The sequence below is a fragment of the Hyaena hyaena genome, unplaced genomic scaffold (assembly GCF_003009895.1).
Source record: "Hyaena hyaena isolate Hyena2069 unplaced genomic scaffold, ASM300989v1 scaffold_83, whole genome shotgun sequence".
Lineage (NCBI taxonomy): Eukaryota > Metazoa > Chordata > Mammalia > Carnivora > Hyaenidae > Hyaena > Hyaena hyaena.
This window is the reverse complement of record NW_024080715.1, coordinates 3,417,206-3,489,294: the sequence shown is the minus strand read 5'-3', so window position 1 is coordinate 3,489,294 and position 72,089 is coordinate 3,417,206. Positions and strand designations below refer to the sequence as shown.

General features: G+C 38.3%; 1 protein-coding gene and 1 pseudogene across 2 annotated transcripts; one reads left to right on the top strand and one right to left on the bottom strand.

Annotated features, from left to right (window-relative positions):
• Nucleotides 1-4,076: 4,076 nt before the first annotated feature.
• On the bottom strand, nt 4,077-5,108 carry LOC120233073 (annotated as a pseudogene).
• A 10,400-nt stretch (nt 5,109-15,508) lies between these two features.
• Nucleotides 15,509-57,100, top strand: EMB (embigin). Of its 2 annotated transcripts, XM_039234170.1 has the most exons (11): nt 15,509-15,700; nt 26,030-26,146; nt 26,634-26,723; nt 27,214-27,303; nt 42,153-42,336; nt 42,578-42,666; nt 50,571-50,698; nt 52,863-53,142; nt 53,913-53,946; nt 56,273-56,327; nt 56,913-57,100. In XM_039234170.1, the coding sequence occupies exons 1-11, from the start codon at nt 15,595-15,597 to the stop codon at nt 56,928-56,930; spliced, it is 1,191 nt and encodes a 396-aa protein (XP_039090101.1). In that variant the 5' UTR covers nt 15,509-15,594; the 3' UTR covers nt 56,931-57,100. The 2 variants fall into 2 exon arrangements, with proteins under 2 accessions (XP_039090101.1, XP_039090102.1); XM_039234171.1 differs by lacking the exons at nt 42,153-42,336; nt 42,578-42,666.
• The last annotated feature ends 14,989 nt before the right edge of the window (nt 57,101-72,089 follow it).

Here is a 72,089-nt window from a genome sequence, read left to right as displayed (position 1 = left end):
TGAATTTCCTTTAGAGAATTCATATTATAGAAACCTAAGTAGGCAAATAAGTCAATGATCAGACTAGGCCTTCAGCTAAGGCATTTTAATAACAAACTACAGGAAAATGAAAGTGGGGACCACTATCGGTGTAATTTTTAAAAGAGCTGGAAAACCATCATGTTTTTCACTTGAGAAAGAAACTCGGGTGGCTCAGTTGGTTAAGCATCTGATTTCAGCTCAGGTCATGATCTTGCAGTTTCTGGGTTTGAGCCCCGTGTGGGGCTCTGTGCTGACAGCTCAGAGACTGGAGTCTGTTTCAGATTCTGTGTCTACCTCTCTTTGCCCCTCCCCTGCTTGCACTCTTTTTAAACATTAAAAAAAAATTTTTTTAAAGAAAAAGAAACTCAGAGCTATTTGAATATTTGTTTTTGTAAGGATTTTTTGACAACAATTTCTCTTTATTATTTCTTTCCTTTTCTATCTTGCACCCATGGTTTTTGTTTTTGTAATATGCTTGAAGGGAGGAAGAAGGAGAGAGGAGCAAGGAAGGATGGGAAAGAGGGAAATAGAAGGAGAAAGGAGGAGAGGAATGGATAGAAGGAAAAGATTTATAGGTTTTGCTTCCAAAGATTCTGATTCAGTAGACTGAATTGGATGCTACTATAAAACTGCATTTTGAGACATTTCCAAATTGATGGTGTTGTGCAACTAGGTTTGAAAGCCATTATCTGAGGGTCGTGGTCATGTGTTAATAAACAAATGAACAGACAACCACAAAAAAAAATCATCTGTGAGTCCAATGTAAGCTACTGATATACTATTAGAACATGAATGACACTTGCAGTTGGAATTACATCAGCAAATGTCTTTTCTGGTTCTGGATCTGGATCACATTTTACTGCTGTCTCCTTTGATCACCTGTAACTCAAACACCAGAAATTTTGAGTTGACCCTTGTTCAGCAAACTGACCATTTCCTTGAAAAGATGTTGTCATCTCTACTTCAGAGTTCCTCAGTAGTTTTATCAAAAATTAGAACAACTTTGAGGCATTAAGAGTTTTAAAATTATATTTCTATTAATTTCTCTTCTGTATTAGAGTATAAATTCAATGGTATTCATGAAAGAACTATTTAACATGTTGCCTACAAGAAAAAGCAAATTGTGGAGGCTGGATAAATATGAGTGATAATGGCAGAAAGAATGTCTCCAAAGGGGGGAAAAAACCCTGAAAATTAGAAGCTTATCTCCAGTGAGCTTATTTTCACAACAAGAATCACCTGGAATATGGTTCTAAATTATTCCATAACAAAATTTTGAAAATAGAAAAGGCTAAGAAAAAGAACTACACAAAATCTGAAGTCATAAAAAATTTTCGAGGTCAATGCTGACTTGAAAACAATACAGAAATGTTAAAGGAGAACATTGTGCATCCAGAGTCTTGATTTTTAAACCAAATTAGCCACAATTGATTACAGTGTTAAAATCCTACTTTCCTGCATTTGCCAAATTTTGAGACACCTTTATATTCAGTGGTTTAAAATGATTTTCCAAGAAAATGCTTTTAAGAATCAACCAATATTACTGCTTCATTACCATGCACTTTTCAAACTATAGTGCATTTTTGTTTTGCCTGTTTTTACTATACAGTTTGATTTGAGAATGAAAGAGATTGAAATACACTCAGGTTTGATCCTAGACTGGGAAAATGAGACTTAAATGGAGCAGCCACTGCTATTTGACAGGATTATTATGTTGCTACTTGAACAGCAGGAGTCAGTTCACATTCCAAAAAGTTCTGGTAATTTATAAGTTCTATATATAGTTTCATATTTTATATTCTAACGAGTAATACACATTACGTTTTGCTTTTTCATAAAGATCTTTCAGTCAGATATTTCTGACTTTTCCAATCACATTGTTACGGATACAGACTTTAACTGAAATTTGGTCATACATATGAGTTTGAAATAATATACCTGAATATATATATATACATATATACATAAATCTATATAGGTGTGTGTCACTAGATATCTAGATATATAGATATGTGTGCATATGTGTGAGAGATTAAAAATAAACTTATGTATTTTAAGGGCATCTCACATGCTTCCATTCCAAAGAGAGCACTACTGTTTTGTTAATTGAGAATTTCTGAATATTCTTTCCTGCAGGCATAATAAGAAAAATATTTTTAAAGTGTTTTATATAATTAATTATAATTCAGGCCAAAAAGAGGTATTAAATAGAGAACAAGAATAATACAAAAAGCTGTGTCCCAAAGGCATGAAATTATTATGATACAGTATAATGTTGATGAAATTCCCTATTGGATGGGAACACAGGAAAAGATACCATTTTATATTTCCAGTCCATTTATGTACGGTGCAGAATGTGGCAGTACAGCTAACTGATAAATAAAAATAAATATATATACATATTTAAAGTTAAATCATTTAAGTTTGGTAAAATTGTTTTCTGTTTACTCTCTTTGAAATTGGTAGTAGTATAAAGTACAGATACTAACTAATAGATGATGATCAGGATTGCATATCTTACACACACACACACACACACACACACACACACACACATACAACTGTACATAGTTAGAATCAAATTCTATTGGAACTTTGGGAAATTCACATTTTAGAGGAACATTTGTCTATTGCTGTCAAGTAATCAATAACACTGAGAGCAGAGATGCTAACCCAGTCAAGTTCTAATTCTAATGGAAATGTAAATAAAGTCACTGGAATAGCTGAACTCATGGAAGAAAAGCAAATTCCACTGAGGAAGCTCTGGAGTAAGAAACTGGCAAGAATTTATCTTCTTTTCTGCCTTTCTCTTCCTCTGTGTATAGAAGACGTTACCCTTTCTTCCTGTTTATCAACTTGAGTTGACCAGAGAGGTGAAACTAAACGATGAGGGTCTAGAATTTCAGTTCCCTGGGGAACAACAATATCTGATCTCACACTAGCCCACTTCAAAGATAAAGGCTTTGTTGAAATAGGAAACATAGGTAGTGTAGGGTCACTGGTGGGTATAATCAGTTATTTGAAAGTACTCCAGAAAGTGCCAAATACTATTGCTTTTAAAGTGTGATAGGGACTAGGGCACCTGGCAGTCTCAGTTGGTGAAGCATGTGACTGGTGAGTTCGATCCTCATGGGGGAGAAATTACTTAAAAAATAAAATCTTTAGAAAGAGGGAGAGGGGGAGGGAGAGGAGAGGAGGAGGAAGGAAAGGGGGAGAGGGGGAGGGGGAGGGAGAAAGAAAGAAAGAAAGAAAGAAAGAAAGAAAGAACGAACGAACGGAAAAGAGAGAAAGAGAGGGAAAAAATGAGATGGGGCTAATTAAAAAGATTTTTGCTATATAGTCATTGAGCTATTTCTGATAATATTCTAAAGTAAAATGCTTGCTTAACTTTAAATATAAGACATTGTCTTAATAGTTTCTAAAGTTGTATTATGTTATATAATCTTTATTGCAAACAAAATATTTTGTAAAGAGATGACAGTATTTTATAGGTAGTAATTATACTGTGTCATTTCAGTGAGTCTGCATCTGAGTGAAACATTCTTACATTTGCATCTCATATGATATTGAACAATATAAAGATGAATGGCATAATTCTTCTGAATAATTACAATTTTTTTCCTCTATTTAGAACAACATTAGAACATTAGATACCAAGTAAAAAGACAGGAGAAGTCAAGAGACCATAGAAGAAAGGTAACAGCATTATAGTTTAGTATTTGTAACAGTACTTCCTCTTTTCTGAACTGAGGCCTCGCATTGACATTCTGCGCTGGGTCCTGCAAACTGTGGAGGCATCTCTGCCCTGCTTATTGAGGCCCCGGAGAGGATACCACCGTGGCGTTGAGGTCACTCTTTCAGGTGTTGCAGCAGGTATTTGGACATCCTGCCTGACTCCACCATTGTGGAAACCTCTCCAGATTGTCTTTGCCAACGTGTTGCGACCAACTCAGGTCACATCGTTGCCCTACCCTGTCCTGCTTATTTGCCTGTCTGGCTCTCAGGAGACTACCACCCATAGGCAGAGCCTCTTGTCACCCGAAGGCCTACATGTGCTAGGGAGGATCACGGCCCTGGGGGGTGGGCACGCAGCTTTTCCCCTGAGTCACCAGGGCCTCAGTGCCCCCCTCCCCCGGCCAGCAGTGACATGGTAACCTCCACGTGGCCTGTGGCTGCCCGTGCCACCAACGCCTGCTCCGTGGGGAAGCCCGTGCGCTCTAGCTGCTGTGGCCGCAGAGAGGAGACAGAGGACTTAGGCAGCCAGAATGGGCTCTCCGGACACGGGGCTGGCTCCCCAGGGAGTGAGGGCTGGATCCCCTGCAGCATCTGCCCACAGTGGGGCCCAGGCCAGGCCCACCTCTGAGGAAGTCCCCACACCTGGCTGGGGCTGGGCTGAGCCTTCACCGTGGGACCAGAGGCTAGGGGAGGCCTTGTAAGGAGGTCCAGGGGCAGGAGGCCTCACTCCATTGGGGCCGATGACAGGCAGCACCACCAGGCTGCCCGAAGTAGGAAGGAGTCTAACTGGCCTGCGCCCTGTCTGGGCTTCTTGCAAGATGCCCTCTACAGTGCTTGCAGCCACAGCTCCAAGAGCTCCAGCCACTGGACAGCCCAGGCTGCATAGACCAGGCCAGCAAGGAAGCCACAGAATAGCTTCAGGAAGGGTGACTTGTTGCTGAGCAAGCAGTAACCATGGCAGCACACAGTGGCAGTACCCTCTGGGGCTGTCTAGAGTAGTAACCCTGCCCCACCAGCAGGGCCAGGCAGACAGGCATGTAGCTGTGGCCACCAGCTCAGGGTACCCTGAGGCCTGCCGGCAGCACCACTGGCCTAGCAGCCAGAGGGAGCAGTGTGGAGGGGGCAGGGCAGAGGCATGCAGGAGCCACAGAGTGCCCAGGGAGCACACCCTCACCAGCCCAGAGCAGGTCACATAGGGCTGTGTAGCCAAGGGCATGGGTCAGTAGTGGGTGCTCCAGCAGCAGCTGCGGGGTCAGGGTGAGGCTGGGGCAAGCCCCCACCGGGCACAGGCTGCTCAGCAACGCATGGACAGTAGAAGGGTGTGTGGGTGGGTGGGGTGCTCTGGAATGCATACCACGGCTCAAGGTGTCAAGGGTGGTTTTGGGCTGTGTGTTTACTGGGAAGTTGGGAGGACAGAATAAGAACACAAGGCCGGAGAAGATTCTTCCTAGTGATAGAGAGCCGCAGTGTAGGTTGGACTCAGCTTTGCAACTTAAAAGAAAAATACCCAATTCCTTGGGCCTCAGTTTCCCTCTTTGCAAAGTGCAAACCCTGCCTCCAGAATGATGAGTGGGGACCCTGGCAGAGGCTTGAGACCCCAGCTTCTTCATGAAACCCAAGAGCTCAGAGCCCATTCCGTTTTCACTCAGGACCAGCACCTGTATGCTACCCTCTCCTGGGCTACTGCCATTAGTCAACCATTTTTCTAGGTCCACATATCTTCCCCCAGTCCTCCCGCCAGCCTCTGGGTCCATCCCACTTTTTAAAATTTACAAAAATAAAAAAATACAAACATTTATTTTAAAATACCTTTAAGGGCACCTGGGGGGCTTAGTCAATTGGGCATCTGACTCTTGATCCAGCTCAGGTCTTGATCTCAGGATGATGAGTTCAATCCCTGTGGTTGGGCTCCATGCTGGGTGTGAAGCCTCCAAAAAAAAAAGGCCTTAACAAAGACAAAAACAAAACAATGCTATGAATTATATATTTATGAACACATTTAACTAAAATTGTGTAAAATTTACATGAAGGAAAAGTTAAAATTTCCTCAGACTCAATAAAATCTCCATTTTATTGAAAGGAATCAACATTACTAAGTTGTCGACCTTCCCTAAATCAATCAATAAATTCAGTATGATTTCTTTTTAAATACTACTTTTGGAGGGCCTGGGTGGCTCAACTGGTTAAGCATTAGACTCTTGGCTCAGGTCATGATCCCAGGGTCAAGGGATTGAGCCCCACTTCAGGTTTCATGCTGAACATGGAGCCTGCTGACGATTCTTTCTCTCTCTCTCTCTCTTTGTCTCTCTCTCTGCTCCTCCCCAGCTCATGCCTGTATGCCTTCTCTCTAAATAAATAAATAAACATAAATAAATAAATAAATTCTACTTTTAAAAGTAACTGATCATGAGAGGTGCATTCAAAAGTATCCATTAAGTACAAAAACCTTTAGTAAGTTAGGAATAAAAGAAAACTTCTTTTGTATAATTATGGGTATCTTTCAAAAATTGTATTTTCAGGTGTATACAACCGGTCCAAGATTTCTCAAAAACATTTAAGATAATCTTCAAGTGGGAGTGCCTGGCTGGCTCAGTCTACTGTGATTCTTGTTCTTCGGACTGTGAGTTTCAGCCCCATTTTGAATGCAGAGATTGCTTAAAAATAAAATCTTTTTTGAAAAAGAAAAATAATCTTCAAGTGAAGCTCAGTCAGAAAAGTCCCATATATGTGCTCAGAGTGATTAAAATAAACTTTTAATCCCCATAGTCTTAAACAAAAATAAACAACTAAACATCACCCAACATGCAAGAAGATTTAATATGGAAAGAGAAACTAATAAAAATTAGCAACAAAAATTCTATTTAACAGATTACTGTAGGATTTCTAGTCAAAGTAAGACAATAAATTATACTTTCATTGCTACTATTCGGTATGTTTTGACAAGTATATTTTTGCAATATTTTCTCCCTTCCTGGGGTGCCTCAGTGGCTCAGTCAGTTAAGCGTCCGACTGCAGCTCAGGTCATGATCTGGCTTGTGAGATTGAGCCCCGCATTGGGCTCTGCTGACAGTTCAGAGCCTGGAGCCTGCTTCAGATTCTGTGTGTCTCTCTCTGCTCCTCCCCTGCTCATGCTCTGTCTCTCTCTCTCCTTCAAAAATAAAGATCTCCCTTCTTGTCCCATAGTTTCCCCTTTAATTTGATTTACTCTCTTAATTTTGAGAACCTTCTTCAGTAGCTTGCTGAGAAAAAGTATGCATGGGGGATAACTTTATTGAGATAGTTCATACTTTAACATATATTTAATTTGTCCTCATTTAATTGACATATCAACAGGACCTACAACTCTGATCTCTTGTCTCCTTAAATGTTCTTTTTCATAATAGCTTGTACTTTTTTCATAGATACAATATCATCTTTTAATCTGAGGATGTTTATGATAATACTTGTGAGAATAAAAGTATAGCATAAAGAATATAGTCAATGATATAATAGCACTGTATGATGATAGATGGTGGCTACACTTGTGAGCATACCATAATAAACAGAGTTATAAAATCACTATATTGTACACTTGAAACTAATGTGACATGTGTCAACTTTAGTAAAATTTAAAAATTTAAATTTTTTAAATGTTCATTTTTGAGAGAGAGAGGGAGACAAAATGTGAGCAAGGGAGAGGCAGAGAGAGAGAGGGAGACACAGAATCTGAAGCAGGTTCCAGGCTCTAGGCTGTCAGCACAGAGCCTGACGGGCTCGAACAACCATGAGATCATGACCTGAGCTGAAGTTGGACTCTTGACCGATTGAGCTACCCAGGCGCCCCAAAATATTTTAGAAAAAGGGAAATAAAAGAGTTCTTAGCATCCAGCGTTCAGGGTGTGTAGAGACTGATCTTACTATTTTCAGGAAAGCAGCCATGCTGCTGACTATATAGAGGCAGAACCAACTTGTAAAGTTACACTGAGTCCTAAGAAGGGCTGTACATGTGGTTTAATTCTCTATGGTCGTCCTCTTAAAATTAGCAATTTTTGAACATCGAGCCTTCATTTTAGTTTTGCTCTGGAACCCCAAATTATGTGTCCAGTACTGAGTACTCACACCCCCAAATCTGCAGATCAAACTAAAAACCAGTTTTACACTTTTCCATTTTCTCTGAGGCTAAGACAGGAGCCTTGCCCAACAATATACAGTTCAGGTGGGGATCTGGAGATCTGCTTCTAAATTAAACGTCACATGATTCTCTATTCTATTGCTGCTTTTTATCCTTCTTTCCATCACAAAGTAGCTGTGTCTAAGTCTAGCTTTGTCTGGGCACCAAGGTCACAGCACGCTGGCAGCTGATTTTTCTCTACCATGCCTACATGTGTTGGCCACAAAATCCATCAAGAAGGCTGCACTCTACCAACAGTGAGGTGGAGTTCTTCCCCTGAACACCAAACATACATTGTGTGCCCAGTAGAGTACTCTGAGGCTAGCAGGCCTCCTCGGGTATTGTGCCATCTAAGAGGAGGTATTGGATGACTTGTGCCTTTCTTTCTGGTGATCACATCCATCATAAGTTTGGCCAATAAATTCTTTTTTAAAATATTTTATCTTTGAGAAAGAGAGAGAGAGAGAGCATGAGCAGGGGAGGGTCAGAGAGAGAGGAAGACACGGGATACAAAGCAATTTCCAGGCTCTGAGTTGTCAGCACATAGCCCCATGCAGGGCTTGAACTCACAAACCATGAGATCATGACCTGAGCCAAAGTTGGACACCATCCAGGCACACTGCCATTAAATTCTGTTCCTTAGTCCATTATAGTGACTTGGTAACATTCATTCTGAGCTCCAGTGCACAGAAAAACACAGCTCCAAATTGGATGCATTTTGCACAAAACTACCTCAAGAAAAAAATACTGCTATTGTGTAACCTATAACAATAATATTAATAACAACAAAAATCACGACAAACATCCAAATATTTTGTTTTATAATTTGCAATACTGCCAAAACTTTCATCTTGACAACATTTGACAGATGCATTCTATATACCTGTTTTAAAGGAAAGGAAACTGATATTTGGAGTGGTAATTATTTCTAAATTCACAAAAAGATTAAATGGTACTGCTGTGACTCAAAACTACTGCCTTCAAATATCCTTTTAACCAGTGTGAATATGCAAGGCTGTCTCATCCACACACAGAAGTTTCTTTTTTTATATGCTGTCTCCATTTCTGCTAACTTTCTGCACTGAAAAACCTAAACCTTCTTCAAAAGTTCTTTTCCAAAGAAAACCTGCATTTATTAGCCACTCTCCTTAGCAACCATTAATCTTCCAGAACGAATACAAAGCTGCTTTGCATCAGAATGCAAACTAGAGTTATTATTTATTGATTATGCTACATCTTCAAAAATACATTTATGAAGCACCTAACAGGTTGTTAAAACTAAAATAGAGTATGCTGTCTCTATAACAGTTTAACAAAAAAGAAACAAGGACATCACTACAAATGGCCAAACATCTAATTGTAGAGATGAATTCATTTTATCTAACTTTTAATTCTTATTTTAAAAAATTCGCAAAAACGGTTAAAATGTCATGGGAAGTAATAATATATTGGTTCTATTCTGAGATAAAACTTTACATAAAGTCAAACATTTGGATAACATTAAAATTTTAGGGACACCTGGGGCGGCACAGTCAATTAAGCATCTGACTCTTGATTCTGATCTCACGGTCATGAGATCAAGTCCTGTGTCAGGCTCTGTGCTGAGCATGGACCTTACTTGGGATTCTCTCTCTCCCTCTCTCTCTCACTGCCCCTCCCCTGAGTGCACGCATGCACACCCACATGCACACACACACTCTCTCAAAATAAAGTTTAAAAAATTAAAAATAATTGAAACTCTTAAATCATTAATACTGAAAAATATTCTCCCTCACCGTCTCCCTCCAGTGACGGTGGCATTGTAGAGACTGAGATAAAATTTTAGGGATCAAGGCTTTGAGATCTCCAATTTTGTCTTTTATAAACTGCTTCGTCTCTAAAATGTGAATATGAGCTAGATCTCTTGAGACTCAGTCTGGTTACTAAATCTTTACTACTCTCAGGTATATATTCAGTTATATATTCAGATATTCAGATTATTTAATTTTCCTTCTTATTCATGTATTTGGTGAGCCACTTCTTCTCATCCTCTTAACTAGACCTATCCACTTCCTTGAGGTAACTTGAAATATGAGAAACTGTCAGGAATATTAAACAAATAACAAATAAATAATTCATTTAAATGACTGGTGAGTTTATTGCCCAAAATGCTGAAATGTCATAAAATTCTAAAATAAAAGATAGCCTAAAATGACAGGAAGGTGAATCATAATTATTACCATAAATCTTCATAATGATTTTACATTTATAGAGAATAACATTTATGTTAACTTAAATTTCAAACAGAAAATACAGAAAGTAAAAAATACTAGAAGAAAACATAGGATATCTTTGTTTTTTCCTTAAAACAATGAAGGTCTTTCTGGTTTGACAAAAACAAAGCCATTTTTTAAAAAGACTGGTTAATTTGACTACATAACAAATAATTCTTGGTGGTAATGTCACAAGACACACTGGGAAAAGTTATTACCAAAAACTAAACAGACAGGGACAAATGATGGAAGCAAATTTGGATTCTACTGAGGCCTCTCTCCTGGTCCTGTAGATGACTACCCTCTGTGTCCTCACATGACCTTTCCTGTGTGTGTGTGTGTGTGTGTGTGTGTGTGTGTGTGTGTGTGCCCGCGTGCGCACGCGCGTGCACGCTACCTTTGGTATCTCTTCCTCTTCTTTTAAGGATTCAAAATTGGATTAGGTTCAAGATTAGTCATATTAGCTTCTGGGCCAACCCATATGACCTCATTTAACCTAATTACCTCTTTAAAGGATTATCACTGAATATAGTCACATTCAAGGTACTGAGGGTTAGAGCTTCACCATATGAATTTGATGTGTCTGGGGTGGAGATATAATTCAGACCATTACATTTTTTATTTGGCTATGGCATCCTTTTCCCTCCCTATCAACTTATTTCTGGTGCCAAGTGACAATATGGTATCAGGATCTGGTCTTTGATTCTTCACCTTTATGTCAGCATGCCCAGAGAGTCAGCTCAGTCAGTCACAAGGCTAGCTGAATCACACAGCAAAAAGTCTGTATACCTTAAAGCCATTTCTAAACCGGGTGGCTAGCAGTAACTTGTTTCTCTACCAAAGGGACCGCAGAACACAAAACTGTATTATAACAAATCTCTATGAAATGTATCCTTAACTCAAGTTGCTCGTAGCAGGATCTCAAAAATGTTCACAGCATCCCATCTGACATGTGGGAAAGTGAGATCCAAGAGCAGTTGGAGTAGAAATAAGTGGTCATATTAAATAATTCCAGTTACAATGTTTACTTTAGCAAATTTTACAAAAACATATGTCCAATGAACACGCTACGAGCTCCTATCCCAGGGCCTTAGAATGTGCATCTGTACAAGGCATTAGAAGGGATCCAACTTCCCCTTCTAATGAGACAGGGCCTCCTTTGGGGTTGGATGGGGTGTCCGCATGTGAAGTGGGTACAAAGCATATCAAGCCGGGGGAGCATCTGCTGTTGTTTCAAAGAATCAGGATGAAGAAAGGTTGCCTGTCACCATGGAGAGGTCTGGAGCGGTTATTTGACATATTCAGGACTCCTGCTTATATTTGGAAAATGCTTCTGTATTTAGAGATAGTTTTACTTTCGGAATTCTGCCTTCTCTCAAACACTTAGCATCTCCTCTGGAAGCTAGGGGTGAGGCCTTACACTCCGGGGTGAGCGAGACTGATTTGGAGGGGAGCAGAGCAGACCTCCCACTGGCTAGTGCAGTGGCTGCAGGGATCGCCAAGGGCCAGCTGTTGACACGCAAGAGGCCTCAGGGATGGGAGTGGATGCAGGGTGTCAAGTCCCTGGCATTTCATGTTTGATGGGGGAGGCATCAGTGGTATCCATGAATTCTGGTGTTTCTCAAAGTTTATCCTTGAGTCTGTGTTTTCAACAATCTCAAGAAGTACCTGACAACTTTTAAGTGCATATTTTTCTGCTTCACCTACCGAGACTGAATTTTGTTGTTTGCAACGACGCTTGTACATTACATTTTCACATACTAAAAATGCTCACCCCAACTCATAATAAAACAAATGTAAATTAAACTGTAAATGCATGCTGTTTTCAACTGTCAGACTGACAAAAATAGAAATTGTGGTTTGTTGATTGATATAGGGAAACATATATTTCCCTCTCCTATGTTACTGTTTGATATAATGTTTTTCTTTTATTAAAAGTTTTAAAAATTAAGTATTCCTTTCCATAAGAGGTAACCCTCATCCACATTCCCATTCTCACTTTATTTTTTTTTCCTGGTTTTTGTTTTTGTTTTTGTTTTTTTTATGTTGAGAGGGAGATAGAGTGTGTATGGGCAAGAGGGGGTGGGGCAGGGACAGAGGGAGGGATAGAAATACCAAGCTGGGTCTACACTGACAGAGTCCCAACGCAGGGCTCTAACTCATAAACTGTGAGATCATGACCTGAACCGAAATTAAGAGTCAGACACTCAACCAACTGAGTCACCCAGGCCCCCCCATTCTCATTTTCATAACTTTCTAGGATCCTGTTGTATACTTTTCACTCAATGACAGCTTATATCCTAAAAGAAAAAAAAAAATAAAGATTTTATAGCATTATTTTACAAACACGAGTTTTGGGGGAAAAAAGGAAAAAATGTATTTCCTAACTGATTCTCTAAAGTAAAAACAAAGCATACTAGAAGTAATTATTTTTTTTTTAGGATACTGCCGGAAACACAAAGACATATACAACCATCTTGAGGTACTAAGAAGAGTTGTAATGTGGTTGGGAAGGAAGAAGACATAATCACATAACCAGTTGTATACTCATAAAATATTTAAATGTAACTTGAAGCCAACAATGAAGGTCAAGTCACAAAGCTATAAATTATTAATTGTCAAATTAATCCTGGGGACAGTATGAGTTCAGAGGAGACCATTTGGATAATTTATTGTGGTGACGCAAGCTTCCCAAAAATTTAGTGGCTTAAACAACAGGTGCTGTCTCCCAATCGTGCGGGCCAGGAGTTTGGGTGGGGCTTAGCGGGCCAATTCTTCTCCATGGCGTATCAACTGGGGTCTCTGCATGGTACTTAGCTGGGGGCTGGCCTTTCCTGAGGCTCCAAAAAGAGACTGTCACAAATATAGCATCTTTCTGCTCCCTCCACAGGGCATCTCATTGTTCCTGTTCCTCTCTGCAGTTCGGGATTCTCACGGCTGTTGATCTCTAGGTAGTCACACTGCTTTCCTGGCAGCTGTATTGTAAGAACAAGGAGGAAGGAAGTAGATGCTTTTGTGGTTTGGATTTGGAAACTCACACATTGTTACTTCTGCATGTTCAATAGATCAGAGAGGTCACAGAGACCACCCGATCTCTTTGAAGAAGGGAAACACAGGGCTCTCTTTCCCCCTCAGTACACCGCATGGTGAGGACAGTGTCAAAGTATTTGTGGCCATATTTAGTTCATCATGGAAGGAAAGGTCAATTTGGACTAGAAAGGTCAGAAAAAGCTATACAGGGAAGGTATTATATAAGCTAGTTTTAAAGACTATAGAACATTTGAAGTTGAGATAAGGCCAAACATATTAACTATCTAAATATAAAAACAGTTAACAATGTGGAAAAGACTGTCAAAATGCTTAGCAAAAATATAATTATATTTCTTTCTCAATTTATCTTGCTGTAACAACAAACATGATGGTGGGAATTAGCCTCAGCTTGGGCAAGTCACTTTTTCCTTTTCACCAACACATGGATTCAACCGAGAAGATAATTTTTCCTTAAACGAGGTCAGCTCATTTGAAGTAAAGTGAATTTAAGCTTATTCCCCAGGACCGCCAGGACCACCTGGGGAAGTCAGTCAATGTTCAGCTTATTTGGAGAAGTGCTCACTGTTCAAACTCCAAAGGTAGAGACAAATGATTGTAGTTAATCCTGAGACAGGATTCAGGGCAGCAAGACTGGAGAGTGATTTAGCAACCATTGATCAGACAATTTGGGTTTAGCAAGCTTGGTCAAGGTCCCAAGGGAGTCCATGATGTAAAATCTTAATCCTTACAGGGTTTCTTATAAGGCTTTGTTTAGAAAGGGTTAATCATCATAACCATAATTTTCTCACTGAGAAGAATTTTTCCTGAGATTTGTGGTTCGTAGATAAATAGTTCTCTAGAGTGGAGTTTTTTTTTTTTTTTTTTTAATGTTTATTTTTAAGAGAGTGCAAGCAGGGGAGGGGCAGAGAGAGGGAGACAGAGGGTCTGAAGTGGGCTCTTTGCTGCCAGCAACCAGCAGAAAGTGGGGCTTGAACTCATCAGAATGACCTGAAGGAAGGCTGACCTTCAGCTGACTAACCTATCCAGGTGACACCATGCAGCCTATTTTAAACCCAGTGCGTGGCACTTGGTAGATTATTTAATATTAATTAGATATTAATATGCTTGTATTACTCATATTCTCTTAACACCAATTTAAATAATCTACACTCCTCAGAAATTCTGCCTATGTAATGTTAAACCAGAAACAGGCATACTTTAGAAATACACCAATTAAAACTTAACCTTTAACTTTATTCTTCAGTAAAGTGAGCATACTTCTTGTTTAGCACTTCAGTTTTCAAAATTTGTATCTCATATTTTCTTTAAAGTTTTTTGGCACCGATATAATGAATTTATGAATATCAAACCTGGCATTCTCAAAACAAAGAAAGAGGGAACAAGATTCATGAGAAATACTGAACATCTTTTCATGTGTTCTAATACCCTGGAAAATCATCAGGTCTTACTTACTGCTCTTTTATGTAACATAGATTTCTCCTCCTCTCTCTGATAGTTCAGTTTTATTTTATTTGGTGGGGAGCACTGAAAATTCCAAGCTACAGCCATGCTGCGTAAGAGATAATACGGTCTTAGTTAGAACTGTGTTCGAGTTTGACGAAGGTCGACAGGCTTGTGCCATTTACACAGTCTCTACTTTCGGTAGTTTTTGTGTCTTCACCTCTAGGTGGCTCCTTAAAAGCTGTTAAGGCAAGACAAACAAAAGAAAAAGAGAAGCAGACACCATGGGGCCTTGGGACTCGGAAACCTTAATCTAGAGAGAACCGGTTAAACCTTCAGAGACTGGAGGGGAGGGTGTGTGCCATTGGAGAGCAGAGAAGAGTCGTCCAGGATGCAGAGCAGCTGGAGAGCACCTAGCACCTGCGCAAACACAAATCTCCTTAATAGCCCAGGACGTCCCGGGGGAGCGGAAAAGTGTTCCCCATCCTCTCATCTGTCTCATCAAAGTAAAGCAGTGAACCTGCTTCAGACGAACTGCACAGAATACTGTCGACATACATACATACACACTAGGAGGGAACAGGCGGGCTAGACATCACCTGCCGCGTCTGTAGCAGGCTCCAGACCTGCTAGAGCCGGGAGGGCGGAGGCGGGAGAGGCTGCGGCGCGGAAGCGGCCCCTGCACCGCCGGACGCGCGGGACGCGGCCATTGTGCTGCATAAAGGATGGAGGGCCGCGCGCAGCCCCGGGTCGGCGGCGGGCGGCGGGCGCCGGGAGAGCGGCGCCGGGGAGGAGGGCAGGGCGCCTGGGCCCCTCCCACTCCGCCTTTAGTCGCGCGTCCCGCCCCCCGGGACTCGCAGCTGGCGCCCGGGCCCCGGCGAGTGTGCGCGGCGACTTGGGCCACCGACGGCGGTGCGCGAGGACCGCGGCTGACCCGCCGGCGCCATGCGCGCCCCGCCCGGCCTGCTGGGGCCCCGGGGGCCGCTGCCGCTGGCCCTCCTGTGTCTCCTCGCCGCGGCGCGCGGGAGCTTGGCGGACGGCCAGCCCTCAGGTGCGATGGCCGCAGGGCCGAGTTGGGGCGGAGAGTGCGCAGCAAGGGACGCGCGGGCCCCGGTCCCCGTGGGCCGAGGGCTTGGTGGGGAGAGGCGCGCGGATGCTGGAGACGGCGGGTGCGGACTTTGGCCAGGCTTGGGTTGTCCAAGCTGGACGAGACGGCTGGGGCGGCTCGGGCTCCTCCGCTCCGGGGAGGGAATCTAGGGACCGAGAGCGAGCGCCCCGCGAGTCGGGGGCGTTGGTAGTTGGGCAGGTCTGGGCGCTCCTGGGACGAGGGCGGCCGGGTGCGGGGGTGCGGGCGGGAGCAGGGTACCAGCTCTAAGGTGGCAGGATTCCTGAAAGCCACCTTCCCCAGGGCCAACTCCCTTCGCTTGAGTCGGTAGTGGGCTTAAATAGCAGCTCCCTGCCTGGCAGGTGGATTGGCCCTGAGGATGTTTTTTAGAGCTGAGGTGAAATAGCGTAACCACAACCACTCAACGAAAGCCCCCCACTCATTGGACAGTGTGTGCATCTTCTTTTACCATGGTTTCTGAAAACGAAATTGTCGTGGTTTTTGTTTTAATTGTTTCAGACACTTTGAAACAGGGATCTGTGTACAAAACATTTCCAAAACCCAATACCAGATTTGGCATTGTAGTTTCACTTGTTTATAATTACTTGTTATGTTGAAAGTATTTCACCCAACCTACTTTCTAATGCAGGTTTCTGTGTCACAAATATTAAAGTGCTACCAGCTAATTAGGACAACAGACTGCCTTTCAGGTTGACAAATACTGCCTACCGCCAACTAAAATTAAGCTATTCTACACAAGGTTTTCAAACTTTCATAGGAATTCACCTTAGGTGCCTATAGCCTGTAGGTTTTTTGTAACATATAATAAAGATGGAAAGATAATCAGAGGATAAGATTTTTCAGTTTTTATAAATGTCCTTTAAAAGGCCCAGTGCTTAAGTTGGACAAAGCATCTTGGGTTGCTTCAGTTCGTAAATTTCCTTGCCCCACTTCCTAGCCACTCACCTCTTTTTCATTCCTGCTACTTACAAAGAATGGTCAAGGACTTTTTGTCCCCTGGCGCTATTCCTGATCACTCCTGGTTCACTCAAGACTGTTGTTGAAGCTCTGAGAGCCCTTGCATTCTGGTTAAGTCCTGTGGTTCTTCACTTGGCTCTGTGTTAGAATTACCTGGGAGTTTTACAGATACTGATACCTGGATCCTGCCCTCAAAACTTTTGATTCAGGTCGTCTGGGATTGAAGCTGGACATCAGATATTGTAAAAGCTCCCATGTGATTTAATCATGCGAGCCTAAGCCGGTTGAAAACCACTGCTTTAAAATTCCAGTGACCTACAGAGTGCACCACTGGGTGATTATTTATACTGTTGGTAGCACGGAGTCAGGTTTAAGTTGGCATTCAGAGTAGACTTCTATAGAGAAAAAAGTAGGAAACAAATGAAGGTGGAATAACTTAAAAGTTGTAAATCAATGGGAAGATGTATGTACGTATGGCAATTGTCTCTGTATGTATATAGTGTCAGTCCTGGCCTTTTCCTCCGCTTAAGCTAAATCTGTAGAACGATGTATTGTACAAAAGGCATGAAGTTAGCATCTCATTTTAAGGCATGATTAAAAATTGTGAAGCAACTTCATTTCATTTTATAGAATCTGTATTGATCTCTGTGAGATTCAGTTTTCTCTTTGCTAAAGACTATAGGGGAGTTAATGACTATTTTTTATGTAGGTGCTTTGAATTACCTGGAAATAGGTACTCTTATAAGCCTAAGACACTGGCCAAATTTTAATAATAAACATAGTTATAATTTGTCATATTTACTGTATAACAAGTGGGCCAAGCATTGCACTGTGTAGCATACAACCCTATGGTTTAACTTTTATTGTCCCCGACTTTCAGATGAGGACATTGGAAATTAGGGAGATTAAATAATTGCCCAAGTATATAAAATTATTTAAGCAGTAGAACAGGAAATTGAGCATTGTTCAGTCTGACTCCAATGCCTGTTTTCTTTATTTTTTAATTGTTTTAAGTAAGCTCTAAGCTCAAGATGGGGCATGAACTCATGACCCTGAGATCATGGGTCACATGGTCTACCAACTGAGCCAGCCAGGAACCCCCTCCAGTATCTGTTTCCAATATTCAGTTGTCTCTCTGAAATAACTGGGTATGTCTATGAAAGTTTGGAAACACTGTCAGAACATGGTGTTTGGATTTAAATGCTTGATTTGAGCTGAAGGGAATGCTAACATGCTTTGATTTGTAGAATAATGTTAGGGAAAGGGCTCACTTTAATTCTTTTAAGCTGTTTCAATTAAATAAGAAATGTAAAATCACTTTATTAAAGCAACTATCAGATAAATGGGAATATTTAAACATCATTAATATTACTCTTATGTGGAGCAGATTGAGGGAATGGGTCATGTTTATTTTGAAAAATATGTTTGCAAGAGAAACATTTGAAATGATCATTTTTAACTTCTGGGGGACATTGCTTCTATGCTTTCTTGATCACCCACCTTCCTTTCTAGAGATACTCCCCATCCCACACATACAGCAACCGTCTAGTAATAAATATTTATGAGAACAGGTATTATTGGAGCCTCTACATGTGCCTGACATTGTGTTAGTCTAGATCTAAGTAGAAAACTTCAGCAATTTTTTAAGCAGTTTTGAGTCATTTTTAAAACTGTTTAAAGGAACAGATTAACTATAAGTATAAGATAAGCCCTGAACTTCTTGTGCCAGAAAGCAATGAAGTGCTCAAAGAATGATGGGCCATGTCAAAAAGATACAAGAGCCAGAGAGTTCCCAGTGGACAAACCTGGGACAAATTGAGCATCAAAATAAATAATAATACTAATGGACTAGTATCCATTAGTATCCACTGGAGAGTGCCCATTGAATAATACAGGTATTTATGAGTACATACTGATACAAATTAATTAAATAAATCAATTGAAAGTTTGGTGAGGCACAAAATATTACACAGTTTTAAAGTAACTTCCCACAAAATTGGTAAAGTCATATTAATGAAAAGGGAAAAAGAACAGCTTTACAGTGGAGAAGCCTTTACTCCAGTGATCAAAGTGAAAACCATCAGCAAAGAGAGGATTAAAAATTGTGAGCCATCTGATAGTATACAAAGGGAACACAACATCACCTCTGTGATATATTTGCCAAAGAGATCTACTCCAAATCTAATCATAGTCAACATAACTATCCTGGAACTATACTGGTCATAAAAGTCAAGAATGACTAAAGCTGTTCCTGAGTTAAGGAGAATGGAGGGTCATGACAGCTGAGAGCCTAATTCTGAACTGTAACTTTGGCTAAAAGGCACATTTTAGGGACTTTTGTTGAAACTGATGAGATGTGGGATGCAATGGTAATACATAACTGCTAATTTCCCAGTTTTAATGGCAGTGTTGGTATGGCTTGGGGGTTATGTCCTTTGTAAGGAATGTACAGTCATGTTTCAGAGTGGAATTGGTCATCAGGTCAGCAGCTTATTCTCAGATGGTTCAGGGGAAAAGTTATTCTAAACTTGAAACTATTCTCTTTGAGATCATTTGGAAAGAAGGAAAAAGAATTTCAACTCTTGAGGCCTAGGTGACTCAGTTGGTTAAGCATCCGACTCTTGATTTCAGCTCAGGTCATGATCTCATGGTTTGTGAGTTTGAGCCCCGCATTGGACTCTGTGCTGACAATGCATAGCCTCCTTGGGATTCTCTCTCTCTCTCTCTCTCTCCCTCTCTTGCTCTCTCTGCCTCTTCTTTGTTCTCTCTCCCTTTCAATAAACAAACAAACAAACTTAGTGAAAAAAGAATTTCAACTCTTTCTGGGAAAGCTTCAGTTAACATAGACATTAAGCCACAATGAGAGTTGAGAAACTGTCCTTAGTTTATGTAATTAAGTATCATTTTTCAAAGGAGTATTTGTCCTTAAACAGATTTTAAGTGTGGAGGCTATTTGTCCTAGATTGTATTCTTTTGAAATTACTGTTGTATCACTGGCATCCCATATTTCACTATATAATGTGAACCATAGAAATAAAACAATGAAAGACACACACAGTGACATAGAAGGAAAAAACCTCAGGGCACCTGGCTGGCTCAGTTGGTAGACCATGTGACTCTTACTCTAGGGTTGTAAAGTTGAGCCCTACGCTGGGTGTAGATTACTTAAAATAAAATCTTAAAAAGAAAAGGAAAAAACCTCACATATTATATGAAAATAATAAACCCCCTACTCCTGATGAAACATAGTCACTGTTCACATAAAGTATCTCAAATAATATATTGTTAATGTAGAAACAATAGGTGTTATCTTTGAAAATGGTGTTTTTTTAATAATCAGAAATAATGTTTGCCTGCAATTTTTAAAGTTGTGATTATATCGGGGCTCCTGGGTGGCTCACTCAGTTAAGCACCTGACTTTGGCTCAGGTCATTATTCTGTGCTGACAGCTCAGCCTGGAGCCTCCTTTAGATTCTGTGTCTCCCTTTCTCTCTGCCCCTCCCCCGCTCATATTCTGTATTTCTCTGTTACAAAAATAATCATTAAAAAATTATTTTTAAAATTTGTGATTATATTATTACTAATATATCTCTACTCCAAAGATAGAATCTTTTTTTTATAGTCTTATAATTACATAGTTCTGAATCCTGAAAGGGAATTTAGATATATCATTTCATTGATCTTGAAGCCCGAAGTGCTTTCCTCATGTAGCTAGGAGCCTGGAGCTAGCTAATAGCTATAATAGATTTCCTGGTTTGCATTTCAAAACTCCATCCAGCCCTTAGTGCCTCTCTGTAAAAGGTCCTCAAAAGGCCCCTGTCAGGAGAGGGTGGCTGGCAAAAAACGGTGGCAAGAGATGTTCTTGCTCTAAAATATCTACACCTAAAGTGTATAGAACAGCACCTCAGGGCCAGAGGGCCATTTGAAGATTACTAAAAATAATCACATTGAAGAATCAAGAGTTAAGGATGTACTTGTTTTGAAAACGAGGTTTCTCAACCTTGACATTATGACACTTGGGGCTGGATAATTCTCCATCGTGGGGGACGGTCATTATAGAATGCCTAGCAGTATTGCTGGCCTCTCCTATGTCGTGGGTGAGTTGTGTCTCCAAAAAAGTTATGTTCAAGTCCTGACTGTTGGTACCCATGAAAGTGACCTTATTTGAGAGTAGGGTCTTTGTATATGTCATCAAGTTAAAATGAGGCCATATGAGATTAAGATAGACCCTTAACCCAATGATGGTGGTCTTTGTGAAAGAAATGAGAGAGAGATATGGAGACAGAGACAGACACACACAGAAGAAAGATGGCCCTGTGAAGACAGAACCAGAGATTGGAGTGCTGCAGCTATCAGCCAACAAATGCCAAAGATTACTGGCAACCACCAAAGGCTAGGAAGAGGCAAGGAGGGGTTCTTCCCTAGAGCCTGCAGAAGGGACAAAGCCCTGCACCTTGATTGCAGCCTTCTAGCTTCCAGAACTGTGAGAGAATAAACGTCTTGTTATGTTAAGCTGCTACATTAGTGGTCATTTGTATGGCAGCCCTAGAAAACTACTGTAACCTATTAGATACAAGTAGTAACCTCCTCCATTTTGTGACCTCCAGAATGTCTGCAGACAAAGCTAGATGTCCTGGGGAGGGTAAAAGTCAGCCCCACCTGATGTTTGAACAGAATGTAAGCCTTCTCAAAGAGTAATCTAGTGGGTGAGACATTCAACAAACCCATAGTCTTTAGAAAGAGCAGAAATCCTAGTCAAACCTTGGGGATTTTATTTTTTAAGAGTTTTATTTGGCCCAAGTTTCACTGTTAAAATATCTTAATGGCTATGTAGAGGTAGTTTGAAACAAGAGTTTTCACACTGCCCTTCAAAATATATTTTATTGCAATAATCATATTTAAAAGAGAAGAAAGGACCAATTTGCTTATATTTCAATGTGACCAAGTTTTAAAAACAGTTTTACAAGGCTATGTAAACGTGCATACTGTTCGTCATTAAGCTTTTTAATTGTTCTACAGTTTTTTGTTTGTTTTTGCTTGTCTAAAAATGGCCTTTTTGTCCAATGGTTCTGATTCTATGTAGGAAAAAAAGGAGTTCCCTGTTTGCTTTTTTTTTTATCTGTCCCTGACTTAGAAAGTCTGACTTATAAATGTCCCCATCAGGAATTTATTTTCTCGTCAAACTTTGACAAACTCTCTCTGGCTTATAGTGTATGGGAATCAATATAGCTTTATTCTCCCCTTCTTTCTACTATTGCTGTTACAGACAGGGGATAAGAATACCATATTCTGTGGGGCGCCTGGGTGGCTCAGTCGGTTAAGCGTCCAACTTCAGCTCAGGTCACGATCTCACAGTTCATGGGTTCAAGCCCCACATTGGGCTCTGTGCTGACAGTTCAGAGCCTGGAGCCTGCTTTGGATTCTGTCTCTCCCTCTCTCTCTCTGTCCCTCCCCCACTCATGCTCTGTCTCAAAAATAAATTAAAAATGTTAAAAATTTAAAAAAAAGGAATACCATATGCCTCAAATCCTGAAGTAGAAGTCTAAAAGCACTGTTTATTAGAAATATTGGTAATTGGATATTTTAATGCTATAGTTTAGTCATATCATGGCTCAAATGGCTTTTGCAATTTGGCATGGGATCTCATGGTTATATATAGTGTTGCTTCCATGAGGAAATATACTCTGAGTTCCAAACCTCTGTTTTATAAATAGTACATATTATCCATTCCTAGGTTATAATCTTTTTGCAGTTGGGCTGCACCTTATAATGCTGTGTATCAGAGAATGCTAAAATTAAGATTTATTAAAAATAATGTTATTATGCGTATTGATAGCAATCAATACATTATATGGAGGAGAGAGAAAAAGAGAATGATATTTATCCTAATAATGATTTTTACTTACACCTTTCTCTAAACGAAGTCCTTCCAAGATTGTAAAAAATAATAAAGAGATTTGGGGGGATTCAGAGAAAATTGCCTATTCTTAAACAGAGATATGGTTGAACTTATTTTCTGATTTAGATGAAAGCAAATCTTAAGACCCAATGCAGTGTTCTCCTCTTTTTTTTTCTTTCCAATCTAAATGGAGCTCCAGAATTAAATATGTAAAAATGTTACCTTAATATTTTAAGTGGAAATTATAGCATGTTTATTTCATTTAAAAATGTTAACGCATAAATTATAAACCCATCTAGCAATGTCTATTATAAAATGTACTATGTGAAAGATATGTAAATAGAGACTATTTTGCTGTTTTGCATGAATCTAATAATAGGTGGAATTGGGATGTTATTTAGTTCTTTGATGCGACATCCTCATGCCCCATCACCCTTGCAGATGGAGAGAAATCCTTAATCTTTAGAAAAACTATTAGATGTTATTCTTCTACATGTCATTTTTGCCACTACCTGTAAAAGAATGCCGAGTGGAAAATCTCCAGCAATGATTAAGAAGGGGGTAAGCAGCATACCTTGAGGAATATATTCTATGATCTTGGCACCCTCACTCAATGTTATACAACTTTTCTGATCCTTCCTTTTTCCTCCATGAAATGAAAGCCCAGGTAACAAGTCAGAGGCAGAACTTGGATTAGGATACAAAATTTCTGCCTCTCCACTTTGAATTTCTTTCTGTGACTCAGCCTAATCCTTTCGGGGAAGTATTCAAACCACATCTGCCTAACTGTCATGCCAATTTCCTTTAAACATCAATCTCAGCTGAATCAGCCTCCTGCCAGTGTCCTCCTACTGAAAGCAATAAGGTTTACATTCCCACTTTTTTTTGATTAAAAAAATCTCTTGGCTAAACAAAGGACTCTCACTTTTACTATTCTCACACCTTCCGGAGACTGCCCTCCCTTTTCCCACTCGAGAAATTTGTGTACCTTGCCTCTTACAGGGAGTTTTCCCAAGGCAAAACATCACAAGAGTTACATGTGTTCTTTTGCACTTGGGCTTGTTCAGTGGAATCCAGAGTCTGATCAAGATAAACGCTTTAGAAGGGGATGTAAAGTTAAGATACAGGTGGTGGCTGGTTTATGAATGGCCGTACTTATAATATATGGACTGGCAGTGGGAGGTGGTCACAACAGCTAGCACATCCTGAAGCTACCCAGACTTCCCTACTCTTAAATCCTGGTTTTTCTTTTTCCTCCTATTCCTTCAGCTTCTGTATGCTTGGATTTCACGCACACCAAGCCTAGACCTCTCTTCTCTTCTTATTCAGATACAGGTGGGCTCTTCTATCCAGGTCCTGATACTGAGAAATGACAAAATGACCCCACTCTCTAAGCTTGTCTCTTTGGCATTATCTCCACCACCAAAATGCCTTAAAAATGTAAATCCATCTGCACACTCTGCAGCCTACATGCCAATTTGGGAACTACATAGGCTAGTTATAGTCAGTACTATGAATGGGTGGCACTCTGAAATTTTAATGACTTTCAATCACAAATTGTGGGCTTAATCAATATTAATATGATCCATGTCGCCCTGTAGGGACCAAGTTTACTCAGCTTCATAGTCCTTACCAGCATCAAGCATGTATCAGGTGCTCTACATATTTACTTGTTTAAGGGAAATAAGAATAAGAAGTAAAACACTTTTTCCAGCTTATATCACATTCTTATTGCTGTTGGTGGTATGAATAATACTACTACTAATACTAATAAATGATATTTCTCAAATTTCTCATATCATTTATTAGTATTAATGATATTATCAAAGGATTATGGGCTTTTTTAGGCGTAAAGAATGTGGTGGGAACCCTCACAATTGCACTCAGCTCTGCAGTAGTCTAGGCCAAGAAAAGAGAACTCCCGAGGAAGGAAGCAAAAATATCCAAGTTGATGTTTTGCAAGTTTCACAGAACAGATGATATAGAACAGCTCATTCCTTCCCATCCGCACCCTCCTGGCTTCTGATCCATAAGTCAATTGCATCCGCCTTCATCTTCCTGAAATATTTTCTCTTAAATACAGGGAAGTGAGCTATGCCCAAGAATGGAAAAAACAATATTTTTTAAATGAGAAGAATGATGATAAGAGCCTTTTGGCTGTGTGTGTGTGTGTGTGTGTGTGTGTGTGTGTGTGTGTGTGTGTGTTTGAGAGAAATAGGGAAAGAGAAGGGGGGAGAGAGAGAGAATATAAATGAATCAATATTAGATGTACATAGAAGAAATGTTTTGTATTCCTGATAGCCCAGTGAGAAACTCAGGGCATATTTTCCTATATAATCATTGTCAGAGGGTGGTATGATTTACATATTAATTTCATTAAAGGATTAAGGAGGAAGTACATTCTACCTTCCAAAGCTGCACTGAAGTGATCAAGCCTTTGGAGCACAGCTTGTTGGAGAGCTAGGTTCTGCTAGGTAGATTTTTTATTAGGCAATATTGGAAAAGCTATCTGTAAGCTGAAGCCACAAAAGTGATCTGACTTTGATAATATTTTTCATGTGAGCAAGAAAGGAACTGGAAACCTAATCTTGCACTAGGAGTAAGTTTCTGAGCAGAGTATTAAGAAAGTGAAATAAAAAAAGGCTCAGGTTTAATTTAAATTGAATGAGATGTTTAAAGAATGCAGCCCAGACTACAGTCATAAATAATCCTTTTTCCGTTTTCTGACATACTTGATAGAGTTGGGGTGGTTTTCATGGGAGGTAAGTTCAGGTGCCTTAAAGTCAAAGAAACAGTAGCCAGAATATACTCTCGAGGAGAGTGAGCCAGATGGAAATGGAAACTTTTATCTTCAAAAGTTTTCAAAAGATGAAAGAAGTGACAGAGGAACACCAAAAGTCAGTTTGGTAGACGGCTGCTGGGTCTGTAGCTGGAAGACAAACAGCAGAAACCTTCACTGTACATTCATTGTATCTTCTCTCCTCTTTTTATGCCCTTTATTATGTTTGTTCACTCATCTTCTTTCTGCCTCTTCATGTCTGTCTTTTTTTCTGCTACTCTTATCTAATTCCTCAATGTCTTCATTTATGTTTTAGAAAGAAACTACAGATGGTCAGCTAAGACAATGACTTTTTTATAAAGTCACTTGATATAAATCAGTAGGGATTTTTCAGTAAAAAAAAACACAAAGAACAGAGAAAAAGTTGAAAATTTGGTCACATTTAATAGCTCAATATATTTCTGAACCTCTGGGATCATATGAGACCTAGTTCATTGGAGCTTCCTGAAACATTGTTTTTCATTAATAGTATACAATATAGCATTTTAGCTGTTACACACCAGTTTGTTGTTATTTCTTCTTGATAATAATATGTAATCACCCGTTCTTTTTCTTACAGCTTCACCTTTTACCAGTCTACCCACACAAGAAGAAATGACGACAAAGAATTCTAACCTTTCCTTGACGACAAAGTATTCTAACCTTTCCTTGGAGAGTCCTAACATATCACTGACTGGTAAATGTATCTCATTTCAAATAATACAGTGCCCCCCAAAGTTTTTATTTTTAATTAAGTGACTGCATTTTGCCTGGTGAAGTATTCATCCCTGCTCATGGTCTGATGGGAGAAACACAGCAATACCTCACCCAATTAGAAGAGAGCACGTAGGAGTCTAATGCAAAGAGGGCAGATTGCTTCGTGTTCAGGGAGGGGGCAGCTGGTCAGACGTGGGAAGGTTAAGGAGACTCTAGAAGAGGGATGCCAGAGAAGAAGGGAAGGTTCCATCTGGTTGGCAGATGGTCTTATGTTTTCATCAGTTCTTGCTGGTGCGTCCATTCAAATCTCTGCATTGAGGGGAGAGTTCGGGCCTCTCCCGGAAGAGCTTTAGGCAGAGAAATGAAAGATGCTATCAGATGAGTCAATGACAGTGCTATGAAAAAATAACTAAAGTACTGTTTTGTCTTGATAATAATATGTAATCACAAGTTCTTTTTTCTTACAGCTTCATCTTTTACAAGTCTACCCATCAGAGAAAAAATGACGACAAAGTATTCTAACCTTTCCTTGGAGAGTCCTAACATACCACTGACCGGTAAATGTACCGCATTTCACATAATACAGTGCACCCCCCCCCTCAAGTTTTTATTTTTAACTGACTGCATTTTGCCTGGTGAAGTATTCATCCCTGCTCATGGCCTGATGGGAGAAACACAGCAGTACCTCACCCAATTAGAAGAGAGCATGTAGGAGTCTAATGCAAAGAGGGCAGACTGCTTCGTGTTCAGGGAAGGGGCAGCTGGTCAGATGTGGGAAGGTTAAGGAGACTCTAGAAGAGGGACTTCTAAGAAGAAGGGAAGGTTTATTCTGATTGGCAGATAGTCTTATGTTTTCATCAGTTCTTGCTGGTGCGTCCATTCAAATCTCTCTGCATTGAGGAGGGGTCTGGGCCTCTCCTGGAAGAGCTTAAGGCAGAGAAATGAAAGATGCTATCAGATGAGTCAATGACAGTGCTATGGAAAAATAAGTGAAGTACTGTTTTGTCTTGATAATAATATGTAATCACAAGTTCTTTTTTCTTACAGCTTCACCTTTTACAAGTCTACCCATCAGAGAAGAAATGACGACAAAGTATTCTAACCTTTCCTTGGAGAGTCATAACATATCAGTGACCGGTAAATGTACCACATTTCGAATAATACAGTACCCAAAGTTTTTGTTTTTGATTAAGTGACTGCATTTTGCCTCCTGAAGTATTCATCCCTGCTCATGGTCTGATGGGAGAAACACACCAGTACCTCATACAATTAGAAGAGAACATGTAGAAGTCTAATGCAGAGGGCAAACCGCTTCGTGTGCATGGAGTGGGCAGCTGGTCAGATGTGGGAAGGTTAAGGAGACTCTAGAAGAGGGATGCCAGAGTAGAAGGGAAGGTTCCATTTGGTTGGCAGATAGTCTTATGTTTTCATCAGTTCTTGCTGGTGCGTCCATTCAAATCTTTGTGCATCCTGGAAGACCTTTAGGCAGGGAAATGAAAGATACTGTCAAATGAGTCAGTGGCAGTGCTGTGGAAAAATCAAGTGTTCTGTGCGGAAACTCAGCTTTGCTTTCTTTTTCTCAGTTTTGGATTCCAGTATTTCAAAAGTAATCTCAGATTTTTAAATTAGTAAGAGTAGTTGTCTGTTTTAGTAACAATGTTAAAGGTATAACTAGAATTAAAATAATGTTAACCCATTTATTGGGTCAGTAGCATATTTTATCCAATTACCTGTTCAGTCTTTAACTGTCCTTTTGTCTGAAGAACAGTCTTCTCTTTTTCTCCTACGAAAAGTATGCTTCCCACATCTCCCATCTGATACCAAAGGAATGTTTGCACTGACCTTTTTTGGAGAACCTTTGTTATGACTTTGTACAGCTGTTTGTTCTCAGTCTTTATTCCAGTATTTGGAGTTTATCCCTAACTGTAAAAAGTAATTGCAACATTTTTGTGTTGTTACCTAATTTTTTACTTTTTACGTGTTCTACTTGTTGATTTTCTTTGTCAGATGAAATGTTTCTTTAAGAGAGATCCATATGAGAACCTAAGTTTGCAAATCCTTCGACTAGCCAGGTGATGTTGGCAACAGCACACCCCTCACTTACCCAGTAAGGACTCTGAGAAAAAAAGGTGTCTGGGAAGAGAGAAAAAAATGGACTTTTTAGCTGATATCAGGTTATTTACTGGTTATTTACTTACTTAACCTGTTTGAGGGTTTAACTTCTAACTACTCTTTTATTCTAATTCTTCTATTAAAGCCAATATTCCTCCATTATGAAGAGACCAAGCGTCCACAGTTGTCTATTAGTTACCATCTGCCTTGGCTTGATCAAGCTTTAGTCAGACTTTTTGTTCCTCCCAGGCCCCTGAACTTTGGTTTGCCCCACGTCTGAGCAAGCACTAAGTCCTGACTACAGCCGAATCATACCGCTGGCTTCCACCCACCAGTTTGCCTTATTTCCCCTCAAAAGTGCCTGCTGGCCTCTTCCCCCTCCCTGTAAATGAAAAATGTTTTCTCTTTGACTCTGAGATGTTTGCAGACAGATCCCAAGTCTGGAGCGTCTTCCTTACTGCAATAGATTCTTTGAATAAAACCTCTTCTTACATAAATTCAGATTCATTTTTATTTGACAATAAAAAGATTTGACGTTGATCTTGAAACAGTGGATTTCTGAGCTGGTTGTGTTTTCGTGTACGTTGTTCTGGTTCCCTTCCCACCAAAACGTTTGGTCTTCAAGACCGCCGTTACTGAAATATAGAAGTTAAATCTGAAGGTGTATTCATGCTTATGAGGAACCAGAGGCTTTCTTCTTATTGCCGTCACTAGGTTTTTTAATCTACTTTATGAATGGAATGTTTTCATATTGTGGTATTTTTGTGTACTTGAATTGCACTTACGTTTCTATGTTGTCATTATTGTTTTCTCTTTCCCTCAGGCCCTTTTAGAAATCGAGCTCTGTGTTAGGAGATAAAGTGTTTCTCGTAGAGAGATTCAAATATAAAACATTAGTTGCATGTTTTGGACCATTGTGACAACACTGGCTCAGCTCCTAGCATGCTTCCTTACCGAATATGCTAGAGACTGGGAAACACAGGAGCCTGTGCCTGGAAAAATGGAAAACATGACCTTTGATTCATGGAAGCCTGGTCATTTACTTATTTTATGTTTTTAAATTGTTGCCAATTATTTACTTAACAGGCACCTGGGATTGACTACACACAATGTATGTATTTCTGAACGTAACATAGCTTAGTCCTCATAACAACTCTATGCAGCGGGCACTATTACTATTTGCAATTTGCAGGTGAGGAAAAGGAGGCACAAAGAAATCAAGTGAATTGACTGAGGTCCCAGATGATAAGTCGGAGCTTGGTTTTGAATCCAGGAAATGTGCTGTTGGGGTTATGGCTGTTACCCATTATATAAACTGTCTTTCTTAATGCCCATTTATCCATTTCCTTCAACAGTTTTATTAAAACAATTCTACCTATTTTAAGGAAACTTACATTATTTTTGAAACTAAATGAAGTTTCAAAAAGAATGAAAACAAAAATATTTTAATTGCCCTATTCTTAAATATATTTGTCTTAGAAATTGCATTTGTGGAGATAATGATTATATTTGTGAAAGTATAATTGACTAAGAGTAAGGGGGTTTTCCGCCCCCTTTCTGATATCATTGGGCTTTTAAAACTGCTTTTTTGATAATGGACTTTTTTTTTTACATCACTAATTTTCCCCATTGTCAGTATTTGAAATTCATGGTTTGTGTTACAGCAATTAGAGTGTTTTCTTTATTGTTACTTTATTTTTTTCCTTTCTCTCTGCATTTTATAGTGTTTGGTATCTCAATCAGTGTGTCATAGTTTAACCAAAGAGGTTAAAATCAAAGCATCAGCAGGCAGTTTTCTTGACCACCCTTGTAATGTTGGGGGTAGGTTCTCCCTGATGACAAATTTTATTTACCGTGTTGAAACGTGAGCATCAGGCCTGGCAGGGTCCTAGTGAAACTGAGAGTTAGACAAAGCAATCACTAATAGGATAGATATTTAGATTAAGGTATGGAGTGAAATTTGAGAAGACTAATTAAGGTCAGGAGAGGTAACTAGGTTGCCTAGAGCCAGGCAGGCAAGAAGTCAGGGTTAGGAACTCTCAGACCCCAGCAGGGGTAGGTACCTGGTCCATGAGATTGAGAAAAGGGGTTAGGTGTTCAGGAAGACAGAAAAACAAATGGACTTTTTATTTTATTTTATTTCAAATTATTTATTTATTTAAAAAATTTTTTAAGTTTTTTCAATGTTTTTTTATTTTTGAGAGAGACAGATCACAAGCGGGGAGGGAGCACAAAGAGAGGGAGACACAGAATCGAAACAGGCTCTAGGCTCTGAGCTGTCAGCACAGAGCCTGACATGGGGCTCAAACCATCAAACCCACAAACCGTGAGATCATGACCTGAGCACGGGGCTCAAACCCTCAAACCCACGAACCGTGAGATCATGACCTGAGTCGAAGTCAGATGCTTAACTGACTAAGCCATCCAGGCACCTGGAAATGGACTTTTTAGTCAAAAAAGAAAAAGAATAATGAGTCCCTTATATTTGGCTGCTCAGACCCTTTGTGGCAGAGAAGACCCTAGAATGATTCCCAGAAGGTTCAAATGTGTATGATGTTTCCCAGGGGCAGACTACCAGTCTTTACACCTTATGTGGACGCTGCTGCTGATGTATAGACAAAAGCTAAGTAAATATTAACATTCAGAGTGAGAGAAAGATATGGAAGAGGGATCCACCGTAGTGATTTAAATGGCAGTAGCTGCACACATTCACCATGGTTTTTCATTAGCAGAAATAGTGACCTTTTGAGCTGGATAATTCTTTGTTGTGGGAGCAGTGGGGCTATGGGGGGGGGGGGCACTGGAGGATGTTTGGTAGCATCCCTGGCCTCCACCTACTAGATTTGAGTAGCACTCACAAGGTCCTGACAACTGAAAACCTCCCTCCACACAGTGCCACCCACATGTCCCCTGGGGAGGCAAAAATCTACCCAGTTGAGAACCACTGCTCTGTCCCTAAAGTATAGCTGTGTAACAGTACCCCACTCCATCAACATGAGAGGACAAATGATTTAATAATCACGCAGTTATTAACATTGGGTATAGAATTAATGAAAAAGTTAGGGGCGCCTGAGTGGCTCAGTCGGTTGGGCAGCCAACTATGGCTCAGGTCATGATCTCGCGGTTCGTGGGTTCGAGCCCAGCATCGGGCTCTGTGCTGACAGGTAGCTCGGAGCCTGGAGCCTGTTTCCGATTCTGTATATCCCTCTCTCTCTGATGCTCCCCTTCTCACACTTCTCTCTCTCAGAAATAAATAAAACATTTAAAAAATTTAAAAGAAAAGTTAGAAGATGGTGGTGAGGAACCGGCACAGGACATCCCAGCATAAGTGGGAGAGGGAACCTGATCGGATATAATCCCATCTCTTCTCTTGTCTGCTGCTTCCATTCAAATCTTCCCAGTCTTTGAGAATTAAGTCAAAAGCTACATCTTCAATAAGGCACATACAGAGAAGTATTATTTCTGTTTTTCTGATATGTATTTAGCATTTTAAATTAAATTTTAATTACATAAGTAAAAATGAGTTGATTTTTAAAAATACTGAAACATTTTATTTCCAGCAATATAGTAAATTAGAGAATCTGAAAATCCTCCTACCACACCTAGAAAATTTTAAATATCGCAAACATTCTTTTAACTATTAGGTTAAGTACGTAAAAAGCAAAAACAATGTCTGCCAACCAAAACTGGTGACCAGGCATCAAGCTTGTGAACTGATGTGTTAGTTTTCCTTATGTTTGTCCACAAGGCATATGAGTTCTAAGAGCCATAGATCTAAGAACAGGGCCTTGAATCTAGGCAAGGAGGGGAGCTGGAACTGAAAATCCCCAGAAAGCTGATCCTTCCAGAAAGGTGGAACTGAAAACTCCCAGAAGGTGAAAAAAGGTATGGCCTGGGAAGTGAGGAGGGTGAGGAACAACAGTGGATTAGTACCAGGCCATGATGTTAGCCTGGTTTTAGCCTTGTTCTGCATCATAAACAAAGACCCCTGAGTACTCAAAGTCAAGGTCCTACCCTCAGTGAGATTTAGATTGTACATTTACATTACTTGGATTGTATAGGAGCCTGCATGCTGAAAAATCACACAAACATGACCCTGGCAGGTTTTAATTCTGCAGGGAAGCAAATGAAAAAAGCTTATGAAAGGACACATTGCCTACTCTAGCTATGGAATCTCTACTGAGGACTTCCACGACTGAAATATAAAATACCATGGAGTAGCCCCCAAGACTGAGAGCCAGCTGAGGAACAGTAGGATTAGACTGTCTAGAATTTTCATATTGTAGAAATAGTAGGTAGAGTAATCGAAATTGCAAATATTATCTCCCAGTTGTCTTTACACATTTACATGGTGTTTTTTATTGTAAGGAAGTTTCATTGTTTTTGTTTTCTCCTATCATTTTTATAGATCTATTTTCATAAGAGTTTTTCATCCTTCACTTTTTAGTCCATTTGAAATATAGTTTTATTTACTGTGTGTGATAGAGCACTGACTTTATTAAATTATTATTTTATGTAGATAGCCACTGTCTCACCACTCTGTACTGAATAGTTCTTTTCCCTACAGCTTTGAACCATCACCCTAATCATATTCCAAATTCCCATGTGCTATTCTGTTCCTTTATTGTTTCAGTGTTTTTCAGATATTTTATAGAGTTGGGCACAGTAAGAAATGAATTTTCCTTATAACCTGATTCACCACCTATGCACACGCATGCTCACACACACACACACACACACATACACACTAAACAAAATGTTCATTAAGCAACACCCACACCTGATAGGTGTGTTACACTGATAATTTCCCTTTTCTTCCAATTCACTAAAAAAAATCTGGTGGTAACTGTTGACTTACTTGACCACTAATGTTTTCCAAGTTGCAATCCAGAAAATTCTATTTTATTCCATTAATTTCTTGGTATTTCAGCATCATGAACACATCAATATTAATTTTGTGAAATATTATGATACATCTTTATATCTTTGTTCTTTTTTTTTTTAAAATAGGTGTTCCAATGTCCTACATTTTCACTCTTTTGTGTATATTTTTTTTGGAATCAAATTCCACAATGAGTACTGCTTGGATTTTGACTGATTTTTCACTGGATCTGTAGAATAATTCAGAGGGGAATTAATGATTTTCTGATATTGTATTATCACCTGTGATTTAAATCTCATTCGACTTGGGATATTTATTACAGTTAATTTTTTCCTTTTTGAAATATGTAAAAAAATAAAAATTGTACGTATTGAAGGTATGCAACATTATGATTTGATATACATATATAGTGAAATGTTGCTACGGTCAACAAATTAACATATTGTCTCACAAAGATATTGGTTTTTTGTATGATGAGTGCACCTGAAATGTGCTGTCTTAGCATATTTCCAGTGTTCAACAGTATTATTAAGTGTAGTCTTCATGCCTGTATATTAGCTCTCTAGTCTTACCCTACAGAATTGCAGTTTGGTACCTTTTGATCAGCATCTCCTCATTTCCCCCACTCCCCCAGTCTGCGGTAACCATCCTTCAAGACTGCTTCTACAAGTTCAACTTTTTTCTTTCTATTTTTAGATTCCACATAACAGTGAAACCATACAGTATTTGTCTCTTCCTGTCTGGCTTATTTCACTTAGCATAATGTCTTCTAGAGTCATCCATGTTATTGTAAAGGTAGAGAGAATTTCCTTCTTTCTCACAGCTGAATAATGTTCCATCTTCTTTTATCCATCCTTCTTTCTATGGCTTGTCTTGGCTATTGTGAACAATACTGCAGTGAGCATGGCAGTGCAGATACCTCTTTAAGTTCCTGATTTCATTTCCTTGAGGCATCTGGCTTTTCCTTTAGGAATATCTGGTTTTTCAGCTTACATAGTGACTAAGGGGGCTTTGCCTCTCATTAAAACATACACAGAGGGGAATGGTATTCTGATTCTGGTTATCTAAAAATTTGATAGTCTACTACTGGGGCGCCTGGGTGGCTCAGTCGGTTGAGCTTCCGACTTCAGCTCAGGTCATGATCTCACAGTCCATGGGTTCTAGCCCCGCGTCAGGCTCTGTGCTGACAACTTGCTCATACCCTGGAGCCTGCTTCAGATTCTGTGTCTCCCTCTTTCTCTCTGCCCCACCCCTACTCACTCTCTGTCTCTCAAAATAAAATAAAGACATAAAAAAATAGTCTACTACTACAGTGTTGGACTAATTTTGTGTTAATTATTTGGAAATAATAGTAACCTGTTTTATTACTAAAACAGTTGGTTGCGTTTTCCCTGTAACTGATATGAAGAGTTGTTGCAGTACTGTCCTATTCCTTAGTTTGTACAAAAAGGTATTGAATTGATGGATTATTACTCAATGCTATACCCTCAAATTAAATGCTACATTGTTGAAAACATGAAGAAATGTGCCTTTCTAATATTCAAATGGAACTATGTCCCTTTTACATTGTTCTTTGAAACGATTTTAAAGAAGTTTAGGAAGTAGAGAAATAACCAGTATGCCTGGTACTAAGTGACCAGCAGGAACTTTGTTTAATGAAGACTAGCTAGCATCTTTTCTTTGTAATTTTAGAACATTTTCCGTCATACTGCTGAATCTTTGAATTATGGTCGGTAAACCTGGCTTCATTTGTGTAGAAGCCAGCTACATTTTCTAATATTTCCCTTTCTTTTGATGCTGCCTGCATGAAATTCCAAAAATTTTGAGAATAAGCTGTGCTTATATAACACCAGTCACATTGTTCCTAGGTTTTGGGGATTCCAAAGGGAAGACTTAGAGACTGTGTGTGTGTGTGTGTGTGTATAGACATACATATACATACACACATACATGCTTTTATTATATACTTTTTAAATATATACTTTTATATTCAGGTTAGGCTTATATCTGTTTGGGTTTCTTGTGCACGTTGATGAATTTCTGTTCTAAGCTTATGGGATTCAGGAACCACATGTATTTTATTAATTTTTTAATTTCTGTTTTTTAATTTACATCCAAGTTATTTAGCATATAGTTCAATAATGATTACAGGAGTGGATTCCAGTGATTCATCCCCTATATATAACACCCAGTGCTCATCCCAACAAGTGTCTTCCTTAATGCCCCTTACCAGTTATCCCATCCCCCCCACCCACAACCCCTCCCACAACCCTCAGTTTGTTTTCCATATTTAAGAGTCTCTTATGTTTTGTCCCCCTCTCCGTTTTTATATTATTTTTGCTTTCCTTCCTTTATGTTCATCTGTTTTGTATCTTAAATTCCACATATGAATGTAGTCATATGATTGTTTCTCTGACTGGCTTATTTCACTTAGCATAATACCCTCCAGTTCCATCCACGTAGTTGCAAATGGCAAGACTTTGTTCTTCTTGATTGCCGAATAATACTCCATTGTACATATATACCACATCTTCTTTATCCATTTATCTGTCAAGGGACATTTGGGCTCTTTACATACTTTTGGTTATTGTTGATAGTGTTGGCTATAAACGTTGGGGTGCATATACTCCTTCAAAACAGCATGCCTGTATTTCTTGGATAAATACCTAGTAGTGCAATTGCTGGGTGGTAGGGTAGTTCTGTTTTTAATTTTTTGAGGAACTTCCATACTGTTTTCCAGAGGGGCTGCAGCAGTTTGCATTCCCACCAGCAGAGCAAAAGAGATCCTCTTTCTCCTCATCCTCACCAGCATCTGTTGTTGCCTTATTTGTTAATGTTAGCCGTTCTGACGGGTGTGAGGTGGTACCTCATTGAGGAACCACACATATTTTAGACTCTATCACATAAGTATTGTGCTGATCATATGGCATGTAAATAACAGATGCTGAAAAAAGATGATCATGATTCTTCACTTCAATATGAAATTTAATTTGGGAGGAGCTGACAATTGCAATAAGGAAGGAGCAATTTTCTTGTGTTACTGTACAAATTTTGAATATTAAGTTTAAGACACCATATTTTATTCTTATTCAGAGGAGTTGTTTTATAAAGTCAGTTAAACTTTGTATGGTAAGAAGCATCACATAAATGGAGCAACAACATGTTAAAAATAGGAAGGATTGCTTCACTTTCATGTAGGGATGTTGGCCTCATGTTACAGTGGCTTTCTGACTATTTCTCTAAGGATTCTAAATGTTCCATCTACATTTTAGGATGTAACATGGGACTTCGTTGACTTCTACAGTAAAATAAAGGAGAGCTCCATATTTCCCATGTCTGCCTCAGCCAGAATTGTTCCATTTTTCCAGTTTTTTATGTTCTGGCACATTAACTCTTACAAATAAAAATTTCTGCTTTTAAAGCATGTTTGGAAACACTGTCCCGTGTCCTATGCAAGAAATTTTAATTTGCTTTCTCCACTACAAAGAAACAAAGTAGACTTTTATTTCAAGTGATAGGATTCCTAAGTGGACCCATTAAGGTCCTACTGCTGTCATTTCTCTGAAGATTTCAAATTGCTTAAATGTCCATATACTTAAAAGTTTTTAATTAGGAAAGTAAAAAAGAATTAGGAAAATAAGAGACAAGTATAAGTTACCGTATGACTTTAAGGACAGTTTTTTTAAAAATATTGTTCAGACCCTGAGCAAACAGGTATAGACTTAGAGACGTTTGATGTCATGGATGTTTTTGCAACACTACAAAATAGCAGAAAAGCATTGCAGTTGTGGTTTTGGGGAAGTTGAAACAATGTCCATTGAGTTCGGTGGACATATTTGTTGGCTAATTACAAAATATTTGAAAGATAGAGGCAAAACTTTTTATACATTTTTGATCTTCTGATAGGAAAGCAAGGTGCAGAAGCATCTGCAGAGTATTACAAGAAGCAAGGAGGCGACAATGAGGGCTTGGAAAATGGCCTGACACAAAGAAAGTCTACTGGAGCATTCAGATGAAAGTGTGAATGTTTAAAATATGTTGACCACACCGTCTATCATCACATTGCCATGTTGCTGCATTATAAGTTTATTTCATCTTTGATTCATATTTTCTTTCATTTAAGATCACAGTTCAGTAGTTTGAAAGCAATGAAAGCTAATTCCATTGTCATGAGAATGTCATATCTTTGAGAGTCAGTACACATCACTGGTTGTACGAATCTGGACTCAGCCACGCCTAATTTTGTATTAACATACGTCATTGTCTCGATATGTGATCTAGGGAAAGATGGGTAACCTTTCTATTCCTCAGCTTCCTCATCTATGAAGTAGGAATGATAAAAATGGTACTTATGTCATAGAACTGTTGTAAAAAATGGAATGATATGAAAAATATGTAACTTAGGCAATACATGATAGCTTTTGTTACATTCCCCGATGAGATAAATGGTGAGAGGAAGTGAAGTGGGGAATTATTCAGCAATTAATATATTACTGATATTTCCCCTATGAGTGCTCATTTAATCCTTTATGCAGTCTCAGGAAATATGTGTTGTGCCATTTTACAAATGAGGAAACTGAGGTGTCCAACATAAAGATACTTTGTATTGCCCTGTGAGCAACCTTAGGCAAGGAACCTGACAGTGGGCTGCTACCTTGTGAAAAGGGGGTGAGAATCCATATTCTAACTTCCTGATAAGTTAGAAGGCTCCAGTGAGCCACATCACTGAAAAGAGTATGATGTCCTGGAGTCACCTTCTGGAATATTAAGGCCTCCTGCTAGGAGTGGTAATGCTGTCGTGTCCTCTCCAGTCCTCCCGCAAGAAAAACGGTCTGTCTTCAGCCCTACGAGGTGCCAGAGAAATAACGCAAGGGTCAAAATAGCCTTCTCGGGGTGTTCCAGCCTCTAGAGACTCTGGCAGCTCCGTGGCCTGCAGCTCCACGGCCCGGGTCTCCTCCTTCTGAGCAGGGGGGCCTTCCCTGCTTAAACTCCAGCTGGGCAGAGACCAGCAGTAACGAGAGACACTTGTCTCAACCCTGGGGGGAAGACTCAAATCTCCAAAGACACTGTCCTGAAGCAACAAGTGAGCAGAGTTTTAGAAGATGTGAAGGAATGTTCTATAGACACGCCGTAGACATTTTGACCTTCTGTGGCTCCTTCCCTTTCTGTAAGTTAAGATCTCCTGTCATACAGCAGCTAAGGGATAAACCAAACTAGTTCAGCTTTCTAAGGATCCATGCAGGACCAGCAAAGAGCTAACTGCCATGAGCAGAGGCTGCAGCAATGCAGACCCTTCTAGATGGGTACGGTCATTCACTCTTTGTCCTTCCATGGCTGGCTTAGTTCACTTGTGGTTGATGTCCTTGGGGTCCATCCGTCCGTGTTGTCGCATGTTGCCAATATCCATCTCTTTTAAGTGAGTGATGTTCCCCTTTATGTATAGACTACATTTTTCAGGGCTCTTCATCCATCAGTGGATTTTAGGATTGTTTCCACATCTTGGCTATTGTGATCGGAGCCTTAATATAGTTAAGTTCATAGAAGCAAAGAATGGAATGGTGGTTGCCAGGCATTGGATGAGGCAGACTGAGGAGGTATTCGCCGGAGGTGTTAAGTAAGTTTCAGTTACGCAAGATGAATAAGTTCTAGAGATTTACTGTATGACATTGTGCTTCTTGATAACTATACTTTGTGTGTGGTACAATCTGTTAAGATGATAGATCTCATGTTAAGTGTTGTTATACCACAGTTAAAAGAAATAAATATGACATTTTTTTTTTTTGCCGATGACATCAGGGCAGTTAAATAATCTGAATTTTGCTTTAGAAGGACAACTTTGGTGTTGTTATAGAAAGTACATGGAGGAAGAGAAAATGTAGCCAAGAGAAGTTAGGAGGCCATTTGTCTGGTCTTGGTGAAAGGTAATAGAGTTACAGGAGAGGAAGAAAAAAGTATAGGAGAGACCGGGCCTGAAAATTAAACCGGTAAAGACTGATTAGCAGGAGAGAAGCATACAAATTTATTTGATATAAGTTTTATGTAACACAGCATCCTTCAGAAGGAAATGAAGACCCAAATAAGCAGTTAAATCTGAGTATTTTTATGCTAGGTTTGATGAAGAGTTGACAATCATGGGGAAATATGATAGGTCAGAGTATAAAGTATAATAAATGGAGAAATTTAGCAAGGCTTGTTTGTTAGGATTCGTCTCTGCCTGCCTTTGTCTTCAGAGATAAGGATACTTCTTTCCTCCAGGTGTGGTGAGGGAACTTCTCAAATGAAGGTTTTATGACCTGTTTCGGTTGAGAAGGGCAGCGGGAAAGTCAGAGTGACTTTCCTGCTGCTGCGGTTTCCTCATACTCCTTCAGTGTAGAATATTCAATATCCCAGGGCACCTGGGCTTCTCAGTCAGTTAAGTGTCCAACTTTGGCTCAGCTCCTGATCTTGTGGTTTGTGAGGTTGAGTACCGTGTCAGGCTCTGAGCCTGTTTTGGATTCTGTGTGTCTCTCTTTCCTCTCCCCCGCTCACACTCTTCTGTCTCTCTCTCTCAGAAATAAATAAAAACATTTAAAATATTGAAAAAAAAATCAATATACCAAGATGACATATTTTGAGGGCAGTGTGTCCTGAATCACCTCAAAGGTATATATTAAAAGTGGCTGGAAACAACTGGGCAAATTTGACTTACATTTCAGAGGTGGAATCAACTGAATTCTCCCTATGTGATTCAGTGTTACCAGTCAGGGGAAGAGAAGGCTAATTCATCTCCCTTGGATATTGAGTTCCAAGTACCTGTGGGATATCTAGGTTTAGCTGCTCAGTAGATACCCAGAGCTATGGACCTGGGGATCAGGAAGGAACGGCAATGGAGCCAAGAGTTTTGTGAATAAAGGATATTAGAAATAATAGTTGAATCCAACAGGGGAGTGTCAAGTTGAAAAGTAAGGCCAGAGAGCAAAGTCCCAGGGGATACCATATTTATGGGTAGTTGGAGGAGTTGGTGTGGCCAGCAAAGTGTTAGAATCCTGAAATAGAAGCGAGGGAAAGGGAATTTCAAGGCGTGTGTAGTTTTCGGTGATGTCTGATATTTTGGGGATATCAAATAAAACATGAAATGTGAAAAGTGGTAGTCAGGCTAAACAAATAAGGCCATTTCTAACCTATGATAACGTGGTAATGTGGTAAGATACCAGAATATGCAATAATGGGGGAAGGTAGAGACTGTGTAGAAGATTCCTTCATGAAATTGACTAGTGAAGTAAATTTTTTCATTTGACAGACAGACAGGACTAACTTTTAAAGGTATCCCAGAGCTAAAGGTGAAGAGGAAGAGTTTACAGAATACAGAAGCTTAGGACCAAATATAAAAATTCTTAAAACATTTTCTCCTGCTATGAGTACCTGGTCTTATTTTTGGTGTGCTCAGCAAATGCACCAAAACATGTAAATTTCTTGAGTATGACTGACTCAATTTTTTCCCTAGATAATCGAATCTTGTTAAGATCTGTCTATCCCTAGGTGTTTTTGTTTTTGTTTTTTACTCAGCACTCTTGTAATTCTGTGAGCAGTTATTTCAAGCTTGTGCTCACGAAGCACTTCACACTAGCTCTGTGTGCTTCACTGTTTGCTAACTTTGCACCTGGTCATTGCTTAAGGAAGCATTTTTGTAAAGTTTTAAATGTAATTAAAAGCGATGTTATGCTGTTTAGGTTCTCTTTTTTCCTTTCCACATTTTTGGCTCTGCATTCTGCTTTTAATGATACTACACTATTGAGCATGAGACCGAGAAACGTCTCATGCATATAATGCAGTGTCCTCCCCCAAACACAACCCTTTACTTCCCTTTAAGAGTAACTACCACTATTCTGATTTTTATACGGTCGCAGCCTTGCTTTTCAAAATTGTTTTATTACGCAGGTGTATATCCCTGAATATTATAGTTCATTTTTACTTCCTTTTTTCAAGACAGGTTTTTAAAGTATCTTTTCAATTTTAGGTTCATTTCTTTCCCTTTTCTAATTTATCTGTTGAAAGAACCAGATCATTCATCTTGTAGTCTTCTCACACTTAGATTCTGTTGATCACTTTCATGGGGTGCAGTTTAACATGTTTTTCCCATCCTCTATATTTCCTGTAAATTGGTAGTTGGATCTAGAGACTTAATTTCAGGACTTCCTCCCCCTTTATTTTATTTTATATTTTTGGACAAAAGTACACTTAGGAAGTGGTGAAGGGACACACAGTTCAGTGTTTAGGAGGGTTGCAGCAGTTCATGTAGAATGCCCAAATCTGCAACATCATTGTGTCAGATTTCTAGAATTTCTTCATTTATTTGTTGGATACGTTCTTGTAAGAACTACAAATAACACGATTCCGGAAAGGAGTCAAAACAGTTACTTCATTTTCTACCTTAGGTTTCCTTTGTTTTTACAGTTGGACTGTTTCTATGCTATCAGCATATGGCACTCCTTTATACAGTGCTCATTCCCTGTATCCTTGTCAGCTAGAGATTTTAAGAAGATTAAGATTATAGCCTTAGGCTTTTGCTATTTGGTTAATGTAACAAACCCTTTCTTCAGCTGTGACAATGAAAGAGAATAATAAAGGGAACCAAATCAATGTTGACAGAGGAATAATTCTTCAAAAGAATGTTACATTAAGAAACTGTTGGGGCACTTGAGGGTTCAGTCAGTTCAGCATCTGACTTCGGTTCAGTTCTTGGTCTCATGGTTCATGGTTTCAAGTCCCAATAGGGCTCTGTGCTGACAGCTCAGAGCCTGGGGCCTGCTTCAGATTCTGTGTCTCCCTCTCTCTCTGCTCTTCCCCTGCTCATGCTCGCTCTCTCTCTCTCTCTCTCTCTCTCAAAAATAAACATTAAAAAAGAGAAACTGTTGATAGAGCATTGTTATTGATGACTTAAAACTGCTTTATATGTATTGGATCTCCCATAAAGGTAACTTTACTACTTTTTGTTTTCTTTTGTGGCTAATAGAACATTCCTGTGTACCAGTGGAAAAAAATATCACTTTAGAAAGACCTTCTAATATAGAACTCATATGCCAATTCACAGCATCTAGGGATGTGAATTCAGTAAATGTGACATGGAAAAAAGGTGATGAACTACTTGAGAATTATCTCATCAATGTAACAGGAAGCATCGTGTATGCCCAGTATATGTGAGTATACCACATTTTAACCTGCATGGCTAGGGGAAATAGGTTAACTTCTAAACATCTTTGCTGATGGGGCATTCTTTCCTTTGCTGTCTCTTGAAAGTTATGCTAATATTCTATTTTGAATATTTATATAACTGTTAGAATTGTTTCTATTTTAGAATTTTGACTAAATGCTGAGTCTTTTTCAATTTGATCAAGAAGTGTTTTGAGAACTAAGCCTATATTAACAAATTCTCTTTAGGTTTACCATCATTAATAGCAAACAAATGGGAAGCTATTCTTGTTTCTTTGGAGAGAAAAAGGAACAAAGGGGTACATTTCATTTTAAAGGTCAGTACTAATAATTGATAGAGTAATAATTTCAGCATTATATTTTGAGAACTCTAAATATCCAAGTATTTAGAGTTACAAGACTAAACATAATGACCTGAAGGAGAATCGTATACTTCTCTCTGAATGCTAAGTGGTGACCTTATAAATGGAGCTTCCCAGTCTTTCCAGTGGTAGACTTCGCATTTCCCAATCCATTCGCCATCCAGCCTTCCTCCCCTAGATTAAAGCACAAATCTTAGTTTGAAAGATGGGCTCCAGGTTATCTGTAAGTCATAACAGTCTCTCAAGTTTATTTATTTTTTCATTTGGTTAGCCCACTCAACTCAGAGCTTTTAAATCATCCGTCTAGGGATCTGTTAGTACCTCCCCTGGACTGTGAGAATGGGCTCTGGTGGTCTGTACCTATCAGTGACTCCAAGACTTGGGGGTTTTAGGGATCCACCAAAATTAAAAATAATATGGAGGTGCACAAAGGGTTGCCTGTTTTGGGGCCCTCAAATAAGGACACACTCCAAAATACAATCCATAGCACTCTCCTGTGGAACAAACAAAAAAGGAAAATCAAAGTATTTTACTTTTTCTGTCATTAAACCAAAACCTTAAAGGTCTCAATCTCATAATAAAGACTAGTCATTGAGTTGGATAATTATCTTCATGAAAAACCCTTTTTTGTGATAGATTCATGAACCACAATGTCCATGCTGGTATTTGGGACACGTAGTCGGTTGCCATATTTATTATTTTGGGCTTTGCTTTACATTAATTTCCCAGGATACATGAGAAATTATTCTCTACTTTTCCTGAAAATTGTGAAGTGTGGGTAGCTGCTCTGACAAAATATGAATATTATCTCCAAGGCCCCATCAACTGCAGAATGGCTTGCTTCAGTATTGGCATGATTTAAGATGGTTCGCTCTTACACCCCTCCCTATATTCCCTCTATACTCACAGATTCATGTCCTTCATGTGGTTTTGTAAATGTTCCTACTTGGTAAATATAATAAATCCTTATGTTTATGAAATTTGGTCTCTGCAAAAGCAGAAGCTATTACCATCCTTTGATTATTTTGATCATGTACATTCTCTCTTAACCTCCTTTCCTCTGTTTGGTTAATTTAATTTAGTGAAGGATAGATACACTATGCATTTCCTTCTCTTATTCCCTTCCTCCCCCTGTCTTTTTCTTTTCTTTCTGTACCCCCGTTTCCCTCCACCCTTCCTCCCTTTTTTTCCTTCTTAATGAGCTAAAAGGATATTAAACACATGCACACACATACAACCCTACTTAGCATTTTATTGAGTCTCCTTTAAATGTGTAAAGAAATCCTATAAGTTTTAAGGAAATACTCATCAAATCTTCAGGCTTAAAATGATTCTAGGAGATTCAGTTTTTTAAAAATTTGCTTTCCTCCCTTCCTAAACGGTTCTGTTTTCTAGAAATATGTACTAGTAAATGCTTGTTCAGAATTTAAATATTAAATATATTACACTTTTTCCTATTATCTCTCTTATAATAAATTACTTAAACCATTATTTGGTGGTGATTGTTCCTGCTGCTAATGTGGAGATTAACAGAAGCATTTTACTTTTCAATATACCAATACATTTAATGCCGAGTGTTCTTAAGGAAGGCCTCCCGATTCCATATGTATTTTGAGTTATCTAGGCTAATTTTGGCTGGTGTCAGGACCATCAGCACAAGGCCTAGGTTCGAAATCAAATGCTTGGGGAATGAATAGAGCCACTGAATATTTACTATATATTTTCTTTTTATAGTTTTCTTAAAGTAGTTTAGTTTAGTTTATTGGTTTTTAGTGCCCACTTAACATTAATGTAACTTTTAAGTATGTACTGTATCTTAAAGTTATCTATAAAATTAATAAGTCTGGCCTTTCCAGATTGTCTTTTGGTAAAATAATAATTTCCTATAATTCATCTAAATTGAATATTGCTTGGAAAAATTTTCATTTGATTACAATTTAAAGGCATCTTTAGAATAATTCATTCATATCACAGTTATTTAGTTAAATCCATAAGATATATATTTTTATAAATATCCTACTATATTATTTCTCCACATGGCTTGCTTATGGTTCTTCCCAAGAAGGATTATTTTTCCTTAGCAATGCTACAGCTGAGTGTGGTTGAAAAGGCTTTTTTATCCTCTATTTTAAATTCAGCCAAAAAAAAAAACAAAACATTTTGCTATTGACTACATGAGTCAACTATACCGCATGAGCTTGAGTCCTCAGAACAATTCATCAGCAAAGTCCCTGCTTTGGCCTTTATGGGAGCTGGTTGGTTTATTACCATAAGACTGTAAAAGGGCTTCAACATCACTGATTAATACAATGCAAACTTTGTGTGTTTGGCTGTTGGTGTCAGTACAGGAGAGAGAGCGAAGTTATACTGGAAGCTTGCAAGTGCTAATATGTCAGTGATTACCTTTCACTCAAGAAAGATGAGTGGTGGGCTACAGTGTTTCTTGGCAGTGGGTCACATATTCTGACATAGTTGCTGAAAACAATATTCATCAATGTTAAAATCTCTTAGTAGAAAGATGCAGAAATTTAGTTGAGGAAGGACACGTAATAGCACACAGAACTTTTTTGAAGTCATGGTGAGATTTTGATAGTACCAAGTACTGCAAAACCTGTCTTGGAGTAGCCATCTGCCTTTACTAGGAAGAATCCAAGGGGTCAAAGTATAGAAGAGTAGCCTAATAGAATTCAGTTGGAACTTCAGCTTCAAACCCTAGTGTTGAAGTCTAGTTAGCTATCTTTGACTATGTGGGAGGGTCTTCTTCCTAATTTGATAATACCTTAACATCTTTGAGCCAAAAGGTGACACAGGCTGATTGTTTTCTAGTTCATGAATATGCAAATATAAATCTCTCACCTTACGACTCCATTGGGCTTTTACTGTCACCAGGTACATCCCAGATCCCATCTTATTAGACACGAGTTTGAATTAGCAATTTTGCCATCTTCAAACTTGGGATTCTTCCAATCCCAGGATTCTCCCCTGTCCTGCTTTATCCAAAGTTTCAAAAGGTCAACAGAACACATTCAAATGCTATATCACTGTCCTTCTTTGCATAAATATTTCCAAACATAAGTAGCAGCCCAGAACCAATTGTGACCTCTGGAGAAATTCAAAGAAACTTATGTTTCCTGGCCTTGGTGCATTTTATAAGTTAGATCCACACTGCTATAGCCGGCCATATAAAGTATAGCAGAGCAGTGGTTAATGTCCTTTTGGCCACTAGTGATAGTCAAGAAAACAGAGGAGATGAAAAGAAATCGAATTTTGGTTTTATTTCCTTGTAGCATCACTAAGTCACTGCACAGTTCATTGTCTGCTGTCTGCATCCTGATCTTAACAGATCATTGGGATGGTTTAACAGCATAGCCTTATGTTCCTCACCCAAACCTCATAAAATATCCAAGATTTTCTTGAAAATCTTTCAGCTACCAATCATGCTTTCCAACCCTGTGCCTCTTAGAGACTTACTGAAAAACAGTGTTTTTCTGCCATGTTTCCACCCCCCCCATGTTGCCTTTCTCCTACTTTTGATTCTTAGCCTATGATTAGATTTCAGTATTTTCATCTTATTTCAACACATATTTTCCCAATAAAGCATGACCTAATGAATTCCCAGAGAGAATCATGCTGATATTGTGAACCAAGGTGGTTCTGGTATCTGGGATGGGAGATTAACAAACAAGGAGAACAGAAACTGTGCCCTTGACGAGTGGCCAACACAACTGGTTTCAAAGTCTGCCTTCAAAGTGGTGTTTGTTTCAAGGCAAACCTAGCCTGACTCTAGAAGTAACCATAACAGAGCTACACTACTGGCAAACAGTGCCAGATATATACATGTTGTACCTTTTCATATGGAACTCAAGAAGTGTGGCTCTGCTTCATCTGAGGTTTGGAAGGGGAATCTCCTGGCTTCAGAAAAGAATTCTTATTTTAGCCAAGCTCAAATCTCTGCTTCATCTGTAAGTCTTTAGTCAAGGCCTCCCCTAAACTAGGATTGATCTCTCCAAGAGCTTATTTCTGTGTTCTCATACTTCATTGAAGAATAAAGCCACACCAGGTGTTGGAGATACTAGAATGAAATATGATTAGGAAGTGATCTTTAATTGATAGATCGTGTTTTGTCAGGAGGCCCACAAATAACTTCACTCTCACTTGATCCAGTTGTTCCTTCCCACAACAAAATCTCAAATAAGAAAACATACACAAAAAAGGGATAGTGAAGCAAAGTAACATTTTGTTATTGGCCAGTCTTGACCACAAACCTTGCTGAAATTCTTGGAAGACTATGCCACATGGAAGTCTTCTCTTTTCTCAGTTGGATTATACTGACCTTCAGCTAAAGTGGAGCCATATATTCCTTCCCATCCCAAGGTCAATTTGGTCTTTACTACCAAGACAAGAGGACACACCCTCCTGAGCCAGAAAAAAAACATGCTAAGCCTGAGGCTGTGTTATTTATACCTCCAGATTTCTGTCCCTAAAACACAGGGTCCCATCAGTGCCCTGGACCAAGACCAATCCAGAACAATCTTCCTCTTTAGGACTGGGAAACTGGAGGGCTGAATGAGAGAAGGAAGCTTCTATTGAGGCCACCAGGGACTTCAGTCCACAGGCCACTGCCCAGCCTTCTATTGCCACCACCTCCAGTGGCTAGTGAGGAAGCTGGATCTACCATAAGAAAAACAAAACAGAATAAAACGTCCAATGGTTCAGACTAATTTAGGCCTGTAACATTTTGACATTGAAATTTATTGTCTTGTCAAGAATTAAAATATAGTAATGTTATTATCAGGACAGGTGGTCAATCTCTTCTCTTAGATCCTAGAGTTGCTTCCAGTTTTCTTATATTGGTTATTTTCCCACATTAGAGTGGGCTCTCCAGGTCTACGAATGAGCCCAGAGGGGGTAGCCACAGACTTAGGACACTAAACAAAAGTAGTTTGACTTTATAGGACAGAACACTTATGTGAGAGACACATTCTACTTTTATTTTTAAAAAGGCACGTGGATAGCAATTATTTTCTTATTTAAAAATTTAGGTCATAGATTATGTTAAAGTATTAGTTGCTTTATTCTGCTTTTTCTTGTTAAAACTAGTGTGTGGTAAATGGGCCCTTTTTGTTCTTATATTATATGTAGTATATAAAGTTATTATTCCATATATTCTTTCTGTTCCATATACTACATAGATCTGGCAACAAGATTTTCTTTCTTTCTTTCTTTCTTTCTTTCTTTCTTTCTTTCTTTCTTTCTTTCTTTCTTTCTTTCTTTTTCTTTCATGTTTATTTATTTTTGAGAGAGAGGGACAGGGTGTGAGCAGGGGAGGGAAAAGAGAGAGGGAGACACAGAATCTGAAGCAGGCTCCAGGCTCTGAACTATCAGCCCAGAGCCCGATGTAGGGCTCAAACCCATGAACTGTGAGATCATGACCTGAGCTGAAGTTGGACTCTTAACCAACTGAGCCATTCAGGCACCCCAACAAGATTTTCTTTTAACTTTTTAACCAATTTCATTTCTTATTCTGGTAAGGAACAGTAATGAGGCACCCTGATTTAATTGTTTCAATTTATACTGAAATTGTAATTTTTATACAAACAAAATATTTTTAACTGCTTTCACCAAACACTAGAATGTGTATTTTAAGCAGTAGAATGTGTTTTACAGCTTCACTAAGCTGTTTAATATATGTTATTAAAGGATGGATTGGTGATGTTACCCACATCTCAAAGCTACTGTTTCTACATTCTTTTGGGCCTTGTTTCCTGTGAATTCATCCCTTGAGTTTTTCATGTTTTTACTTTTATAATCTCCTTTTTCACATGGGCTGGGTGGTCCATAGAGGACTCAGCTTGGAGCCTTTCCCCCATTTTGGAGTGTTTTTACATGTTCCTACAATTCTGAGACTTTTCAGATGAATTTCCAGTTCTCTTTTTTTATTTTAAGTCTTATTTCTTCTCTGTCCCACATGACTACGTGACCTAGAAATCATCTTTGCACATAATGATAACCTATCTTAGTAAGCTGGCTAATGACTGCTTTGTAGGTAAGGCCATGGGCATTACAATTTGTAAGAAAGGTCAGTTAAGAAAAGCAGTACTAGTACATAATCAAAAGTTTGTGGTGTTTACTCTGTGCCAAGTACTTCCTGTTTTATAATCCCATACTTAATCCTTTATAAGAAAACTGCACAATAGGTATGTCCTACTTATGTCCTCAACAGTAGTAACAGTAAAAATGTAATCTTAATGTATACATTTCCTGCACTCAAATCAATTCTTTGTCATATCATTGTCACATTGTGCTTACTTCCTTCAAACACTTAATGACATGACCTTTGAAGTGGACACATACTAATCACATATTAACTAAATATCCTTCAGCCTAATGCTGACCAATAGGGAGTGTGGGACACTAGTGGCCTCAGGCAAAGGAATGCACAGAGTATCTTCTCTGGCTGGGCGGTCTTCAATCAAGGTAGTCATATGTAGTCACCTATCTCCTCTCTCCAAGAGCACCCTAGTGGTACCTTACTAGGTTTTCATATACTTCTGATGGGTGATTATAAATTCAGATTGGCAGTTCACACCTATGATTAATGTAAAATTGAAGACCATTCAGTTTCATAAAAACATCTTTCCTTAGTTATGAAAAGTGTGTGAGAACAATTGACTTATAGATTGCTCTGTTATCTTTCTTATGATTACTTGAAGCATTTATACTGTGATGGGTAACATATCTTCCTCTTATTTGCATCTCTTTTTTGTTAGCAGTGCCTCATTCAACACTCTGCTGGTCAGCGGTCTTGATGAAGGAGAGGGTGTTACATGTAATTGTATTTAGGCACAATTTAAACAATCAGGAATAAAGAAAACTCCCCAAACCCATCATTGTAACATTAATCACCTAAGGACAGATTCCATAAAGAAATCCTATTCTCCAACCCTATTTTTACCATTTCCCTGGTAGTTATACAAGTCAGAATTTCTTTTCTAATCATTACTAATTACTTCCTCCTATCTCATCTTTATAATTCATACATCCAGCAAGTGTGCAGTTATTTTTTATACTTTCTGTTGCCAAACTAAAACAGGCAGAACAACACAAAACAAAAAACCTGCTAAAATGAGTAAAAAAAGAAAATAAAAGTAATCTTTGTCTACGTCTCCAGTGTAAGGATATTCCATAATATATCCTTTGAGGTCAATAAGAAGAAGCTGATTCTACCATGGAACTGGTGGCTGTCTTTTTATTGCTCTGCTTATGTTCTTATGTTTTAATTTTCTTTACCAAATTATTCACATCCTTAAGTATTCTAAATTCAGTGCTCACTTTTATTCTGTTTCCAATGGTAGCTGCCTCAAACTTTCTTAGGAAATTTACCATACAAAACAAATAGACAAAAACAGAAAGAGTCATAAATGGAGACATCAAATTGGTGGTTGCCAGAGGGGTGGGATGTGGTGGGGAATATGGACAAGATGGGTAAAGGGGAGTGGGAGTAAAGGATTCCAATTATGGAGTGGATAAGTCCAGGGGATGAAAGGTACAACAGAGAATATAGTCTGCAATATTGTAATAGTGTTGCCTGGCGGCCGATGTGTAAGCACATGGGTAAGCATAACTTAACATAGACTTGTCTGATCACTATGATATACACCTGAAACTAATGTAATATTGGGTGTCATCTGTGTTCCAATTAAAAAAAAGTTAGTGGTTTCATATTATATGAAACTAAAATTACATAAAGAAAATTATATTAATGAGAAAATGAAAGAAAGGAGAATTTGTCTTCAACTTGAATGAATTTCCTTATTCAAACTCTTTGAGTAACATGTATTTTTCTAAATATTTCTTAGTCCCTAAGATTCATGGAAAAAACAAACCATTGGTCACTTATGTGAGGGATACAACTGTCTTGATATGTAAATGTCAACATTGTTCTCCTTTAAATTGGACCTGGTACAGTAGTAATGGGAGTGTCCAGGTAAGATCATATTTTTTTGATTTGAAAAAAACAAAATGAAAACTTTTATTTCATAAATAATAAGATTAACAGACTCAGAATTTCGAGGACTATTTGTACTTCTGTTATCTTACTAGAACGATGATAAATGCAGTTGTCATTGAATGTTTTTAGCATATTCCATTTTACATCTGAAGATAACTTTTAATGTTTCATTAACTGGAACTTTGTTTCTTAGATTTAGCAACTTATTTAAATTTTTTGAAAGGAAGTTATAATTCACTTTTAGTTGATGAGTTTCGAAATACCCTAACAAGAAGATTCTCTTCTCTTACCATCCCATGAAAAGTATCTAGAAAAAAACAGTTTTCTTTTCCAGTTTCTGTCTCTGGAAAAAATTGTGATAGAATGCAACACAGTGGCGTCATTTGAGAAAAGAATAAAAATTTGGTAGCTTAAACTCAGGTCTTGGGAGTGTCATTGGCCTTTCTTGGCCTTCCAGAATCATAAGGGAAACCAAAGACTTTACATTCCTGTTAAATAATTAATGGCTGTTCAGAGAGCTGATAATAAGGAAAACATGAGCGTTCAAAAAATCATTTCTCATTCTTTTTCTTCCTCCCAAATAGCCTCTAAGAGAAAGCTTAGCCTCTTTCAGCCTCTAAGGGAACTTTAGCACATTGTCCTTTAGAGGACATCTGTCTATTGCTCTGCTACTAATGAGCATTGAAATTAAAGTCCTGTGAAGGCAAGCTGTAATTCTAGGAGGGATAGTATGCGACAGTGTAGACCTTACAGTGAAATACTAAATTCCTTCTTAGACTAAGTTGATATTGCCATAGACTGTTGAAGAGAACCAGAGGAAGGACATAAAGGGGGGAGTGACTGTTTCTGTGATTGGTCCGATTTTTCAGAGAAAGCTCCAGGTCACTTAAGAGTAAATTTAAACCAGTAGTATTTCTGCTTATCTTCTCATTGATGATTAGGAAAGGCAATCATTTTGTGTGCGTAAATATTTTTAACCATGTAAATTTATAAAGATAAATACCAATTGTAGTACTTGAAATACATAGCCTCATTTATTTATGTATATGGGACATGAGGCAAAAAAATAACCTATATTTAATGATGTTAAACTCTCAGAATGTAGTCTGTACTTCTCTTCATTTGCTATAGTAGTTTTCTCTCAATTTGGCCCTACGCATGGGTCATATTAGGATGTAAGGAAAGTGTAAGGAAGAGCTGCAGGTCAAACTTCAAGTGTTTTCTCAAAACGTGGATGGACCATGTGCCTCAGAATCACCTGGGGTGCCTATTACATGTGCATTACTTTGATTTATCAGCTCTGTGTTAGAGAGGGTTCATTTGAACATCACAGATAGCGCTGTGTACAGGGAGCCAGGTTGCTAAAATTTTGGGGAGCAAATAATAAACTGATGGACATTTCTTCATCAGATAACCTCTAAGAATATTTGTATGCAGATTAGCATTTATCGAGCAATGCAGTTGAGTGATAGTGCAGTGAAGGCACCAAATGGCCTGAGAATAAATTTTAATTTAAACGGATTAAATAAATCAGCTCCATAATAGCTTAGTATGGCTTTTGAGAGGCTGGGGAAAAGCCAGTGAATCTCAGAAGCCAGCTTGCCTGAGAAAGACAGAAATTCGGATATGAGAAGATAGAAAGGGTGCAGACAAGCTCATATACTGGGCTCACATGGGATTTCCACCGTTCCCTCTTCGTCAGCTTCTAAGGCCTAAAGATTTCATCCTCAGTTCCAGTCTGAGGAACTCCCAATGTCAGGAGCCAGTGATTTCTTTATAGGAATGATCAGATTTAATAGCTTCATTAATTCATTAATTTCAATAGTTGATTTGATGTATGCTTGCTCTTGGGAAGGAGGAAGTACTTTAAACAGCTAGTTAGGGATTAGAGTGTGTAACCCAGATGGCTGGAACTTTTCTGTATTTTCGATTCTGATATGTACCCACAATGACCTATACACTATAGTTACAAACTCTGAGTGCTTAACACTGAAGTTATCCCTTTCCTTCCCTACCTTTGGGGATCAAACTCTTGGACACTGTTAATATGCTTTATACCTTCTGCTCAAACTAGATTATTTAGGATATGTATCTTTTCTGCAATATGATAGGAATGGATTTTAATGTCTCCTTATATTAGGTTCCTATTGATGTTCAGATGACTGATAAGTATGTGATCAATGGAACAAATGCTAATGAAACAAGGCTGAAGATAATGCAACTTACAGAGGACAATCAGGGGTCTTACTGGTGCCATGCCGTGTTCCAGTTGGGCGAGAGTGAAGAGCGTGTTGAACTTGTGGTGCTGAGTTACTTGGTGCCCCTCAAACCATTTCTTGGAATAGTTGTTGAGGTTGTTATTTTAGTGGCTATTATTCTGCTTTATGAAACGTACACCCAAAAGAAAAAGAAGCACATAGGTAAGATTTCTTTTTTTAGATAATGTTCTCATATTATGACAATACATTATCGTGGCTTTAGAGTTTGGGGGAAATATCTAGCTTTTGTTATCTGGAGTGATATTTATGTTAATATTAATGGTGACAGTGCTATGAGTTTATATTGATAGACTTTCTGTTTCAACTTCTTTAAATATTTTAGTATGCAAATATAATTTTTTTCCCTTTTTCTTTGGTGTTACTAGTCACCGATTAAGTGATATGTGCTTTGGTACTGGAATATTAGAAAGTTCCATTATAGCCTAACATAGACGATCTCAAAGACTGTCTTTCACTTAGATAACACATTTAAAAAATATTTTATCAAACGTTCTGGAGTTCTCATAAAAGAGACATTGTTCAGTCAGTTTTCTATTTTTGTAGCATGTGTCTTAGAGATTACAGGTTGAGAAACCAATGGTCCTCTAAGAAAATTTATCTTACAATCTGTATTCTTTCCTGATTTTGTACTAAATTTTTATAAACTTAAATAATTACAAATCAATCAGCCCTATTTTGAAAATCCCAGACCCTAGGTTATGCCTGATCAAAAATTGCAGGTAAGGTCTTAGAGAGCAGGGAAAGGGGAGAACATAATGGATGTGCAGGTGTCTTATGTAGTACGTCTCTCTTTCATTCCAAAGAGGGAAAATGGCACAATGCATTTTTAACACGGGGAAAGTTGAATTCAACATACTTGTGCCATAAGAATAATAAAACCAATCTTAATAAATTCTTCTTTTGCTACACAGATGATGGGAAAGAATTTGAACAAGTTGAACAGCTGTAAGTATTATTTTTTACAAATTAATTTTCGCTTGAGTAAAATACAGATGAGTATGAAATTGAATATAAAAGTTTTCAGTTGGGGAAAAAACATAAGAGTAACATAATGTACATGTTATTTTCAGTACACATCTGTGTGTGGAGAGGCATGTCTGCAAGGGACCTCCTCCCCATCACTCACTTTTACCTCTCTGTGCTTCAGTTTTCTCCTCAAAAAATGGGTTTAATGATAGTACTTGCCATATAAGGCTTTTGGGCTAAATGGTATTCTATATGTAACAATGCTTAGCCTAGGCTTTGATGCACAAAGGTGTTCGGTAACCATAAGGAAGTATTATTTGTATAAAACAGTATTTCTCAAACTTGGCTGTATTTTTGGTCACTTAGGATGCTCCTTAAAAATACAGTTGTTCAGGGGCACCTGGGTGGCTCAGTCAGTTGAGTGTCTGGCTTCGCCTCAGGTCATGATCTCCCAGTCTGTGAATTTGAGCCTCGCATCAGACTCTGTGCTGACAGCTCGGAGCCTGGAGCCTGCTTCAGATTCTGTGTCTCCCTCTCTCTCTGCTCCTGTCTTGTTCACACTCTCTCTCTCAAAAGTAAAAATAAACATTAAAAATTTAAAAAAATACAGTTGCTCAGACTTTATGGATCTCCTGGATCAGGACCTCTGGGATTGGTGCCTGAGCATCTGTATTTCTCTAAAATGTCTATCACTGATTCTGATTCTCTGTCATGTTGAAAATCACTGGCCAAGAATTTTATTAGTCACTACTTTTGAGAGAACACCTATTGTGCCACAGGTTCTCTTATAGCCCCTTTGTGGTGAGTCAAACATGAAGAGGGCTGAGAAGAAAATTGTCAGGGATGTAGTTTAGTGTGGTGAAGATGGGTGTTACTAGTTCCTCTCAGCCAGAGGACTGAACGTGGAGTCCAGTGATAGAGGTGCCCAAGCCTGGGATTCAAGGTCTGAGTGCCACAGTGAAGGGCTGGGCCAGGAAAACGAGACCAGATTAAAGCAGCTGATAGAAAGCTAGGAAATGGAATGCCTGAGAAAATGTAACCAATATAGAATGGCACTTGAAGTTTATCTTTATTAGCCAACACAAGCCCTTAGGTATGGTCTATAGCCATGGTTAGAGAGCAAGAGTGGGTTAGACTGCTGTCATTTAGATATTTGCAGACATTATTCAGATAGTTCTTTTTACTCTGTTCACATATGGTAGGTAAAATAGATACGAACTTCTAAAGTAAGGGCATGAAATAATTATATCAGGAGTTCTATAACCTCAGAAAGAAAACAAAACAAAACAAAATAGTGTTGTCTTAGCATAAACTCATGGTTGGAAGGAAATTGCACCTCTTTCTGGAGAACTTGGACACCTCGTTTATACTGCTTTGAATGTTTTATCTTTCACCTATCAATTCCCATTGTTATACTTGGACTCATATGAAAAACAAGACCGTATTTCAGATACTTGAAACAGCTACAGACTTGCCTGATTTCTGTTCTTCGAGCTCTGCTTCCCCAGTGTTCCCAGCCATTCCCTTGTAGTCACATTTGGGGGCTTTGTGGTTTGTTTAACACACACTCTGAAAGGATGACATCAGAAGAGCATAAAACAGTACTAAGTATGTAACATCAAAGCAAGCTAGTCACTTCAGGTATTTCAATGAGGAACTCATTCATTTATCTGATCCACTCATAGGTTTAATGCATACAATCTCATCTACTGGCCCCTCTCCAAATTTTGCTTAAGTGGTTGAATTTATTATCTGGTGGTAACAGCTTAATGAGCTCAGGGCTGCCCAAAAGACCTAGAAGCATATTCTTATGCACTCTTGTTACCTTGTTTAGTCATTCTTGCCTTTAAGAATCTGAAGCCCACATTTGTGGTCTTGCCCTGATGCACATCGGGTAGACAGAGAACTGTGTTCAACCTCTAATTCATTGTAATAAACATGTTAGATTACAGCACCCGTCTCTTACGTGTTCACTGAGTTTCTGATTGGCTATTATCTTGCAGGCCTCAAAATAATACACAAGTTATGACCACATACCCAAGTCCTCACGCAGGTTGGGTGAGAAGCAATTTTTCCGCTGCATAAAACACACAGGACTTGGTCACAGTCATCTGTGGCAACAGTTCATCTCTAAGCAATGGTATAAAAATGAAATCAACATTGCGAGTAAAACATTTTTAGGAAAAATGAATTGTCTGTATTGACCTTTTTCGTTTTAACCTGATGGCCATAGTACATATGGTATACTGACTTGGTTTTATGTAATGTAAATAGCTAGTGGTTTTCTTTTTTGTTTTCTATACAGGAAATCAGATGATAGCAATGGTGTAGAAAATAATGCCCCCAGGCACAGAAAAAATGTAAGTTACTTCCAAAGGATATTCCAAATGAAAGGTAAAATTCATATACACAGACTGTTATTCCAGCTACATTTTTTAGTTTCATACAAGACCTAATCATTCACTATGTGTTTGAATATGCTTGTTTACAACATTATAGGAGAAAATTTGTAGTTCTACAAGAATAAGTGATATATCTTTTCTATCAGAGAACATGTAGCAACCAATCTAAAAGTAAATCTGTTCCACTGTGTGTGTGTGTGTGTATCTCACCATGGGCTAGCTAGTTCTTTTTACTACTTTTCATGTAGTCTTATTTTTTTTTCTCTCATAGGTTTTGTGGATTTTCCTTTTTTTATTCTCATATACTGCTATATATTTGGCACTATGAGCAAATTCATATTAGCTTATTTTCTTTACTGATTAGAATCAAAATTTTCATAGTTCATCAACATTTTTTTCCTCAGTATTTAGGATAGTTACTGTTGGTTTTGGCAGTGGTTTGGATCACTCCTTTCTAACACTTACTGCTTTGCTAGAGTGATAAGTAGTTCTGGAATGATCAGGACATGCTAATTATGTTTCATTATGCTTTATTTAACTCAGGAATCTGTGAGCCAATGAATGCGAAACATCATGTCAAGAGTCATGGGAAGATGTACAGTTTGTATTTCAGCTTTATTTATGCTTCCTGTTAAGAACATCTGACTTTTTATTTTTAAAAGGATGAAAAGTTTATGCAATATATTGCTCAGCAGTAGCTTTGTAATAATATATACTATCTGGGATCTAAAGATATATTTTCATTCTGCAATTATTTTTACATTAAAGCAAGGTAAATTATCTTAAATATGTTCTATGAGATATAACCCAGGATAATTAATTTCATCCTGTTTTTCAAGGGACGCACAGAACAGATACCAGCAAAACCAGTTAATATTACACAGAACTAATGTCATTCAGACCTCTTTATAACCAAAGAATTCATTAATGAGAAAGCCTTTGCCATTTGCCTTAAAAAGGTTTTTTTTCCCTAATCATGCTTACTATGTATAGAAATATTTGTAATAATTTTCATGTAATGTTCATCCTTCTGTCACACTGGGGAAAAAAACATCTTCACTAGAAAATGAATACTTTCTGCCTTTACTAACAATTTGCAACCTCCACATAATTTTCCTCCACAAACATCGGTTAAGGCAAGGAAATATAGCCATATACTTTCCCCAAATCTACCATCACCACAAAAGCATGTTTCCCAACCTTTGTTTCACTCCTCTCCACTGCTTTCACACAAAAGTGTGAAAAAGCGTCACAAAAGTGACTCTTAGTCATTATGTGGAATATTTTTTAAATGTCGTGGGTTTTAGATTTCCTAAGTTCCACCTGGTGTTGATGTGGTAGCATACAGGTCCATATTGTCATAATATAGCACTGCTACAGGGATGCTTCTGTGGTTCACGGCTTCCTGGCGTCTTTGACTTGGTACCTGGTGTCCTGATACCCATGGGTGGCTAAATATCTAAAAAGGCATTTGGTGCTTAATAGTCACAATTCCTTTGTTTGAAATCCAGAGGTATTATGGTAGTTCTTCTCTGTTGTTACAAATGCCTTAGACTTTTCTTCAAAATTAGAATAGTTCCAATTGCATATATAACTGAAATATTTTGTAAAATCACTGTAACTAAATCGAATGAAATAGAAAAATTGTCAATGGCTTTGAGTGGACTATTAAAATCATACTGCAGGATACTAGACTGGGTTGAAGATGATGATGTGACACCTTTGTGTCCCTAATGCTGGTCGGTCCAGTGGGGTATTGCAGCATTCAGAACAGTCAGATGCCAAGAGGGAGGAGTTGGGAATGGTGGCAAGGCACCCATGATTTTTGGTGACTAAGAGATTCATATTTGGAGACGAGGAGTTCAATAATTTGGAAAAAAAAAACTTATAGAAATTTACATTGTGTAGTAGCTAAGAAAAGTAATAAAATTGCATTAAGGGAAATTCGAATTTATATGACATCTTAACTAATATTGAAAATATTATGAATAGGAGTAGCACACATAACGTAGTGACTTAGAAACTGCTCATTGTTTTGTTGCAGAATGTTTTGTGTAAAGCATGTTAACTATGCATACATGTTTTATTGAGCTAGGTATCCCTTTAGTAATGGCAGATTTCATGTCATTCTTAGTCTCAGAGCCATAAGCCATGCATTGTTTTGGTTTAATTCTTTATTTGATAAAATTCTCTGGGATGGTATCTCTGTGATGGCAGATAACCAACCAATCAGTTCACATAATTGACATGAACAATTTGAATTCAGTGAAAAATTAGTCAGACCTATTATTTGACTAAGTACATTCAAAATGGTGTGATTGAGTATATACAAAACAAAAAACAATTTGTAGCTCATAGACAGTATGCATCCTTACATTTTGCAACACTGTTTAGGCTAAGATATTTTTCAAGCAAGAAAAATTGCTGCCCCATGGTAATCTGAAATATTTACTTAATAAGTTGAATTGTTAAGGATCAATGCTTGCTATTTTTCCTAGCAAAGGCAATTCATTTCAGTGACGTTAGGCAGAAAATGCACTCAGAAAATTAAAGTGGAGTTTTGGCTTTTTAGATTCTCTCTGGAGGAACTTCTGGAAAATTACTTCAGACTCTTAGATTAAAAATGGAATGCTTCCATTAACTAACCTCATGTGGAAGATAAATGGATTAACTCATAATAACCAATTGTAAGTTGGCTGAAAATTCTAAGTAAGCAGAAAAGCTGAAGTAGGGAAACTGCTCTGTGTTTATGTATTAGACACCTTGGGAAGTTCTATTAATCTTTCCAGCTAACAGGGTTTTGCAGAATAAGTAGATTTAATGATGTCTTAAAATTCCCAGATACTTTCATATTCAGTTAATGCTCTAATCTAAATCTTCTCCCGTTGTAACTTTCTCTTTTTTCTCAGCGTCTAGATACTCAGGCCAAAACGAAGAACTCATTGTGATATTTTCTTCTCCTCTATTAACTAATGCTCATTATTAATGAATCTTTGTTTCTTCACCCTTCTCAGTAGTTCATTAATCCACCCATTGCCTTCCTCACCCCACTCTCAACCACTGCAATAGCAAGGGCTTGATTTTCTTACTTCTGTCTCATCTTCTATTAGTCCATTTTTTGTACTGCTGCCTGAGTCATCTTTCTAAAACACAGATCTTGCTTTGTTAACTCAATATGACAGCTTCCATTCTGTAGGCTCATCTTTGATATTTCTTTTTTTTTTTTTTTTAGTTTATTTATTTTGAGAGAAAGAGCACATGCTCATGCGCATATGGATGTGGGGCAGGGAGTAGCAGAGAGGGAGGGAGAGAGAGAATCCCAGCTCAGAGCCCAACTCAGGGCTTGAACTCACAAACCGTGAGATCATGACCTGAGCTGAAATCCAGAGTCCAAGCCTCCACAGAATGAGCTATGCAGGCACCCGTTTCTTAATACTGCAGTTTTCCAAATTGCTAATCCAACTCCAGTGTTTTGACTTAGCCTCGATATACAGAGAACTAGTACAGAATGTTGTCCCCTCCTCTGTGCTCCTTCCATTGACTGACTCGAGTTGAGCTTTCAGAACTTTAATCTGATGTTATTTCCTGGTGGATCTTTCACACCCAGTGGAGTATATACCATGTTGTGTCATCAAATAATTCTGCATTTCCTTGCATTTATTACCCTGTAACATCTTTCTTCCTGTCCTGTGCCTAACCTACCACAGAGAGGATGCATTGGAGATGTCACAAAATGAATAGATAAATGTATCCATAAAAATCAATCAAGTTTCATAAATTTGTAGTTATTTTTAGAGCAATCTAAATTGTGACATCAGAATTAAAACACATTATTTTAACAGAGATAAACATGGTTTTGAGTCAATGTTTGCTTCTATTACTTTGAAAACCACACAGTAATAGGATCAAAAGTGTCATCAGATTTTAATAATGTATTAATATCTAGTGAGTGAAGAGAGTTCTGATTCCTAAACTGCTATACAGGGTGTGCCCCTTTCAATTTATTTAGATTACTATTGTCCTCTATTTTTGATGGGCAGTTTGATGTTAACCTTAATTTTATCTTTTATTTTAATAAGATAATGTATTAAACTTAAATGTAAAGAACTTTAGCAATTATAGCCTTTGCCTGGTGCTGTAGTGCCCCCCTACTCCTCATTTCTCTTCCCTGCCAATACCTTCTAGTACGTTAGAGTATCTCAGAATCCAATTCAAAATGCTATAAAAGAAAACGTGTTAAAGAAAGCTTTCATTGTTAATTTTGATCACTGAAGGTTTGTCTTTAATCAAATACATCAAAAGAAAAAAATGTCAGTTCTGCTCACTTATTCCCTAGGTCTTCATTTTTGAGGCATTTAAATAGATTTATACAAGATGGTTACTGAATATCTACTATACTTCCTTACCAAAAATAAACTTTTCTCATTGAAAAGGGCTATGCAGTCAGTGAATTAGGGGACTTGCTCCCTCTTGTTCATCTTCAGGTGGGAGTAAGTTCAAGTATGTGTTCCAGTATTAATTAAAAGGCACATCTCAATGGGTTAAGTGTCCACCTTCGGCTCAGGTCATGATCTCAAGGTTCATGGGTTCGAACTTCGCTTCGGGCTCTGTGCTGACAGCTCAGGCCCGGAAACTGCCTCAGATTCTGTGTCTCCCTCTCTCTCTTTCTGTCCTTCCCTGTTTATGCTCTCTCTCTCTCTGTCAAAAATAAATAATAAACATTAAAAAAAGACACAGTGACGCACTTAGAGCATGCTCTGAGTTAATATTTATTGGATGAATGAAAAATAGACAAATGAGTCAATTTTGTTGGAATCTTAAATTATACATATTTACATAATGTCTACTTTGATTTTGATGAACTAACTTTGACTATACCCTATCCAGAGAAAAAAGAAAACTGAAACTGTCTATATTCAATTCTGTGATATTTAGGAATGTATTTGCTCTGAATCTAGATGGCCAATTACATCCCCAATTGAGTTCCTCATTAAAAATATATAATTTTATGGGGCACCTGGGTGGCTCAGTTTGTTAAGTGTCTGACTTCGGCTCAGGTCATGATCTCATGGTTCATGGGTTCGAGCCCCACATCAGGTTCTGTGCTGAACGTTTGCTCAGAACCTGGAGCCTGCTTCCAATTCTGTGTCTCCCTCTCCTCCCCTCACACTCTGTCTCACTCTGTCTCTCAAAAATAAAAATAAATGTAAAAAAATTTTTAAAAGAATATATAATTTTATTAAGTAATAATAACTGACATTTGTTGAGTGCTCAGCATGTGACAGGCACTGTGCTAAGTGCTTTGAAATCTGTGACCTCCTTGAATCCCCACATCACATCCATATGCTACAAAAACTCTTACCATTTGCTGTATTAGAGATGAGAAACAGGAAGTTTGGGGGGCTGGTGTTTGGAGCTGGGATGGAAATCCAAGGAGTGCTTCTCAGGAGCCTTCGCTTAACAACCATGTTGACCGGCTTTAGCCTCTACTTACATGCATCTTAGAAAATGAGGCTATTATCTATATCAAGTACCTTTTTAACTAAATTTTACTTTCTTAAATGGTCAGTCAAATAAGTTCCACAGTCTTATCCCCGAGGCTTATACAATACATGCTGTGGCAAACTTGTGCCCCTGCAAGTCCTCTGGGAATCGTGACTCTTCTGTTCCCTTGGAGAATCCTTTTTCCCACCTTCCCCTCAAGTTACTTCTCAGTAGTTAGTGTGACCATTAGCTTTATCATTCAAATACTGAGAATGAAAGAAAGTGTTATGTATCATTTCATCAGGACAACAGACAAAAAAATGAGTCCATATGGTGACATTTTCAGTCTGCAGGGAAGAGCTAAGTACTTTATGGATGTTCTTGCCTTGGCATAGCAGTAACATCTATAGCAAGTTTGAATGATAAATTCAAGGGCAGGGAAAGAACTATCTTTAGAAAATGCCAGGTGAGACTCACTGTAGAGAAATGCCTATTATGAGGCAATGTAGTAAGCTTAAAGATTTATTAATTTCCAAAGGTAATGTGATTACAATTTATTATCATTTGAAAGTGTGATTCACAGTTGTAAGAGAAGTTGGAAAAGAAAGTCATGTTTTTGATAACCTTGAAATGAACTGGGCAATTCTTTGCACTTGCTTATCTTCATGATTAATGTATCATAATAATATCTGTGTGATTGTCAATGAATCAGGAATGCCTGACTATGCTTCTAGAATAAAATTTACTCACAAAATTGGTGAAGATCACTCATGAATAGCATTGTCAAAATTACTTTTAATCACATGATTAACTTGGAATGTCTGTATTTCTTACTCTCTCATTTTTGAAATAAGAAAATGCTAGGGAAACTTGTTTATAGGATATTGGTTGAAATCTTATATTATTTTGGTGTGTTATCTATTATGTTTCAGAACTTTTGTTCATAAAAATTGATTTTGCTATTTAATTTGTAATTTACTTCAGGGAAAGCACAAATTCTTGTTCTTCTTTTATTTGATAAATGGAAATATTAGACCTATTACATATGTAATTAACTATAGTGGTATTTAATGGTACAAAAATATCACAAAATATGATTATATAAATTGCTTTTGTATCTTAAGATAAAACTTTATTTGACCATAAACTTTAATTTAAAAAAAATCAAGGACTGCGGATTTATTATGACATATTTCCTAATAATTTTAATATTTTTTATCATATGTATCTAAATTTTCATTAATGCCTTTCTGTATTATGTAAATAGCACAGAAGATGTCTGTATTGGAAAGTTTTAAAAAGCTTTTTGTTTCATATAACTGAAAGAATGTATCTAATATGCAATTAAATTCAATAAAATGTCCTCGGAATTAAGGATTAAGTGAGTATTAGAAAATATATTTTTGGGGGCTCCTGGGTGGCTTAGTCGGTTAAGCGTCCAACTTTCGCTTAGGTCATGATCTCGCGGTTCGTGGGTTCGTGCCCTGCGTCGGGCTCTGTGCTGACTGCCCGCTCAGAGCCTGGAGCCTGTTTCAGTCTGTGACTCCCTCTCTCTCTGACCCTCCCCTGTTCACGCTGTCTCTCTCTCTCTCTCTCTCCTAGAAATAAAAAAAAAACATAAAAAAAAAAGAAAGAAAATATATTTTGGGGGCAGCTGGGTGGCTCAGTTGGTTAAGTGTCGGATTCTTCATTTTGGCTCAGGTTGTGATTGATCTCACAGTTTGTGAGAAAGAGCCTCTCGTTGGCATGGAGCCTCTCTCTCTCCATGGGATTGGAGAATCCATTGGGATTCTCTCTCTCTCTCTCTCTCTCTTTCTCTCTCTCTCTCCTTCTGACCCCTCTCCGAATCTCTCTGCCCCTCCTCTGTTCTCTTTCTCTCTTAAAATAAACATTTTTTTAAAAAGTATATTTTCAATTTTCTATAGAAAAAATGGAATTTTGGGGGCACCTGGGTGGCTTAGTTGGTTAATAAGCATGTGACTTTGGCTCAGGTCATGATCTCACAGTTTATGAGTTCGAGTCTCGAGTCGGGCCCTGAACTGACAGCTTGGAGCCTGGTACCTGCTTCAGATTCTGTGTCTCCCCCACTCTCCGCCCCTCCCTAGTTCATGCTCTGTCTCTATCTCTCAATAATAAATAAATGTTAGGGGCACCTGGGTGGTTCAGTTGGTTAAGCATCTGACTTCGGCTCAGGTCATAATCACACGGCTTGTGGGTTCGAGCCCTGCCCACATCAGGTTTTATGCTGACAGCTCAGGGCCTGGAGCCTGCTTAGGATTCTGTCTCTTCCTCTCTTTGTCTGCTCCTCCCCCACCCGTGCTCTGTCTCTCTGTCTCAAAAATAAGAAAAAATAAAAAAATTTTAAATAAAAAATAAATGTTAAAAAAAGAAAAAATGGATTTTTTTCCTTTGATTATACTCACGGGTAATTTAAGTTTGGTAAAACAATTCATCTTTCTCAGAAGAGCCCAACAAAAAAGTGTGCCTTGAGCTGGTTATCTCCTGCTGGAAGAGGGAAAGTGGGAGTTATTTAGTGGGTATAGAGTTTCAGTCCTACAAGATGAAAACTTCTGGAGATCTTTTTACAATAATGTTAATATACTTAATGCTACTGAATTGTATACTTAACCATGGTTAAGATGCTAAATATTCTTTATTCATGGCACTTTTATTACAATTTTTAAAGAAATATTTATTTTGGGGTGGCTGGGTGGCTCAGTCGGTTAAGCGTCAGACTTCGGCTCAGGTCATGATCTCATGGTTCACGGGTTCGAGCCCCGTGTTGGGCTCTGTGCTGACAGCTCAGAGCCTGTAACCTGCTTCGGATTCTGTGTCTCCCTCTCTCTCTGACCCTCCCCTGCTCACACTGTCTCTCTCTCTCTCTCTCTCAGAAATAAATAAATAAAACATTTAAAAAAATTTTTAAAGAGTTATTTATGTTGAAAGAGAGTGCACACATGAGTAGAGGAGGGGCAGAGAGAGAGAGACCAAGAGAGAGAGAATCCCAAGCTGGCTCTTTACTGTCAGCACAGAGCCAAATGCTGGGCTTGACTTCATAAACCGTGAGATCATGACCTGAGCTGAAATCAAGAGTTGGACACTTAACCAACAGAGCCACCCACGTGCCCCTTATTACAATTTTTAAAAATGAGTGAGAGAATGAAAAAAATAACCTATAAATCCTTTAGCAGAAAAAGTAAAATAAAATCTTTGAGACCTGGGGTTTGGTATAAAGAGTGCATAGGCATGACATAAAAAAAAAAAAATCCATAAAAGAAAAACTTTATACTTCATCAAAAGTTAAACATTTTGCTTTGCAAAATATCCCCTTAGGAGGATTAAGAGACAAATTAAACTCTGGGAGAAAATATTTGCAAATCATGCATCTGACAAAGGATTCATATTTAGAATATATAAAGAACTCACCAAACTCAGTAGTAAAAACAAAGCAATCCAATCAGAAAATGAGCAAAAAAACACAGATCTTTCACCAAAGAAGATATATAGAGGGCAAATAAGCACATACAAAAATGTTCAACATCACTAGTCATTAAGGAAATGCAAATTAAGAGCTATTAACTATATATATATGAGAACAGTGGAAATAAAGAATATTGACAATACCAAATGCTGGCAAGGATGCAGAGAAATGAGATCTCACATACATTGCTTGTGGAGGTGTATAGATATTCTGGTGTAGCAGTTTCTTAAAATAGTATACACTCCTTATCTGACCCAGCAATCACATTCCAAGGCATTTATCTCTGTAGAATGGAAACTTGTGTTGACACAAAATATTGTACATGACTGTACATAGCAACTTCAATTATAATAGCCTCAAATTGCAAGCAACCGAAAGGTCTTGCAATAGGTGACTATTTAACAAATGCTGGAAAAGGGCACAGATGTAATTACAAAGAGACAGCATTCAGGAGACCTTTGTGATGATCCGATAGTTTTGTATCTTGGTGGTTGCCTGAATCTACATATGTGAAAAAGACATTGAACTATACATACGCATTATACCAATGCCAATTTCCTTCTTTTGATATTGTACTATAATTACCTAAGTTATAACCTTTGGGGGAAATAGGATTCAGGGTAAATGGGACTTCTCTGTACTATCTTTGCAATTTCCTATGAATCTATAATTTTTTCAAACCAAAATGTTTAAAAAATGTTTGAAATGATTGAGTAGTCTAGGCATTAAGTGATTAGAGTCAGAAAAGAATATGGTAGAAACATTTACTTTTTAATTACAGGTTCAGGTAGAAAATGAACCTAAAAGGTCAGCTACAAGCTGGTGAAACAATAAAGAATACGGATGGTTACAAACTGATGAGCTCAGATTGTAATTTATCTGACAGTCCTTGCCAGGAAAAAAGAAATTCACTTGTTATTCTTGTTTAAGTGTCAATACATGTTTATAAATTTCTTCCCATCATTGATTGGTTGACAATATTTATGTACAAACTAGAGAAAGATCATCTGAGCATAAGGATCTTTTTTCTGAGCTATTGTATCTATGTAAGAAATGGAAATTATATTAAATCTCTCTTTGTACCTAACCATAGGTGAGCAATTTAGCTTTATGACTACTAAAAACAAAACAAAAAAAAAAAGATTGCTTTATTTTGGAAATAAATCCATAATCAAGGAAGTTGAATCAAAACCTTTTACATTTATAAAACATATCTGCACATGCAAATTAACAGAGTAAATATTCATATTCTTGTCATCTCCCTATCATAACTATATTAACTCATATTTGTTCCCTTAAATACGGCTGTGGAGCCATTATTGTGGAGCAGGAGAAAAGGGTGACCAGTCAGGGTTCCCAGTGATTTGCAGCAGTTGGAGGCAGTTTGAGCATAGAGATAGCATTTGGGCAGGACGTTTACAAGTGAGGCAGACATCTGCCTCTCATGGCACCTTGAGCCGGCCTATTTGCTCTTCCAGCTTAGGTAGCTCAGGAACCATTAAAATTCTATGCTTTCGGAAACATTCTATGTTTCCAAAACTTCTCCTGAAATTCTGAAACTCAGAATCAAATTACATTTTAATTTTGCTCCTAGTGAAACCCTAAAGCTTCCTGAGTTGAGACCAACAAAACCTTTAACTAAATATAAAATGTTAGTGCAAAACATTATAATAAATAAGTATATTTCATCTAAACAGAAGACAAGGTTTTGCATACTTCTAAATGTTATAAAAGTACATGAAGAGGTGACAGTAATGATACAAATCTATTTTTATGGCGGAAACTTACAATTAAGAAAATGAATGAAATTAGCCATGAAAATCAGTCCTCTGATCTCACACCTATTAAATAGTGCCTTGCTATTTTCTATGGTATTATTTAGAGCTTAACAATTCATTGTGAAAGTACTCTTTGAGTTCGTGACCCAAAAACCTGTCCATTAAAGTCAGTTGTAGAAAGACATGATGATGTTCCTTTGTGAAATAGGAGACATCATCTCATTTTGGTCTCTTGGTCTGACTTTCCACCGTGTGAAATTTATCTCTCATTCTTACTTTTCTGTTCTAATCATAGGGACTTGCCAAAGTACTAATTTCTTTGTATCTGCGTCCCTACCATTGCGCACACAGACTAAATGGGCTCCAATTAGTTGTAATAATATGTTTCAGAAAAGCAATCAGTATCCATAGGATTGAGCTTGGGCTGGAAGCTTCTTAGCCCAAAAGAGAACTATTGGAAGACAGAAGCCGAAAGGTCTTGCATTGGGCTGACCTGAGAAAGAATATGGCCAAAGGAATGAACTGGGATGGTTGAATTTTTGCAAAATCCTGGGACCTGTGGCAAAATGTTTTACTTTAATGAACTTTGAACTGTTGAGATCATGAATAGGAACTTACATGTTCATCTTCTATCAATTTTCCCTTTATACCACACATAATAAAATGTAGTGACATTTGCTAAGTTTTATCTGGCAAAACTGTTGCTAACCAGTATCTAGTGAGGAACAAAGTTGGGTTATCAGCCAGCACTTTCCTTTCCTTTAGTCTCAGAAATCCAAAAAGTTGTGTTTTGGGGAAAGAAGTGAAGGTATTTAGAGAGACCATAATTTGAAGCTAGTTTATTTTCTCAGAATTAGGTCACAGTTGGGCTGAGAGGAAAGGACCCTTATGGTCCCCATGTCTCTTTCCAGGCTCTTCTTCACCCCCAATCCTAGTTTGATGTGTCTTAAAAGATGGAACAGGAATTGCAAAAATCTGTGAAAGAACTTCTTGGACTGAAGTTGTACAGGGCATTCTTGTTGCTTCATGTCACCTCCTATTTTGAAATTCTTGCCCATTTTTTTTTTAACCTTCATTTGTAAAAGGCCCAGAGGACCGCATGAGATTCAATTAATTTTGTTATGACAGAAAGTTTATATATATTATTTCATTCAAATGATAGGAATGACTGTAAATGCTGTTAGAAAAACTTGTTTATGCATGCCACAAGCCGTGATTGAGGACTTACTTTGCTCAGTACTGTGCTTGCTACTAGAAATTCAGGGGTGAAAGAAGCAGTTCCTAAAGAATTTATAGACGAGTTCTGGGTGAAAAAAATAAGAACCAATTTTCGATACAATGTGATAAATGCTTTCTTCTTTGCTAAATAATTTCTGGAATATAAATAGAAAAGAGCATATAAAAGATATTTTACCTAGGTAGCCTTTGTTAAAGTGGGATGATGGCTTTAGTATAGTCATAAATACTTTTTTCAAAATTCTTCATTTTTCAGCAAATTCCTGACAGGTTTTCAGAGTCCTGGATCTTATGAGCCAGGTGCCTCTGGTTTCCCCTCCAGCCTCCTGTGTGCGATGCCGCAGGCCTCAGTGTACTGCCTGGGCTGGATGCCATTATGTTGACACAGCTTTACCCGGGCAAGACAGGCACCCTGAATTTTGGAAGAGGCCTCTGCTAGCTCTCTGACTGCTTCATCTTAAGATGTGGAAGAGTTCCTTTCCCTTAATTCCGTATGACATAAAGAACACTTATCAAGATACTGTAGGCTTGACTACACTATTAGGAAATACAGCATAGAAAGTCACTTATAAATCTTTTTTAAAGTATTTTTTGAAGTTTATTTATTTATTTTGAGAGAGAGTGAGCATGAGCAGGGGAGGGGCAGAGAGAGAGAGGAAGAGAGAGAAAATCCCAAGCAGGTTCCATACTGTCAGCACCGAGCCCAAATGCAGTGCTTGAACTCAGGAACATGATCATGACCTGAGCCAAACCAAGAGTTGGATGCACAACAGACTGAGACTCCCAGGTGCGCTGAAAATAATTTATAAGTCTTACAGGGTTGCAGCCCTGTACTGCGGAATGGTTACCAGACTCCCTTCCTATGTGAATCCAGGCTGCCTCAACCAATGGGAGAACTCTCAGTGTCTCACCTTCTCAGAGTCCTGGCCACATATCTAAAAAACACTTAGAGAAAACTAAAGGTTTTGCAGTTCTCAGCCTCTGATGTACCTCCAGAGGCTCATTTTCTTCCTCAACCTTGACATCTTTCCAGTGTGATTGACGATAGGAATATCCACTGAGGGAAAATTCTGCTCTTGTCCATAATACAATCCTATAATAGTGTGAGAACAATATATTTGCTAAATTTTGACTTGTATAATAGTAGATAATATTTGTGTCAAAACCAGTTCAGTTAACAATGGGGCACATCAAATTCATTCCATTTCATTTTTGGTTTCTTCTCATCAAATGAAAAGAAATACAACCAGTCTTAATGGTCTAATCTCACCAAACTTCTTCCTATTTCTTGTGTTTCAAATGAAACCAACAACATAGTAATTCACTACGTGGAACTTTGAAGGCTCTTCAGGAAAACTTTAACAAACTCACCATCAAAAAAAAAAGTGACCAGTGTCATATAAGCTTATGAGTCTAACTCTCTGGGTATCATAGATAGAATATATACTTCATGATAGTATAAGAATAGTAGATGTATACCTAGATGTATAATCATTTGCTTAAAGCATTTGCACATTCAAGAAGTATATATTATACAACTGTGCCTGTAAGAGTTCCTGGTCTGGAGGGGCACCTGGGCGGCTCAGTCGGTTAAGCATCCGACTTCAGCTCAGGTCATGATCCCTCAGTTCATGGGTTTGAGCCCCGCATCGGGCTCTATGCTGACAGCTAGCTCAGAGCCTGGAGTCTCTTTCAGATTCTGTATCTCCCTCTCTCTCTGACCCTCCCCTGCTCATGCTGTCGCTTTCACTTCCTCTGAAATAAATAAAACATTAAAAAAGGATAAAGAGTTCCTGGTCTGGGACAGGGAGCGGCAAACAGAGTGAGGTGCTTCCTTCATGGAACTTACCTTCTAATGGAGAAGACAGATAAATGAAAAGGCAAATAAAGTGTATATTAACTGGGATTAACAAATGCTATAAAAAATAAAACAAAGAAAGACTAATTTGTTTTTTTAATTTAAGGACAATAGTTAAGAGGCTTTTCTGGAGGAGGTCTAAGCAGGGACTTAAGTTACACATATATCTGAGGAGAGCGCGACAGGCTGAGGGACAGAAAGTACACAGACCGTAGGATAATAACGTGCTTGATATGTCAAAGGATCAGCAAGAAGTCCAGTATAGCTAAGTGAGGATGAAGGGTAGGAAATGAGGGATAAAATTAGCCAAGGAATATGGAGGCCACAGAAAGGATTTTAATTTTAATCTCAGTCATATGAAATGTTGGAATTAGGTACAGCTGCAAGTGATGAAAAATTTATATTTAGAATAGCTTAAGAAAGACAGATGATTACTTCTCTTTCATATAAAGATATTAAGATATAGGCATTCCAGTTCAGCTTCAAAAAATTGTCAGGGACATGGCTCCTTCTATCCTTAGGGGTCAGTCATTCTCAGAATGTGGCTTTAGCTTCAGGGACCCAGATGGCTGAATGAGCCCTAGCTATCAACTCTACATTTCAATGATCAGAATGTACAAAGGAGCAAAGCAAATGCTTCTATTTAAAAAAGTTATCTCCTGAAAAGTGTATCTTAAGGCTACACCTAGCTCTGAGAGAAAGTAGAACGTGTAGTTTCCATTCTGGACATTTGTGAATATATTGGGGATTAAATTCTCATCAAAGAATAGCAAATAGGTATTGGTGGAAAATGAGTCGGCTCTGAGAGCAGAAGCCATTGGGTAGTGTTGAGCAGAAGCATTGTACAATCTGATTTACATTATTAAAAAATCACCTTCCTCTGTGGAGAATGGAGGATATAAGAAATGAAGCAGGGAGACCAGATAAAAGTCCACAGCAGTAAACTCAACATTATTTTGGTTACCTTAGTAATGGCTTTTAGATTGGGATAGGTAGGGTTTACCGTGGGACAAGCCAAATACCCGTTGTTGGTGTTATTTCCCCAAGTTTATCTTTTCTTGATAATTTGCTTAATATGTACTTCAAAATAATAGGTCAACTGACAATATAGAAGCCTTTTTCTGTAACCCTCTTAAGGTCATCGAATCTCAATGACATGAAATGCTATCTGTGCATTAAAATATATAAATTTGTGCAAAAATTTTGACAAGACAAATGAATATGTTTAGTGAAACAAATGTTTAGAGAAATAATGGAAATCAATGTTACTCACTGCAGAGTATAATCTCAGGAGAAAGCATTTTGCCATCATTTTCTTGCCATGGTTTAGATGGACCAGATTTTGAAATATAATTTCCACTTAATATAAATCCCCTTCCAATGAGAAGCCAAACTATAGTTGAAGGAATGAAAGAAAGAGGAGAGAACGGAAAAAAACAAGTAATAGTCATCCTTCTAGAGGGTTCAGATAATCTGGTAAAATTATTTACAGTGTTTACTGTTTTCCTGTAATTTTTCATATTAACCATTCCTACCAAATATTTTTTAACAATATATGATTATTTTTGCCAAGGAGAGGAAAAGCATGCTTTGTTTCTGAACAGACATATCTTCCAACTTGGCTATGGAAATGCAGTTGTGTTGTGTGTGCTTGAAGCAAGGTGGAGAGAGAGAAAAATATGAAAAGGAAAAGAAGCCAGGAAAGGAGTCATTATTTTTTCATCAGCTAAAGAGCATTAAATTGGATTTCCTAAATGACTTGATGTGTTTGGTATCTTGCTGTCAAGGCCAGCTCTCTGTGTTGTGGTCTGATATGAGCAGTGGTAGGAAAATTCCACCAATTACAAATATCTCCTCCACCCCTTCAGTGAAATCATTGATTT

What these genes read in the sequence shown, in the direction of transcription:
- EMB (XM_039234170.1), top strand. Translation starts at nt 15,595, where the DNA reads ATGCGCGCCCCGCCCGGCCTGCTGGGGCCCCGGGGGCCGCTGCCGCTG. An exon ending in TCCTAACATATCACTGACTG is followed by an intron (nt 26,147 to 26,633) that starts GTAAATGTATCT and finishes TTTTTCTTACAG; the next exon opens with CTTCATCTTTTACAAGTCTA. An exon ending in TCCTAACATACCACTGACCG is followed by an intron (nt 26,724 to 27,213) that starts GTAAATGTACCG and finishes TTTTTCTTACAG; the next exon opens with CTTCACCTTTTACAAGTCTA.